We start from the raw sequence: 72,089 nt of genomic DNA, 5'->3' as shown, positions 1-72,089 counted from the left end.
ATTACTTTCCCAAGTGAGAAAAATACATTCTATTCTACCTATTTCATACTCAGTGATTGTTGCAGCCAAGAAATGCATAGCCAATGTTAAATGGTCCTATAAATGACAGTAGCCTAACAACTATTCTGCTCATGATCTTATTTTTATTTCTTTGATGAAAGTTGGTTCTTTTCTTCCCAAGTTCACAAAAAATCTTTTACATTTCTAGTGGTTGCCAAAAGCATAATATGACTAGGACAAACATAAACTTTGAGGCTGAAAGGAAAGCAAGTAATGAACCACCTAGGAATAGAAGGTAAACAAACTATGCTAGTTGAGAATGTACCTCAGGAGTCGACCAGAAGTGTGGCGTCTCAATATTTCCTGAAAACCCATGTTGGCTAGGATAATTTGCTTTTATTACCTTATTTACACCAAGTTTTAGTTAAACAATGATACTTGAATAATTTTGTGCTACTTCTGTTATGGTTTTGTGGACAGTATTTGACCTTATGGTAACTAGTTGGGGTCAGGTTTTGGGGTTTTGATTATTGGTATGAAGTAATGACAGAGGATCTTATCCACACCAAGTTTTAGTTAAACACTGGTACTTGAATGATTTTGTGCTACTTCTGTTGTTGTTTTGTGGACAGTATTTGAACTTAATGGTAACCAGTTGGTTATGAAAGCATGATACTGCTAGAACTTTAGTAGTAAGCAGAATAGATCGTGCTACAGTAGCTCTAGGCAGAGAATGGCATGTTACTACCATAGAGGTACCCAAATATGTAGGTGTAGTTTGTGTTTTTATTTGTTCACACTGCCCTCTGTATTGCTCAATTAGACAATTAGTCTTTATGAAGAAGAAGAATAAAGCTGTTGCTGCTGTTATGCCTGTATTCATTGCTGCTGCTGTTGTACTTGTGATGATGTTGCACTTGTGATGATGCTACTTGTGATCTTCTGAAATGACCCATTGGGGACTTCATTACGCGGGGATAATGATTTTGCAGGTACCCCGAGAGGCCCTTGAGTTTGCCGGAATGTCGATTAACTTCCGTTCCGGCAAATTCGGGTACTCCATATGTCCTATTTTCAGCAAAGGTCATGCTGAAATTTTCCGTGAATTTTAGCATGGCTTTGCTAAAAATAGGACATATGAGGTACTTGCGACTAAAGCATGGGCCGGGGTATCTTAGTACTTAGTTAAGTAGGATCAACTGCCCCGCCCTTCTTGCTGCATTAAACCATAGGTGGCAATAGAGCCAAGTGATTAGGCCCAACTTAGAATTCTCCTTAGCATCGATAAACCCTAGATGATAAACCCAACATAGGTGGCAATAGAGCCAAGTGATTAGTGCCAAGTGATTAGGCCCAACCTAGGGTGCCTCGGCATCGATAAACCCTAAATGATGAAAACTTAACTTGGCTACCCCAGATGCCTCGGTGTCGATGAGAACCTAAATGATGCACGCTTAGGCTTTTAGGGTGGCTCGGCGTCGACAAACCCTAAATGATAAAAGCTTAGCTTTTAGGATGCCTCGGTGTCGACAAACCTTAAATGATGAGACCATGATCTTGTTCCTTGACAATAACCAACTTTTTGACCAAACTGTTTTCCTATTTAGAGCGAAACATGGCCAACCACGATGAGGCCGGTGGTTCGGGCGCCAAGCAATTCTGAGAGCTGTCCCAGGAGATGGAGGAACAACCTCACCGCTATGAGGACGCCGCGGAAGACACCGATCCTGACTACACAACCCCTAGCGGCGTCGGGGATGACACCACTGATGGTGCCGCCGAGGATGCCACCACTGATGATGGCGGCGCACACACAGATGGCAGCCAACCGAAGAAGCAAAGGAAGGACCGGCGCCCGAATGCGCTCCGCACCCTCAAGGAGGAATTTACTCAAGTGGACTCCGACGGGCATCCAATGGAGCCCAAACATATAGTCAAGGGGTACTCGCTTCAGCTCGGGTGCATTCTCCGGAGCACCGTCTCGATCAACACCGAGAACCTCAGGCATAAGGACCACGGGAATTTGCGCAACCTCCTCTTCACGAAGCCGCCCTCACGAGGATGACCACGGCCCTGTCTACTTGGAGAAGCGCAGTGAAGAGAATGATTTATAAAGGTGATAGTTATGAGAAGATCAAGGCGAAAAATCCTTCGATCAAAGAAGATGACTACAAGGAGTTCAAGATCTAGTGCGAGAGCAGCGCAACCTCCGAATCAAGTCAGTGGGGAAAATAAATGCGGGAGTTGAACTTAGGGGAACACAAACTCAGTCCCGGCGGTTACAGAGTGGCGGAGCCTATATGGGACAAGGAGGACACGGAGCGTGTCGAGCAAGGCCTACCGCCCCGCTTCGAGAAATACAGCTGTGACAAGTAGACCAGGAACTTTGTCAGGGCCCGGTACAAGGAGGACCCGATAACAAAGGAGCTTACCATGGATCCGAAGACCAGGGCACTTGAGCTTGTTCTGGTAAGGAATACACACCCGCGTAATTAGCTCCATATGGTTGCACTCTAATTAATCCCCAATATTTCTAAATGGTTCACGTTCCTTCCGCAGGACACTGAAAGCAGTAGCGCGGGGTCGTCTCAGAGCTCCCCTTTCGACACCCCTTTAAATAGGGCATTGAACATAATGAAAAACAAGGATAAGCTCACTAAGCCGATGTCAGCTGGTCGTGTGGCCGGCAAAGGCTTGTCCACAAAATGGGGGTCATACTATACCGCTGGTGTGCGGAAGGAGAAAAAGACCAGCTCGGAAAGCCAGACGCGCGAGGTTGAAGCACTCAAGGCACAAGTGGCGCGGATTCCGGAGCTTGTCCAAGAGCAAGTGGAACAACAACTGGGAACGAAGCTCAATCCCATGGTGCCTACGTTGATTCATGGGCTGACGACGTGGATTGCGGGCGGCCAACAGGGGCCTCCCCCGGTTCCCAGCTTCACGGCCAGCAACTCGCACAGTGCGCAGCCGGCTCCATTAGTGTCTCCGGTGGCGCCATTGGTGTCTCCGGCGGAGGCGGTATTCGTGTCTCCGGCGGCGGCACGGGCATTGGAGCTTAATGCACCCGGGTGTACGCCGGCCGGCACCTCGCCAGCAAGCGCCCCCTCCGTCAGTTGCACGCTCACCGTTGGCGGTGCCTCGACATTAGCCGAGCTCGATGGCATCATGGTAACTAAGCCTCTTGGCCGATGACTTTATCTCCTTGCCTTTGACTGGGCATCCCTGACGCCCTACATGTTTTCGCCGGGCGCCGCCGATGTTCCTTGCACTCTTCTGCACTTCATGGACGGCGAGTTGGTCGATGTCACCAAGGGCAGAATCGTTCAACCGAGCAATCCCATGTTCCACGGTAATCCGATGCCACCCATAGTGTATAGGGTTGAAGTGGTTCGGGTGCTGCCAGGCTGCGACGAGCTGTTACCTCCGATTCGACCCGCTGGGGCCAACAAAGAAGATGAGATGACCCTCAGCGCCTGCGTAAACTGGCCCCTACTTTGGCCGAAGAGCCAGATTTGTTTGGGGGCGGGGGACACCACCCCACAGACAAGACCGCCAGTCATGCCGGCGCCAAGCCATGGCAAGAACGCCGCAACGCTACCGGACCTGCCGGACATATCTATGCCGGACATCCCTATGGCACAGGATACGGACATCCATATGGCACAGGATCCGGACAACGACGACAACGACGACGGTACATTTACCAAAGTCGATAAGTACTTTGCCGAACATGGGTACGCTGACGAGTTCTGCGGGCCTCTTTCTCAAGAACCCAACCAAGACGACCGCGATCTAGCTGGTACGGCGGAGAAATCCAATTGCAACAGGCGTCGTGTGGCGTTCAGTCTTAGGAGACGCCTCCAGCTCCCGCCTTCACCGAGCCTCAACACGCTCAAGAAGGTGGTATGTGAGCAGAACTAGGTCCCATTACAGGAGATCAAGAAGAAGGGACGGAAACGAAAGACTAACAAGGGCGCCGGTGCGAGCCAGCCGGCACCGAGTTTGATCCGTGCTCAGGACGGGCCACCTTCACCTAAGGATATTTCGAGGAGGGTGCATGTGGCGGGTAGGGCGATGCTACCACCAAATATGCTCAATGCTGCAACCGGTGCTATGCGGAGTCTGCACGACAGTGTTCTTTCTTTGCAGAAGCGGCGTCTCAGAGAGAATGATGTGGCATACCCGGTTTTCGTGGCCAAGGTGCCAGAGGGCAAGGGCTTTGTGGATGGCGACATCGGGGGTACGATCGTCCTGTGGTTTGATGACATCTTTGCTATGTTTAACCTTCATCCGCTGCACTACACCTTCGTTCGGCTATTTTCGCTGAGTATGGAGATGCGGATCATTAGAGACAAGACCCCGGAAATCGTGATAGTCGACCCCTTCTACATGCGTGCTAAGCACTTGAGCAGCGCTGGGGACCGCCAAGTTGTGAGTTCACAACTCGAAGGCGTCATTCTGGCAAACCCAGATAAGGATAACTTCTTTGTGGCTTACTTTCCCGAGTAAGTCATCCCTTAACCGCCCCGTAACATATGATTTCTTAGATTTCAATCGTTCTTTTTTTCTAACATTCCGTGTTCTGTGCAGTGAAACACATTGCACACTCATCCTCTTAAGCCCGAAATATTCCATGGCCACGTATTTTGACCTGAACCGTAACTCCAAGATAGACTACACAAATGTCAAGAAAGTTCTTGATGATGTTCTCCCTGGCTATGCCAAATCTGGAGGCAGCTTCACCAGGGCAGTTCGTAAGTACGACAAGCACACCTTCTCACACAATACGAAGTTCTGCTGTGTCAAGCAGCCGCCTGGCGGTCAGAAGGATGCCTACTACGCCCTCCATCACATGCGGGCGATCGTAAGGGACCATCATCACCTTCTGCTACCAGATAATCTCAAAGATTGGGTCGCAAGGTTGTCGGCAATCCAGGACGCGGACCTCAGACAAGAATTCTTTCGCATCCAGTCGGAGTTTGCAGACATCATCCATCAAGATGTCCTTCATACCTCGGGGCAGTTCTTCCTCAGATATCAACCGTCCAACAGTGAGATAGATGGAACGCTACAAATGCAGGGTGACAACGACCGCGATTTCATGACCGTCACGACAGACGACGGCTTCATCCACGCTCCTGTCCGATGAGTCGAGTCGAAAGTAGTGATGTGTAGTTCTAAAACATTGATTGGCTCATGTTGTAATTAAACTTTAATGAATTCGTATGTCTCTTTGGTTTGGACAGTCATTCAACTTAGATGTAATCGATGCTATTTATTAGTAGGATCATGAATCGTGCTATTAATGTCTTGCTTTTCTCTTCCAATCCTTTTGTTGCATACTTACATATTGCTTATGTATTGTCTGTTGTCTGTTGTTTGGCTTGTGCATAGAGATGTCGTCGTATGTTGTGTACAAGGGTAAGGTTCCCGGAGTCTACGACGACTGGGAGGAGTGTCGGAGACAGGTTCACCGTTTCAGCGGTAACAGTTACAAAGGGTACACCACTAGGGCGGAGGCCGAATCTAGATACGCCCGCTATTTAGCGGGAGAGAGGAGGGAGCGTTGGAGGAACCGGGTGAAGACTAGTTTGATCACGGTGATGCTCATCGTGATGACCGCACCTCTCTTCTATGTGATGGTAGTTTAGATGATCGATATTGACTTGCAATGTGAAGACAAACTCGATACTCGCGGTCTTGAGACTTGTGATGTTCTATCTTTGTTCGGTCTTTTGAATTCGGAGACTAATATGATGAATTCTATTCGGAGACCAATCTTCTATTGTATTCGATGAATCTGTTGTTATTGTGTGCTGCTGTCTATATTTTGTCCAATAATATATTTTGTAACCTGTGCAAAAATCAGAAAAGTAAAAAAACAAATATTCATACTAATGGCGCATCACCTCCAGGTGCGCCATTAGTATGCCAAAGGATACTAATGGCGCATCACCTCAGAGTGCGCCATTAGTATGACAAAGCACATGCTTACGTATGGCCCCCCGAGAGGCATACTAATGGCGCATGGTCTTACATACTAATGACGCATTGCTGGGTGCGCCATTAGTATACCAGATACTAATGGCGCACCAGTGGTGCGCCATTAGTAAAAAATACTAGTGGCATGCTACTAATGGCGCACCGATAGTGCGCCATTAGTAGGCAAAACCGGTGTGCCATTAGTAGGCCTTTTCCTAGTAGTGCATGACCGAGCACCTCTCCAGTCAATAACCAATAGCGGAACCTGGATGCTCATATTGGCTCCCATATATTCTACGAAGATCTTTATCGGTCTAACCGTTATGACAACATACGTTATTCCCTTTGTCATCAGTATGTTACTTGCCCGAGATTCGATCGTCGATATCCTCATACCTACTTCAATCTCATTAACGGCAAGTCTCTTTACTCGTTCCATAATACATCATCTTGCAACTAACTCATTAGTCACTTTGCTTGCAAGGCTTCTTATGATGTCTATTACCGAGAGGGCCCAGAGATACCTCTCCGATACTTGGAGTGACAAATCCTAATCTCGATCTATGCCAACCCAACAAACACCTTCGGAGATACCTATAGAGCATCTTTATAATCATCCGGTTACATTGGGACGTTTGATAGCACACAAGGCATTCCTCCGGTATCCGGGAGTTGCATAATCTCATAGTCGATGGAATATGTATTTGACATGAAGAAAGCAATGGCAATAAAACTGAATGATCATAATGCTAAGCTAACGGATGGGTCTTGTCCATCACATCATTCTCCTAATGATGTGATCCCATTCATCAAATGACAACACATGTCTATTGTTAGGAAACTTAACCATCTTTGCGAGCTAGTCTAGTAGAGGCTTACTAGGGACCCAGTGTTTTGTCTATGTATCCACACATGTATCAAGTTTCCAGTTAATACAATTCAAGCATGAATAATAAACTTTTATCATGAAATAAGGAAATATAAAATAACAACTTTATTATTGCTTCTAGGGCATATTTCCTTCATTCGGGTCTTGCAGGATGACGAACATCATCTTCGATTCCTCTAATGTCTCCATCACGACTGTGGATGGCAGAATAGGAGAGGGGCGACAATGATTGTGGCAGAGGCAACAGGAGGGGCGGGCTATCGCTTGGGAGGACGGGCAGGATTGTGACAATGTGCAGGCTTTGGTTTCGGTTTTGGGTGGGTCCAGGGTGTTAGAGTCCAATGTTGAAGATGTTTGGACTCCCGCAAACCTTCCCTCAGTTTGGTGTCGATTTGTGGGATTTTAGACATCCAGACCGATCTGGAAAATTTTAGCAATCGTCGTTAGATGGCTAAAAGTATGTGTATGGGCCAAATCAAACATTGGCTCGATGTTTGGTAATCCGCGTTGGAGTTAACCTAACAATTTTGGACTTTCTACACTAGTTATTCCCTACTTTTTAGGCGGCCACTATATGTAGCATTAACTTGTAGCGACCAGACCTCAAACGGTCAAGTCTCTGTGCATCAGTGTCATCCCTGGATCGGTAATGCTGACACGCACAGTACTCGAGGAATTATATCAGAGTTTCAATCACACACTTATTACATCGAGTCCTCATAAAGAGTATGGTTACATAATAAAACCATGGCTGAAGGCCATCTAAACTAGATAACTACAGAAGCTTCGAAGGTAAATGAGTCCATCAACTCAAACAGCATAGCTGAGTGCAAAATGACGACCTATCGCACCTTATTCGCCGTCTGAGTAGTCTGTAACATAAGACGTTGTAGCCCGAAACGGGTCAGCACATGGAATATGCTAGCATAGTTACACTGTAAAGCAATGATAATGCAAGAACTATATCTACATGCAATATTTGGCTAGTGGAGGCTGTAAGTTTCATAGTTTTTCATAAAGCTAGTTTTTCCCTACAACAAAGTAATAAATTTAATTAACTACTTCCATGTTACTCATTATTTGAGAAGGTAACCCCAACTCAAATCCCAATTAAAAGTATCATCATTAACCCATCATCATAATTAATTAAAGTAATGTGATGAGATCACATCAATAGATTCAAGTACTAGATACTCAAGATATCCATAACCGGGGACACGGCTAACCATGATTAGTTTATACACTCTGCAGAGGTTTGCCCACTTTTCCCCACAAGACTCGGCCGCATCCATGATCGGATGATCGAGACATAGGCATTCTGAAGCATAACTCTCTACTCCGGGTAGACAGTACCACCTACATACCTCTACACCTGCTAGTCTACCTCTTCAAGAGCTCAAGCAACTTACTCAACTATGCCAGAGCCCATAATGGCTTGTGGCTGCACATGGAAGTTTCTAGCATGAATAATCTTATGATCCCTTTGAGCCTGGGTGGCATTCCATAGGATAATCACACGGGTACTCCGGGATTTTCAAAAATAGGCAACACTGGGTTCCCCAGGTCCCTCAACCAATCCACCCAGATGTATATTAAAGTTGCCACCTTAATGTTATCCATGATCAAAATAACTCTCAGCTTCCATGTGTGAATCACGATCCAATCCCCGTCTATGAGCATGGCTAAGCAATAATAAACATAACGTATATTCCCGGAGTGATCAAAAGGTATTAGGTTCCTAACTCAAGCACTACAACCAAAACCACATGTTGACAATCTACAAACTCTAGGGATTTGTAGTAAAAGCTTCGCACTCCGGGTAATCTAGCATATACAAACAATAGCATACATAAGCAATCACTCAATCGAAACACGAGAAAAACCAAGAAAAGATCCAAATCGAACCCAAAACAAGCAAACGGCTTAAACTAACAAGAGTCAAAACCTAACAGCGATATTATCATGTGGAATAGTCCTAACCATAGATACAAGTAATTAGCTATGATTCGCAAAAAGATTCAACTCAAACGGAGCAACGAAACTCAAAATACGAACGAAACAAGATCGTTTACTAATCTGGACTAAAGTCAAATTTTACAGTACCAAAACCATGTTCAAGTTGGTTAACTGAAAAGAGGGGTTAGAGACGAAGATTTTGGCATTGGTTTCATCTAATTTGGATAAACAAGTAAAAAGTTATACTAGTTTAAAGATCAGGGGCTAAATCGCGATAAAAATAATCGCACATAAGTCCCTGGCCGAAAATAAAATAAAAACAAAAAGACTAAAAAACGAACATTCGTTGTCTGAACTAATCCGCGAATATCGTGTGTTAAAATGAATGAACGTCCGCTAACTAACTTAACCGAACGAGTAAAACCGATCTAGAAAAATAAAACGCAAAACAAAAAAACGGCGTTCCGATTCGTACCAGTTCGAGAAAAAGACTAGCGGCGGCGGCGGCAACGGTGGTGGCGGTGGCGGCGGCAACGGTGGCGGCGGCGGCGGCGAGTGGGGCGCGGTGTGGCGGCGGGTGGCGCGGGGCGCGCGGGCGAGGCGGCGGCGGCGTGGCGCAGGTGGCGCGGCGCGGCGGCGGCGGCGTGGCGCAGGTGGCGCAGCGCGGCGGCGGCGGCAGCTGTGGTAGGCAGTGGCGGCGGCTGCTGCTTGCTACGGCAAGGGAGGCGGTGGCGGCTTGGGAGCTCCAGGGGCGCGACGGCGGCTTTTGAAGGGGCCGGGGGCGACGGCGGCTTGGGCAAGGGGCAACGGGAGTCCGCCTCAGACTCCTCGAGCTCGGCGATGTCGGTGCAGCGGTGCGGTGCGGGTCGGCTCGGCTAGGCCTTCGGCCCAGTCGGGTGAAGAACTTTTTTTTAATAATTTCGCCCGAAGAGAAAATTCCTAATAAAATATATAATAAATTCTAAAAATGCCAAAAATAATTTTCACCATCTAAATAAAATATTTAGAACAAAGTGAACATTTTTTGGCCTAAAAATGCAATTTTCAAAAATGCATATTTTTCTAAATCAAATAAAATAGCAAATAAAATACCATAAAAATCATAATTTGGTTATAAAATTCTCTCTCCAATATTTCTCTTAATTTGAAGAACTCATATTATCTTCTCTCATTTATTTTTAATATTGGAAATAATTGGAGGAAAATAACAAAACCAAATTGATCCTTTCTTCAAATTTGAATTAAATTCAAATATGATTTTTTGTGAAACCTCCAACTCTCTCCTTGGGTCCTTGAGTTGCTTAAGATTTCCAGGATCTCAACCAAATGCAAGAATAAAATATGATATGCATATTATGATCTATGTATAACATCCAAATTGAAAATTGGGATGTTACAAACCTACCCCCCTTAAGATGAATCTCGCCCTCGAGATTTGGGTTGGTCAGCAAAAAGGTTTGGGTGGTCTCTACGAAGGTCTTATTCTCGCTCCCAGGTGGCTTCCTCCTCGGTATGGTGGCTCCACTGAACTTTGCAAAACTTGATAACTTTGTTGCGGGTAACTCGACTAGAAAAATCGAGAAGCTTGACCGGCTTCTCTTCATAAGTCAAATCAATGTCTAACTGAATTTCTTCCAGTGGCACGGTATCTCTCGGAGGAATATCGGCCATCTCTACGTGGCACTTTTTCAACTGGGAAACGTGAAACACATCGTGAACTCCTAACAATCCTTCTGGCAATTCCAGCTTGTATGCAACTTCTCCCATACGTTCCAAAACTCTGTATGGTCCCACAAAATGTGGTGCTAGATTTCCCTTGACTCCAAAATGCTTAACTCCTCGAAGCGGGGACACACGAAGATATACTCTGTCTCCGACTTTGTAAACTGTCTCTTTGCTTTTAGAATCTGCATAACTCTTCTGCCTGGACTGGGCTACCTTTAGTCTGTCGCGAATTAAATTAACATTCTCTTCAGAGTCTTTGATTAAATCTAGTCCGAACAACTGTCGATCTCCAACTTCATCCCACGATAACAGTGTCCTGCACCTCCTTCTGTACAAGGCTTTGAAAGGGGCCATCTTCAAACTGGCTTGATAACTGTTGTTATAAGAGAACTCTGCATACGGTAAATTGTCTTCCCAACTAGATCCATAATCTAGTGCACAAGCTCTCAACATGTCCTCCAGAATCTGATTGACCCTCTCGGTCTGTCCATCTGTCTGTGCATGAAAGGTTCTACTAAACTCTAGCCTGGTACCCAAAGTCTCATGCAACTGATTCCAAAATTTTGAGGTAAACTGGGTTCCTCTATCTGATACAATGGTCCTCGGAACTCCGTGCAGACATACGATCCTGGTCATGTATATCTTTGCCAACTTAGCACTCGTATAGGTGGTCTTCACCGGGATGAAATGAGCTACTTTCGTCAAACGATCGACTACAACCCAGATAGAGTCATTGCCTGAACAAGTCCTGGGCAATCCCGTGATAAAATCCATGCCAAGTTTATCCCACTTCCATTCGGGTATCGGTAATGGCTGTAGCAATCCGGCTGGCTTCTGATGCTCTGCCTTAACTCTATGACATACATCACATACTGCTACATACTCGGCAATATCCTTCTTCATTCCTGTCCACCAGAAACTTTCCTTCAAATCCAGATACATCTTAGTGTTTCCTGGGTGAATCGAATACGACGAATCATGGGCCTCCTGCAGAATCAAGTTCCTGATCTCGGGGTCACTAGGCACATAAATGCGATCCTCAAACCATAAAGTGTTGTGCTAATCCTCACGAAATCCTTTAGCTTTTACTTTGCTCATCATTTCCTTTATCTCAGCAATCTCCTTGTCAGTCTTCTGGGCTTGTTTGATTTTACCCATCAAAGTGGAGTGAATTTCCAATGATGCTACATAACCTCTCGGAACTATCTCCAAACATAGCTCGCAAAGATCATCTGCTAACTCCTTAGGTAATCCTCCGGTCATGAGCGTGTTAACATAATCTTGCGGCTCAACGCATCTGCTACTACATTGGCCTTTCCGGGATGATAGTGAAATTTTGTATAATCCTTGATGAGCTCCAACCATCTCCTTTGCATGAGGTTCAACTCCTTCTGTGTGAATATATATTTCAAACTCTTATGATCCGTGTATACCTCACAATGATTTCCGATGAGAAAATGTCTCCATGTCTTCAGCGCATGCACTACTGCTGCTAACTCCAAATCATGCGTAGCATAATTCAACCTCATGAGGTTTAAGTTGTCATGAGGCATATGAAAAAACTCTTCCTTCCTGCATAAGCACCGCTCCAAGTCCTCGACGAGAAGCATTGCAATACAGTTGATAATCCTTATGTTGGTCTGGGAGAATCAGCACTTGGGTTGTAACCAAACGTTTCTTCAACTCCTGAAAACTGGATTCACACTCATCAGTCCATTTAAACTTAGTGTCCTTCTTCAATAACTCCGTCATGGGCTTTGCAATCCTGGATAAATTCTCAATGAACCTCCGATAATATCCTACGAGTCCAAGAAAATTCCTGATCTCTCGAACTGATGTGGGTGCCACCCACTTAGTCACAGAAACAACCTTGGTAGGGTCTACTGCTATTCCTTCTCCGGATATAACATGTCTGAGAAATCCAACTTCCTTTAACCAAAACTCACACTTGCTGAACTTGGCATACAACTGATGTTCTCTGAGCTTCTCAAGAACCAAACGCAAATGCTCCTTATGATCCTCTTCGTTCTTCGAGTAGACCAATATATCATCATTGAACACCATGATGAACTTATCCAAAAACACCATAAACACTTTGTTCATCATGTTCATGAAATAGGCAGGCGCGTTAGTCAGACCAAATGACATAATGGTATACTCATATAGCCCATACCTTGTGGTAAAAGTTGTTTTAGGTATATCCTGCTCTCGGATCTTCAACTGGTGATAACCTGATCGAAGATCAATCTTAGAGAAAACTTTAGCTCCTTGCAACTGGTCAAACAAATCATTGATCATTGGTAGAGGGTATTTGTTCTTGATCCACCTCATTCAACGCACGATAATCAACAACCATCCTTAAGGATCCATCCTTCTTTTCCACTAGAAGCACTGGGGCTCCCCAAGGTGATGAAATTGGTCGAATGTAACCTTTATCTAGTAACTCCTTAATCTGCTTCTTAATTTCCTCCAAATCCTGTGCGGGCATCCGATACGGTCTCTTTGATATTGGCCCGGTGCCTGGCAATAACTCAATCAAAAACTCAATGTCTCGATCCGGTGGCATGCCTGGTAACTCCTCCGGAAATACGTCGGGGTAATCCTTCACCACTGGTACTTCCTCCTGTATAACTCCTGATAAGGAATTCACTTGGATCCTCTTCGGCACATGCTGGGATACATACTTGATCCTCCTTCCTTCTGGGGTGGTGAGAAATATCGACTTACTAGCACAATCAATGTTTCCTCCATACTTCGATAACCAATCCATGCCTAATATTATATCCAATCCTTGTGACTCCAAAATTATTAGGTCAGAGGGAAACACATGGCTACCAATGCTTAAGGGTAACCGATCACACCATCGGCTGGCCATATACTCTGCTCCTGGCGAGCTTACTAACATGGGTGACCTAAGGGCTTGGGTTGGCAGGTTATACTTGTCCACAAATCCCCTTGATATGTATGAATGCGATGCACCAGTATCAAAAAGAACAAGTGCGGTAAATGCATTAATCAAAAACTTACCGACAACTGCGTTGGGTTGATCCTCAATCTCCTCCATGCTGATGTGGTTCAGCTGACCTTTGGTGAAGGGGTTGGGCTTTTTGGCAGAACCTCCATTGTCATTTCCATTCTTCGCTTCAGGACATTCAGTGGCATAATGTCCGGTCTTCTGGCACTTGAAACATGTAATGTGGCTCAGATCCCTCTTGGCTAGTGTTGAAGGGTTGGAACGGTTCTGGCTGCTGCTTCCTCCATTCCCATTGCCATTCTTGGGGCCACTATGGTTGTGGGAACTTGCTCCATTGTGCGTGTGTCCTTCATGGTTATGGCCTCCATGGTTGTGGGTATGGCATCCGGAGTACAGGAAATAGTGGGGCTTCTGCTGAGCTCCTGAAGTGTACCTCCCTTGTCCATACTTCCTCTTGCGATTATCAATCTGTTGTTGCTTGCCTTCAATATAAGGGTTGTCTACCAACTCCTGGTAGTTGTTGAATGTTGCCACCATCAACTGCATGCTCAGCTCATCATTCAGTCTTCCAGAAACTTCTCCTGCTTAGCGGCATCTGTAGCTACGTCATCAGGGGCATAGTGTGCTAACTTTCTAAACTCATCCACATGCTGGCCCACTGTACGCCCTCCTAGGCGCAAGTTGTGAAACTCGCGTTTCTTCATGCTCATAGTTCCTGTTGAGACATGGGCAGTGCGGAAAGCCTACTGAAACTGATCCCATGTAACAGTGTCAATGGGGTAAGTGGCTGTGAAATTCTCCCACCATGATGTTGCGGGTCCATCAAGCTGATGTTTGGCAAAACACACTCTCTCCGCATCTGTGCATCCTGTAGTGGTCAGCTCTCTTCCAATCTTGTGGAGCCAATCATCTGCAACAATCGGCTCAGTGCTACTAGAGAACACCGGCGGATTCAACCTTAGGAAACGAGCTAGGTGATCAACAGGGGGTGGTGGTGGTGGGTTGTTGTTGTTGTTGCCTTGGTTCTGATTCTGGACTAAAAGCTGCATCAAGGTATTCTACTGCTGGATCAACTGAGTGAGCTCCGGTGGGAAGGCAAATCCATTGTCACGTCTCAGAGGCATCTGATGGGTTTAGAAAGGGTGAGAAAACAGAATAGAATTGGGGTCTAAGAGAGATACACTACCCATAATGCTCATGAGACAAACACAATCAATTTCACTTCAATCAATAGCACACAAGTCACACAAAAGCAGTCTAACCTATAACTACAAACTCGATCGTTGCAACTACTTGGAGGGGAAATACTACTAATTACAATGGTGGCCGTCTAGAAATTTTCATCAGAGGAAGACTCCATGATATCTGCTCCAGCTTCATCAACGTAGTCATCATCACTATCAGGGTCAGAGTCGGTGTCGTCGATGATGATGTAGTCTCCTAGGTGGTTGTTCTCCTTCTTTGGCGCAGGGTCTCCCATGAATACTCCTAGCTTCTTCTTCAGGTCTTCATTCTTCTCCAGTAGTACATCAATCTCTTCCTCGTATCCATCGCTTGTAGACTTGATCTCCTCTTACAGTTCGTTGTTTCTCCTCACCAGTTTCTTGATCTTCTTCATGTGGATAATTTGTTGATTCTCCTGTCGAGGAATATGATCTCCCATCTCTTGAATGTAAGATGCAATTGATCCATTCCTCCTGGTGCGAATCATCTCCCATTTTTCATCTCGGCGGCCACATACTTGGTAAACGGTATTCTCCAGCTCCTTGTGATACACCTCACATATGCGTCCAAAGGTGATATGTGCGGCCATGCTCTTTCCTATACTCTAGCTTGGTGCATCCAGGTAGAAATCAATAGGCTCTGTTGTTGGTGCAAAGGTCCTGCCAGGTACCCAGACTTTGATCTTCCAGCACTCCTCTTCCGGTATCGATGTAGAGAAAGTCCTCGTGAAGCTTGGTAATCTGATGTTCAAATACTTGGTGACTTCCTTCAAGTGCTTTCTCAAAAGGGGTGTCGTCATCCGGCTGAGTGAACTTGTTCCTGGGATCCGCCATCTATAGAGTAGAAAGAGAGGAGAATTAGAAATGAGTAGAGAAGATAAATCATGTGGCTCATTCTAGTGGTCGCGTCCTACAGTTAGCGTGGGCTCTGATACCATCTTGTAGCGACCAGACATCAAATAGTTAAGTCTCTGTGCATCAGTGTCATCCCTGGATCGGTAATGCTGACACGCACAGTACTCAAGGAATTATAACAGAGTTTCAATCACACACTTATTATATCAAGTCATCATAAAGAGTATGATTACATAAACAAACCATGGCTGAAGGCCATCTAAACTAGATAACTGTGGAAGCTTCGAAGGTAAATGAATCCATCAACTCCAACGACATAGCTTAGCACAAAACAACGACCTATTGCACCTTATTCATCGTCTGAGTAGTCTGCAACATAAGACGTTGTAGCCCGAAACGGGTCAGCACATGGAATATGCTGGCATAGTTACACTGTAAAGCAATGATAATGCAAGAACTATATCTACATGCAATATTTGGCTGGTGGAGGCTGTAAGTTTCATAGTTTTACATATAGCTAGTTTTTCCCTACAACAAAGGAATAAATTTATTTAACTACTCCCATGTTGCTCATTATTTGAGAAGGTAGCCCCAACTCAAATCCCCATTAAAAGTATCATCATTAACCCATCGTCATAATTAATTAAAGTAATGTGATGAGATCACATCAATAGATTCAAGTACTAGATACTCAAGATGTCCATAACCGGTGACACCGCTAACCATGATTAGTTTATACACTCTGCAGAGGTTTGCACACTTTTTCCCACAAGACTCGACCGCATCCATGATCGGATGATCGAGACATAGCCTTTCTAAAGCATCAACTCTCTACTCCGGGTAGACAGTACCACCTACATCCCTCTACATCTGCTAGTCTACCTCTTCAAGAGCTCACGCAACTTACTCAACTACGCCAGAGCCCATAATGGCTTGTGGCTGCACACGGAAGTTTCTAGCATGAATAATCTTATGATCCCTTTGAGCCTGGGTGGCATTCCATAGGATAATCACACGGGTACTCCGGGATTTCCAAAAAAGGCAACACTGGGTTCCCCAGGTGCCTCAACCAATCCACCCAGATGTATATTAAAGTTGCCACCTTAATGTTATCCATGATCAAAATAACTCTCAACTTCCATGTGTGAATCACGATCCAATCCCCGTCTACGAGCATGGCTAAGCAATAATAAACATGATGTATATTTCCGGGGTGATCAAAAGGTATTAGGTTCCTACCTCAAGCACTACAACCAAAACCACATGTTCCCAATCCTACTCATGCAAATATTTGAGGGGCAATACTAATGCATAGTAAAAACTGGGTATAAAAGAGTATGATCAAAGTGTAACTTGCCTTGCTGACGATCTGCAAACTCTAGGGATTGGTAGTAACAAGCTTCGCACTCCGGGTAATCTAGCATAGACAAACAATAGCATACATAAGCAATCACTGAATCAGAACACAAGAATAACCGAGAAAATATCCAAATTGAACCCGAAACAAGAAAATAGCTTAAACTAACATGAGTCAAAACCTAACAGTAATATTATCATGTGGAATATGTCTTAGCAATAGGTACAAGTGATTAGCTACAATTCGCAAAAAGATTCAACTTAAACGGAGCAACAAAACTCAAAATACGAACGAAACAAGATCATTTACTAATCTTTACTAAAGTCTAATTTTACAGTACCAAAACCATGTTCAAGTTGGTTAACTGAAAAGAGGGGTTCGAGAAGAAGATTTTGGCGCTAGTTTCATCTAATTTGGATAAACAAGTAAAAAGTTACACTAGTTTAAAGATCAGGGGCTAAATCGCAATAAAAATAATCGCAGATAAGTCCCTGGCCGAAAATAAAATAAAAAGAAAAAGACTAATGAACGTTCGCTGTCTGAACTAATCCCGCGAATATCGTTCATTAAAACGAACGAACGGACGAACGTCCGCTAACTAACTTAACCGAACGAATAAAACCGATCTAGAAAAATAAACCGCAAAACTTAAAAAAAGGCGTTCCAGTTCGTACCGGTTCGGGAAAAAGACCGATGGCGGAGGCAACGGCGGCGGCGAAGGCGTCGGTGCGGGGCGGCAGCGTCGAGCGGGGCGCGGGTGCGACAGCGGGTGGCACGGGGCGGCGCGGGCGAGGCGGCGGCGGCGTGGCGCGGCACGGCGGCGGCGGATACTGCTGCTTGCTGCGGCGAGGGAGGCGGCAGCGGCTTGGGAGCTCCAGGGGGCGGCGGCGGCCGCTTTTAAAGGGGCTGGGGGCGACGGCGGCTTGGGCAAGGGGCAACGGGAGTCCGGCTCGGACTCCCAGAGCTCGACGATGTCGTTGCGGCGGCGCGGCGCAGGCCAGCTCGACTGGGCCTTTGGGCTAGTCGGGCGAAGACCTATTTTTAAAAATAATTCCGCCTGAAGAGGAAATTCCTAATAAAATATTAAAAAAATCTAAAAATGCCAAAAACAATTTTCACTGTATAAATAAAATATTTTGAACAAAGTGAACATTTTTCTGGCCTAAAATGCAATTTTCAAAAATGCACATTTTTCTAAATCAAATAAAATAGCAAATAAAATACCAGAAAAATCATAATTTGATTGTAAAATTCTTTCTCCAATATTTCTCTTAATTTTAAGAAGTCAGATTATCTTCTCTCATTTATTTTTAATATTGGAAATTGGAGAAAAAATAATAAAACCAAATTGATCCTTTCTTCAAATTTAAATTAAATTCAAATATGAATTTTTGTGAAACCTCCAACTCTCTTCTTGGGTCCTTGAGTTACTTAAGATTTCCAGGATCTCAACCAAACGCAAGAATAAAATATGATATACATATGATGATCTATGTATAACATCCAAACTGAAAATTGGGATATTACATAACTCTTCACATCATAAACATAACTATTAGCTAATCCAGAAAAACCTACGTTAGTAATGGACTACTTTAATCAAAACCGAAAATTGAACTTTGGAATTTTCAACTACGTTACCAAGAAGGCGCAATTGCCTGAGACCTCCTCCTCAGCGTTCTTTGCGCCAGATAGTGACACAACGCTCATGTGCCTAACTCACATGGCCCAACCCAACAACTCCAGCTGCTCGCAAGCTCGGTCCTCTCCTCATCACTTGCCTGGTTCATGGCTGACTCATTGACTGTCGATCGTTGACTTCTAAAAAAACATGGATTTCAAAAAAGGTTCATCAATTTGCAAAATGTTCATGAATTTGAAAAACTTTTGTGAATTTGAAACAAAAAACATCTCAGATTTGAAAATGGTCATGAATATAAAAATATTAAGAATTTTAAAAATCAATAATTTGAAAAAGTTCATGAATTTGAAAAGGTCAGGAAATTGAAAAAGAAATCGATAATTTGAAAAAGTTTGCCAATCTCAAAAAGTTCACAGATTTAAAAACATGTTCCTAGATTATAAAAAATTCAAGAATTTGAAAAAAGTTCACAAATTTGGAAAATATTCATGAATGTAAAATGTTTGGAATTTGGAAAAAGTCCACGAATTTGAAAAAACAAATATAAAATTTGAGAATCTATTTTAAAAATGCAGGAATTTCAAAATATTTGTGAATTTGAAAAAAAAAGGTCCACTGATCTAAGAAAATTTCGTGAATTTGGAAATTTTTGTGAATTAAAAAAATCATGAATTTGAAATAAAAATAATAAACAAAAAAAACAAAAAAAAACATCATGGAAAAACGAGAGAAACCCCGTCCTAGAAAAAATGAGTGGAATCATCTAGAATGTTTCCAAAATTGGTGAGAGAAAAAAATGGGCCGGTCCATATAGGAACTAGCGTACGTGATGTGTAGGTGTTGGGTATGTTGAACGCGTTAACCAACGCATCAAGTGCCAAATAGCAAAACACCAATTGCCTACCTAAACTTAATATACTCCACAAAACTCATGGTTACAATCTTTTATAGCGATGGGGGCCCAACATTTGAGCATGTATAGGTTAGGGATTCACAATAGAGGATGAGATGTGAGAGGTTAATACCACGAAGAGATCTAACCAAAGTTGGCCGTTCATCATCCGCTACAAGTTAGTATTTTGTCGAGTGCACGTGATTGAAGGCCACATGCCAATTTCTCCAAGCACGTTGAAGTGTCATGAACATGGCTACGGTACGAAGCACAATGCTCCATATTTGATGATGATTTCTTGTATTTGCGTTGTTACTTTCCTGAAGAGGAGAGGATGATGCAGTACAACAAAGGTAAGTATTTCCCTCAGATATGGAACCAATAATATCAATCTAGTAGGGGAGCCAAGCAACACTATGTAAACAACACCTCCACACAAATAACAAATACTTGTAGTTCAACGCGTAAGAGGGATTTTGTCAATCCCTCCTTGGTATTGAGATAGATTAAATTGTATGAGATTTGATAAATAGATCTGGCAAAAACACAAAATAAAATAAATATAGAAAAAGTGCAGCAAGGTATTTTTGGGTTTTGATATGATAGGAAATAGACCCGGAGGTCGTAGATTTTAGTAGATACTTCTCTCGAGAAAATAGCAAACGATGGGTAAAAAAAATACTGTTAGGCAATTGACAAAGAGCAAATAATTATAACAATATCTAAGGTAATGATCGTGTATATAGGCATCACGTCCAAGATTAGTAGACCGACTCCTGCCTGCATCTACTACTATTACTCTACACATCGACCACTATCCAGCATGCATCTAGTGTATTAAGTTCATGGAAAACAGAGTAATGCAATAAGAACGATGACATGATGTAGACAAGATCTATTCATGTAGTAATAGACCCCATCTTTTTATCTTTAATGGCAACGATACATGCGTGGCATGTCTCCCTGTGTCACTTAGACTGAGAACAGCAAGATCGAACCCATCATAAAGAACCGCTTCCCATTATAAGAAAAATCAATCTAGTTGGGCAAACCAAACCAAGATTTCAGAGAAGAAATAAGAAGCTATAACAATCATGCATATAAGAGTTCAGCAAAGACTCAAATAATATTCATGGATAAATCTGATCATAAACTCACAATTCATCGGATCCCAACAAACACACCGCAAAAAGTCATTACATCAAATAGATATCCAAGAACATCGAGGAGAACATTGTATTGAAGATCAAAAACAAAGAAGAAGCCATCTAGCTACTACCTACAGACTCATAGGTCTGTGGTAAACTACTCATGCATCATCGGAGGGGGCAAGGGTGATGATGAAGAACCCCTCCGTGATTGTTGACCCCTCAGGTAAAGTGCCGGAAAAGGCCCCTAGATTGGATCTCGTGTTTCGTCGACTCCCCTAAGGTTTCTGGGATTTTAGAGTATTTATAGACGATAGTCAATGGAGAAGCTTCCCGTGGGCCCCACTACCCACCAGGGTGCGCTTGGGCCTTCTGGCGTGCCCTGGTGCCTAGTGGGCCCCACTAGGCTCCTCCCATGGACTTCTTTGGCTCCCTGGTTGTCTTCTATCTAGGAAAAATTCTCCAAAAAAATTTGTGGCAGTTGGACTTCATTTGGTACTGATATTCTGTGAAGTAAAAAACAAGCAAAAAACAACAACTAGCACTAGGCACTATGTCAATAAGTTAGTCCCAAAAATGATATAAAGTTGCTAGTAAATGAATATAAAACACTCAGGATTGATAATATAATAGCATGAAACAATCAAAAATTATATATATGTTGGAGACGTATCAAAAGATAGGAGGAGACAACAAGCCACACGAAGCTCCACATTTGGTGGCAAGAGGAGAGCGCAAGCAAAATATGTTTGACAGGGCACTTCAACACGAAAGTTGATTGGCGAGGACTAGAAACCAAACAAATCAATGAAGGAGGACAAATAAAAGAAGTCAGCGGACTGTGTTAGCTGGCGCTAGTGAATAAACGATAGTTTGCGAAGTCAAGGAAGTTACAGGAGACACGGTCCTAGTCTTACCTTGTGGAAGAATCCGCATGATCTTCACTTTTGTAGGAGCAAACAAGTCATGGAGATGCATGCCGCACCTGGAGGACCGAATCAACATGTACCATCAATAGCAACAAATATGTGGTACACCATGTAATTACTTGCTCAACTGGCACATCCAACAGAGAGAGCTACGAAAGCATACCTAGGGGACGTAGGAGGAAATAACAGCCCTCCCATGCACCCACGGTAGGTGAGCTCCAAGCTTTACTTTTTTGCTGAAAACCCCTTGAAGGGTCACAATTATTTCCCGGGTCTAGGGCTCCGATGCTCACCGTTGGATCGTGCGGATCCATCATCCAACAGAGGAGGACCTCCCCTAATGTGAGAGCATGGGAGGGTTGGGAGCTCCTCCTATTTTCCTGGGGACATAGTTCTACTTCTTCACCCCATCAACCGCTCGCATGCGAGGATGCTGTCATTGAGAGGATATCCAGAATCTTCGTGTCTTGTGGCGGCATAGGGAGTACGATAAACTCTATCGTTCCCACAAGTTGAGTATCTTCGTCATCTAAGTTGGTAACAAAATACTTTTATTTTATTAAAAAAACGATGCTATCTGAATTCAATACTAATTTGAGCACCATTCACAATTTATTCGTTTTTAGGGCAATGCACATTTTATTCAAAAAACTGGTCGAACTTTGATATGCTCTAGGTCATGGGCCACCTGGAGATAAAGTGGCTAGCTGGTTGTACATGGTCTGATGATCTATGTATCTTATATCAGGGTTGGTTGTCCAGAAAAATCCATGTTTAATTGGTCACCCCACAAGTGAAGAGTGGATCATCTTCTTTGCTGCAATCTTATCTAGAACGCAACTCCTGAGGAGTTGTCGGTCGTTGGTTGGTTGGTTCTTGGGATGATGGGTAATATTGTTTTTGCAGAGTAGTTGCTTTCCTTTTATATCTTGTTTGTGGACATGTGGATAGATATGTAATCATCAACCAATGAATGCATGTATTGGTTGATGACACCATGTTCCTGAAAGATGCAATCAAACCAAATGTGTATGTCTACTTCCTTGATGATCTAATAATAAAGGAGGACTTGTTGATCACATTCATGATCAATTTGTCCTAATTTTACTGGATCTATTTGCTTTGCTTGTAGACGCTAGCTAGCACGCGCTTGTTATATATTCTTGTGCAATAAGAGAAAAGAGACTGCCCATGCCCATGCCAATGAACACCAAAGAAAGACAGCTTGAATGAAGATTAGAAAGATAAATTACACACATCCTCAAAGAAAGCAGAATAGGATGGCTCAACTGACTTGAAAAGTTCAAGTCAGTTTGCTAAAATGGAAAGTTTGCTAAGAAGAATGGAGACCATTGTAAAAGCAAGTAATTTTCTTTTCATGTTGTTGAAAAAAAAACAATGTACGGATGCCACTCAATATCATTTCTTGGAAGGAAATGACAATGGTGTATCATGCGGTGTGGTCTGTTCCGCCTCATTGATGCGCGGCATGGATTGCCACCTCACTGATCCACAACATGGCCTTTCCTCTAGCCATGGACCATGCCCTCCTTCCAAGTCCAAAACAAACCTTCTAAGGTCATCTTTATCTCTCTCTATACTAGATGACCCGTTGCGCCCATGGCGCAAAGGGCGACAGCAAGCCATGTATTGTAAGAGTGGTGATAAGAAAATTCAGGCACAGATCAAAATAATAAATACTTACTGCTGGTAGATAGATACTTAGTGATGATACATAGTGGTTATAAGAAGTTTTTGATCGATTATTTACAATGTTATTTGGAAGCATGGTAGATAGCTAGAGATACATCTTATGAGGCGACGAACATTAGATGGAGTCATCGTTGCACGTTTCATGGATATTGAAAACGGCTTTGTTGTCCAGGCTACCTTTATTAGTGCTACAGCCTGGGTTTGTTCAAAACACTGAAAATACAAGCTTATGAGGACAACAACAGGGTAGCAGTCTTCACTTGTCCTTGCAGGTGGTGGTTTAGTAGCCACAACAAAGGTTGCGTGGACCAATTTAGCGAACAAAGTTGATGCAAAAGACAGGATAGCTCATAAGGCAAGAGATCGACATGGCATTGGCAAGTTTATAAGAGTTAAATTGCCATTGTAATAAAGCCCATTATACAGTGTATCAGTTGCATGGATGCACAAGGAAGAGATAAACCAGTGAAGGAATTTAAAAGGATCTAACAGCATTTATGGGTTCTTATCATTTTAAAGACAACATTTATGGGTTCTTATCATTTTAAAGACAACAGGCTGTAAAACATGGCACTTTTAAAATAACCAAAAGCAAAGCATGAACAAATCAGTGAAGGGACTACAAGCTGCAGGAATAGACGTACCACACATGCATGCTTATCTGAAAACTTGGATCAACCACTACTTCAGCGTTTTTGATGAAATGAAGTCTACATACTTTATGTTATCTGGCACCTCTTTGTTTGTGCCTTTTCCCTGGTTTGTAATAGCTAGATTCAAACTAAGTAGGTGCTGTCAAGTTTTCGCCCCATGGTGCTCGTTTTGATGGCGGGCGAGCACAGTGGGTTTCCTGGTAGTGCGTTGAACTCGCTGCCTCTCTTTCCTTGCTTCCTGGTTGTATCAGAGACTGTTGTATTTCCGTTTATCTTAAATGGAAAGGGGCACGCCCGGTTCAAAAAAAAAGCAGCAGCAGTAGCACCCCTAAAATTTCAAAAGGATTACATGAAAAACACATACTTGTGGTCTATATGAACAGAAACAGAAATCCAACAAAGTCAAATAAAGAAACAGAAGCATGGAAACTCTAATTGCTATAGGAAAATAAGCTTTATTGTACGTGGGTTTCGTAGCGCTTAATTTTGTACGATCCATATGCCGACTGCCAGCTTGGATAGGTAGTTAGTAGTGTATTATGCTTAATTGTATAGAAAGGGCATACCTGTTAAGCTTAAGTGGCATAGGAACTGTAGTTTCCATCGTGTTAGGAGGCATAGTAGCAGGAGCATCAGCATCAATATCAGTCAGTTGAGAACCCTGCGAAAGGGTGAAGCTAATTATTGGGAACCATGCAAGAGGAAACCAAGAAAGAAGATAAAGAGGGAGCTAGATCCAATAGAAATACTAACAGTGATTAAAATAAAGGAATTTATGAAGTTGGTGTGACCACCCGGTCATGATGCTTCTCTTGCCAAACAAGGACACACGCATGCGGCAGCTCCCTCTTATGAAACTCCCCTGTGTGGATAACTGAAAAATAGGAAGTTAAATGAAAAGCAGTAAAATTAACATACATGGCTAAGAAAATGTTTAATAGGGGAGTGAAGACACTGGGTATAGTACCAGCAACTACAGGCCCAAACATCCTCCCTGTCCTGATTTTCTGTAGGTACTCAAGAAATTTCAAGCGATACACTCGAACGGTAATGTCAGACCTATCGACTGTTTTTTGCCCAGGTTCAGTACTCTCCGTTATTTCAGGCCACTTTGGATTACATGTGAAGGTTGTGATTATATCAGGCGAGGCATGCATACGCAAAACAGCCACCCCATCATAGAAGTTTTCAGTCATACAGCGCGGACCACCAGCATAAGATGGAGGCATCCTACTCTTCTTACCGACCTCGGGCCCATTAGCTTCACCAAGTCCAACAACAAGATGGAGCTTTCCAGCGCACATGTCGTATCAAAGCTTTTCGGGAAGGACCTTCACTAAACAGCAAGAAAAGCATGAGTCAGTAGATCACCAGAGGCAGTAGAGCACCAGCGAAATAGCAAGCAGAAGATGATAGCACACGAAGTAATGTGTTGGCTGAAACGCAAGAGAATTGAGAACAGAGGTGAGATATGAACTTATTATGTTCTCTTTCACCTAAGCAAAGATAGATATAAATGCACATGCATAGCGAAGGCATTGCAAGGTAGAATCTCAACGGGAAAAAACATAGGTGCAACATAGGTAGATTACATTGTCTCAACACAGGACGATGGATTCCATAGTTATACATAACCATAAAGCAGTTCGAAAAGGATATATACATATAATATCTTTTAGGTACCAGGAAAAGCAGAAAGAATCATGTATGAGCTTGTACAAACGGACTATTTAGGCGCTGATTAATAAGAAGTATAAACACACTAAGCAAAGGGCTATCAAATAGCTACTCCCTCCGTTCCAAAATAGATGACTCAACTTTGTACTAACTTTACTGCAGAATAGCTGTAATCTTGACTATATCTTCACTAACAATTGAAAAGGGATGGCTGTAATCTAAGCTATATCTTCACCAACAATTAAGACTTTTTTGCTTGACGCATTCTCCAGAGAAGAAACATTTGAAGGTGTCGGACTGCTCTAGCTGCCTTACAGAGTTAAACCGCTACTCCTCTTAAGAAGTTCCAACCAGTGCCTGTTTCAGAATGAGTGGGTAAATTTTATCATGACGTCTGGTGTAAGCGCCCAGTTTGAAAATATAAAGCATTGTCAGTTTGGCACATATGCAAATCTATTATTCTGAGAAGAAACATTTTTCCTCAAATAATAACTTTGTATGATATATTGTGGTTACATCAAAGAAATCATCTCCAAGTTTAACAGTCTTCTACTACAATCAATCAAAAGGGCACAATAAGATCATGTAACATCACTAAGCTAACTCAAAAGAACCAAACTCTAAATATTTCGTATTTTCCTAGGCATGACAACTGCAACAAAAGAGGAAACAGATCAGCCATAGTACAATTGTGTTTGTATAGGCCTACTAAAAGAACACATGAGTAATAAAGTCCACGAACTGAAATCTAAATAATTTCAGAGCAGCCCAAGCATAATGCAAGCAGCACAACTACGGCGGCGAGTTGCGGACATCAGTTGTAAGCAGCCCTCTACCGGGACAGTCGAAGTGGACCTGCTTTGACTGAGGACCTGTCGAAGTGGATGTAGGTGCAGAGGTTGATCCGTTGCTGAGGCGAGGCTTGCGGCGGCGGTCCGAACGGGTTTCTTCGCGCTGATCCGATCGGTGGCCTTTATGCGCCTGGAAGCAAAATATGTTCTGAATGACATAGGTAGGTTAACCAACTGGGAGCGAGTAAGTTGTTCATTACTTAAGCACGACAAAATTTAGAGAAAGGAACACATAGTGTCAGACTGAATTCCTTTAGCTCACCACCCAAGATAAAGACATACTGTAAGACCTATGATCCCATCTTTACATAAATTGAGAGACATATACCTATGACATAACTACAAGCTCTACATTCGAGATGCCTGCTTAGAGTATCTTTCATTTCATCGCAATTCTTTTGAATACGAATAAGAGAAACTTGTTGCACTCTCTTTTTAAATGAATAAAAGAACTCGTGTCATTCGATAGAACAGAACCTAAATAGTCAAATTTGATTGGTACTTACACTTTTTAGTTTCCAGAGTCCATGTTCTGGACAACATTGTCACAGTGGATGCTGGGACCATCTCCCTTGATCAGTCAGCAGAACGGATTTTCAGATGTGGGCCTCTTCATGCCTTCTCCACTACTGCTGTTGCCACCTTGTGCTGGTCAGACCTAAACTGTGATACAAAAAATAAAACGGATTAACAGAGCAAGCTCCAAAAATCTACAGCATGAAAGCATAGATGATCAGAGCATTGAATCAAAGTGGGTTTTGCTGCCACGACGCGGTTCGGTCAGAAGGCAGCCTTAGACGTACAGATAAACTGGATCTCTGCCGTCGCTTCATGGTTAGTTGCTGCAACTGCCTCCGACTCATGGATTTGGCTACAAGGTCACACCTGATAGGGAAGTCCCAGCTTCACATTGCCTGGAGTACACCACTGTCAGGCTTTACTCGCACCAGAAAAACCAGTGCCATTAACAAGGACTAAAGCAAAACCCATTTCTCCAGTATCCTGATAACCTCACAGTCTATTTGCTCTAGCTCTCACGTCTTCACATGTCGACCCAACTCTGAATACAACGTTAAGTTACCCTTCTGTATCCATGTAAAAATTAGACAATATCATGGTAATAAGAGATCTACTCGATGGTAAAACATAGCTCTATAATAAGTATGAACAGATACCAAAGGATGCATCCTTTTAAATAATTCTGAGGGCATCGTGAGTATTGCAAAAGCATGTACAAATAATGACCTAACTAAGAGGAATGAATATTTCCTCTTGGAAGTTTCATACTTCTAGTTCTTCTGGTTCATAGAAGTAATGTGACTTTCGGGGTGTGAGAAATAAGGCCAGCATCTTCCCCATGGCATCTCTTGACCAGAATCGGACTCTTCTCACCCTCTCTTTCTTCTTTCTTCTCCTCCTCCTCTTCCGAGGCTGCATCGTCGTCGGTCAGCATGTCACCCTTTCTTTCTTCTCCTCTCTGAACAATTCACATGATCAACGTATAGACCCGGTGCTATAAGATAATGTACAAGAAAGACAGCTACCACACCAGGGTTGCACGAGCTACCTCAAAAGTGTCAGCATAATATTGCATTGAAGAAGGCATAATCTTCATGCGCTTAGTTAACACCATGTGTAGTAAAACATTCGTCTGCAAAGCCACAGACACCCAGGGTCAAAATCCACTATTGTTTTCACCACAAAATCAGATCAGACAAGAGGGAAAGACAACTTCGAATTATAATTAGCAAAGCACCAGACAAGAGGGAAAAACCACTTTGAATTATAATTAGCAAAGCACCATCCAGAGGCAAACAAGGCGCACATTGTTGCGCCCGTCCATTGTAGAGAAGGAATAACAGTTCAAATTGCAGCCCTTCAAGTATACAACCATAGAGAAATATCGATTGATTTACTGACAGGCTTTTGCTCTAACTTCCTATTCTAACACATATTTATTACCAATAAAAAGTTAGCATTCAATTTCGAAGTAGAAAAGCAAACATGCCCTTGTTTGTAATGGCACTTGAACACCAAAGCGAGGAATATGCAAAAGTGCATGCCTTCACAGTGATAGGACATGATGTAAAATCAATTCCACACTACCATCATCTCATACGTGTAATGGAACAGAAGATGAGCTTCAAAGTGATGGAAGATTGATCTGCTATTACCTGCAGGTTCGGGAAAAGGGGGTTTCTACCAATCAGAAAATCACATATTTGTTCAGATATTTGGATATATGTTGGTCGTCGACCACTGCAACACCTGTGGTCACAACACCAATGCCTATGATACAGCTCCCCTCGTGCCTTCTCCAGCAGCTAGCACGTGGTAAATCAGCATGACCTCTCCTCAGGTAGGTGTACTCGTCCCGTATCTTTGGCGGATCAGTACAAAATTCATATTTGGATATATGTTGGTCATCTCACGTGCAGATGCTTTGTTAGCACATAATATTGTTGTTAGCAAGCATGTAACATAGGCACAATATTATCATTAGTTTTAATAGTCAAATGTTTAAAGTAGACTCACCATGCTTCCCCACTGGTCCTGGACGACGGCCTCCGCATCGCGGTCGAGCAGCAGATCAACGAAAAGCAGACTCACCGTGCTTCCCCACTGGTCCTGGACGACGGCTTCCGCATCGCGGTCGAGCAGCAGATCAACGACCTTGGCGTGGCCCTCGATCGATCTAGGAGCAGATTGAGCCGCCACAGACCGCGAGGTCGCGCCCGACTTCGTCCGCGCAGGCCGGCAGCAGCCGGTGACCCTCTCCCGTCCGCCGCCACACCTTCCTCTCCTCTTTCTCTCTCTGGAGCAGTTCGAGACGGAGTGATGCCGGTCGCTCCATCGGACAAGGAGGAGGGATGGAGCCATGGATGAGCGAGTGAGCACGGGCGCCGCGTGGAGCCGGCGGCGCGGCCGGAGGGAAGAAGGGGATCTCGAGCGTCGGGGGAGAGAAGGTCGCGTCGGCGCTGCATGGAGCCGGCGGCGCGATGGGAGGGAACGGGGATCAGCAGAGGGGAGAGCACTGGAGAGAGGGCAGGGGAGAGGAGATATTTTCACGGGACCCCTGCTGGCTGTTTTTTTTCCTCGCGCGGTGCACTGTGCGCTCGCTGTTTGATTCACATCGATGTGGATGGCGTGAGCCTGTCTAGCACCCCCTTCATCCTTTATAAGTTTGATACTACAGGAGTGATCCATTCGCGTGCGGGGTGCGAGTGCGACTTGGACTTAGGACTTGGGCAACCGGTGACGGCGAGAGGTTACTCTGTCTCCTTCCTCTGCGACAGTAAGAGGACATAGTTCTACTTCTTCACCCTATCAACCGTTTGCATGCAAGGATGCTGTCATAGAGAGGATATTCAGAATCTTCATGTCTTGTGGCGGCATAGGGAGTAGAAGAAAGACTATCCTTCCCACGAGTTGAGTATCTTCGTCATCTAAGCGGGTAACAAAATATTTTTATTTTATACAAAAGATGATGCTATCTGAATTCAAGACTAATTTGAGCACCACTCGCATTTTATTCAAAGCTGGTCGGGCTTGAGTGAAACCCAAATGTCAATTTTGGAGAAACACCCGGGACACAGCCTCTACATCCCAGCCCAGCGTGGCCCAGCAACGCTGCCCGTTCCGGCTCCCCACTCTCTCCGGTCCCAGTTCAATCCCCATCAGCTGCACTCGAAACGGCGCCAGAACCCCCAAATTCCCCATCCCAGATGCCCAGCACTCTCCGCCTAACCAATCTCCACACATGAGGAAGGCGGCGGCGGCGGCGGCGGCGCCTCCAACCGCGGCTGCCAAGACGAAAGCGGCGGCAGCGGTGCCCGCGGCTGCTAAGAAGAAGCCCCTGGCGAAGAAGAAAGCGGCAGCGGCCGTACCCGCGGCCAAGAAGAAAGCAGCAGCGGCGGTACCTGCGGCGAAGAAGAAGGCGGCGGCAGCAGATGTTGCCAAGAAGAAGAAGACGGTACCCGCAGCCAAGAAGAAGGCGGCGGCGGCGGCACCTGCAACCAAGAAGCGCGCATCCGGTGGAACGGCCGGGTGCAGGCCACGGAAACGGGCACGGGATGACAACTGCGACGGCGATCTCATCAGCAACCTTCCGGACGCCGTCCTATGCACCATCATCTCCCTCCTCCCCACCAAGGACGGCGCTCGCACGCAGGCCATCGCACGCCGATGGCGCCCTCTCTGGGGCTCCGCGCCTCTCAACCTCGACGCCGAGAACCTCAACACCAATGATTTCAAGCAGCCGCGCCGCCGCCGAGGGCCTCGACCGTCGACGGAATCCATCATCTCCAGGATCCTCTCGGACCACCCTGGCCCCGCCCGTCGCTTCGACTTCCGATTAACCTGCATCTTCCCAACAAAAAGAGAGCAGCCAAGAGTGTTGCTCAGATCGTGAGCTGGTTAAACTCTCGGAGCCTCGACAACCTTGAGGAGCTCCATATCTTATTCCCGATCTTGTGTCGAGCAGCTCCGACCCCCATGCTCAGATCCGTGCTCCGCTTCGCATCAACTCTCGTCGTGGCCACTGTTGGCCACTGCAATTTTCCAGATGAGATCGCTCCTTCATTGAATTTCCCCATCCTCAAGCATCTCACCCTGCGTCACGTTAACATCTCCGTGGATGCATTCCATGGTGTTCTCTCCGCCTGCCATGTGTTGGAGACCCTATTTCTGCCTGAAAATGTTTACAATGGCTCCCTCCACATAAGCTCACGAAATCTTAGGAGCATCTGCTTCAGTGATTGTTTTATGGGCACAAACGAATTGGTTATTGAGGACACCCCTCACCTTGAAAGGCTGCTTTGTCCATGCTTGGACGTCGAGACTATCCGGGTAAATAGGGCACCTAAACTGGAGATATTGGGCCCATTGTCACCGCGCATCTCCAATGTTCAGATTGCAAACCTAGTCTTTCAGGTAGAAGCATCCTTCCCGACTCTTGCATTTGGCATTCCTTCAGACATTAGTTTTATGCTCATTGTTGTTTTACAGGGGTTGGTTCCAACCAGCTTCAACAATTTGATATGCACAGTGAAGGTTCTGGCTCTCCAGTTTTATTGCGCTGATTTGAATGCGGTTCTTGACGTCCTCAGGTTCTTCCCCTGCTTGGAAAAGCTTTATGTTATGGTGAGTTTTTATATTTGCTTGCTTTAAATGTCAAAATGAGAACTGATACTTGAAAAAGAACTGATTGACACGTAGTCTAGTTAGCAATTACTTTGACATCATCTTTTAAGTCTTCTTTCCTTTTACAGTGGAACGAATACTTAGAGACAAACACTATAGGAGAAATAAATGAAGCCGAGTATGAAACATACTCGGCGAACAGCGTTTTAACATCGGCGACGTGTAAGCCGAGTGTTACACTCGGCTTGCCCTACTTGGCTTAAATGTGTATTTGGTACTCCAAGAAGAATTGATTGACATGTATAATCTAGTCTAGTTAGCAATTACTTTAAAGTTTTAAAATATGTATCTTATAAGTCTTATTTCCTTTCCAGTGGAACAAATACTTAAACACAGAGATGAACAATGGGCGTCATTATGACCCAATAGATCCAATCAAATGCCTTGAGACCCATCTCAAAACACTTGTGTTGAAGAATTACAAAGGCGACAAGCAAGATGTTTACCTTTGCCAAGTTCTTTGTTCTGAATGGGAAAGTGCTAAATGCGATCAAATTTGGCGTGACTGTGAAGTTCGACGAGAAATGGGTGGCTGATCAACACAGGCTGCTAGGAGTGGAAAATGAAGCTTCTCCGGACCTTGAGTTTAAACATTGTTCGTACTATTTGAATCGCCATTCAGATATCCATGACTTGTCAATTGCTGATCCCTTCAACAACTCTTTTCTAGCTGAAGATGATGCCCTTCCAGTGATATCATGCTCTTCCAGTTCTGACGAGGATAGTACCTGAAGACCGTGTTATCTTGCGCTTGTGTTTATGGTGCCGATGCCTCGATATTGTGCTGCCAGCAGTTCAATGCTTGTTTCTCTGTTTCTAGTTTAATGTTCCTTTGTTATTCCCAGCATGGTATGTCATGTAACTGTGAGCTAGTGAACTCAGCATCAAACTCCTCTCTTAACATGTCTTTTGTCTGAGAAAGGAGGACTCTCGTTTGTGTCAGCAATGCATTCTTGGTGATCAGACGTTGCACCAGTCGAAATCAGAAATTCACGAAACCTCTCAGTTGCCCTTTTTCACACAAGCAAAAGTTTAACTTGCCACTGTTTATTACTTTTTGGTTCCCTTTGATGAGAATAAAGCCGTTTCAGGGATGCATATTTAGTTCCAAACTATAATAGATGATAGTGTCAAGATTCATGGTCCATGTCATTTTTTTTCCTCTTCATTCACTAAGGTTTAAGGTGAATAATATGCAGAGTCCTGATGTCCAAATACTGGAATTATTCGTACACATAGCGGTTTGCTTAAGCATGGCTGCATATTTGGTTGCCTAACTTCAACAGGTAATAAGGGCAAGATTTATGGTCCATGTGTAAAAATTTCCTTCATCTTATTCACTAAAGTTTAGGGTGAATAATATGCAGAGTCCTCGTCTCCAGATACTGAAATCATGGATATACATAGCTCACTATCATCTTATTCATCTTATTCCTAGTGATGCTAGTAAGATTTTGCCAACGCAGATTATATTTGTGGAATCTGGTGTTGTATGAGTTGATAAAACAAAATCTAGCAAACACATCCTCTGTCAACTGATTTCCTTCTGCAGCCGGCCTACCCAGCATTTTGCTCAAGATTGCATGACGGTGTTTCAGAAACATTTGACAGCATCTGATTTATATATTAACAGACAGCATCTGATTTCAGAAAACAAGTTCAGCTAGAAATTCCCAGCATTGTTTAAGGAAGAAGGAAGTGGTCCAGCGCCGGGCGTCCGTCGAGGCCTTTGCCGTCGTAGTGAGAGAGGAACTCCTCCAGTGTGATGCTCCGGTACAACGGTGGCGCCGACAACGACACCTGGTCCTCGATGGGGCCGTACACCGACGTCGTCATCCTCAGGTCGGCATTGAAGAACACCGCCACCGACATCCTTGCCCTGTCCCTGCTCCTCTTGGCCACCACCCGGTGCTCCACGCTCTTCAGCCTCCCGTTGCTCACCAGCTGGAGTAGGTCGCCGACGTTGATCACCCACACCGACCGCTTCTTGCTGCCGCTGCCGTCGTCGTCGTTGACGAGCACCTGGAGGCCGGCCATGTTGTCCTGGAGGAGCACGGTGAGGAACGCCGGGTCGGAGTGCTGACTGGTGCCGAGGGTGAGGTGCGGCCGCGGGCACGGCGGTAGTAGTTGCTCACCATGCTCAGGCCATCCGCGCACCTCATCTTCTCCAGCCGGTCCGGCGCCAGCCCCATGGCCTTCGACACCAGCTCCAGCACCCGCACCGCGAGCCGCCGCACCGCGTCGCCGTACTGCAGCAGGACGCCCCGCACGGCGGCAGGGAGCTCCTCCGACTCCGGCGGGTCCGGGAACGCCTGGCGGTGTCGCGCCAGTTAGCCGCCGGCGACTGGTACAGGTCGAAGTTGGAGTTCAACCGGACCCTTTTTAAAAAAAAGTGTTTCCCCCGCTTTATATTATAAAGCAACAAACCAAGCATCCAACACATCAGTACAAAATACGAACAACAAAGTCATGCCGGGGGCACAACGCAGGACAAGCCCCAAACAAAGCTAAAAAAGCTAATCCGGCTCGGGAGGTGGTGGCGGTGGTGGAGCAAAAGCCGACGCCGAGGAACGAATACCCGCAATGATGTTGTCGATGACGTCTCGGTCGCGCCGCTTGCTAAGCGGTCTCCAGAGCTATAGGAAGCCACACATTTTATAGATTGCATCAGTCACACGGGACGGAATCACGAATTCGATGACTAGTTTATTGCGGGTACACCAGAGGGTCCATGCCAGGATACCCACAGCCAACCAAGTGGGGGTGCGACTAGCGCCGGGGAGCCTAAGGACCTCCCCAAACAAGTCCAGGAGGTTGTCGTGGCACCAATTGCCACCAACCACCTCCCGGAAGCAGCTCCAGAGGAACTGCGCCGCAGTGCACCGGAAGAAGATGTGGTTACAGTCTTCCGGTACCAAACAAATGGGGCAGAGGCCATCCCTAGGTCCATTACGATTTCGGACCTCCGTGCCCAAAGGGAGGCGGCCTCGTACCCATTGCAAGAGAAATATACGGATTTTCAAGGGGAGTTCGATCTCCCAAAGCACCGGTAGTTCCACCGGGCCAGGGTGGGAACAATCGCCTGGTATAGGGATCTAGTCGAGAATCTACCGCTTGGCTCGAGATGCCAAGACAGCGAATCAGGCTCAAGGGAGGGGGAGTGGAGGGCAATACACTCGAGGAATTCCACCCATTGCTCGAGCTCCACCGCCCCGAAGGTACGGCGGAAGGCAATAGCGCCCAAGTCAGCTAAGGCCACAACCATAGAGAGCTGTGGGCGGACACAGATCGAGAATAACGCGTAAAAGCGATCCGCAAAGGGACGGGTCCCGGCCCATCTATCCAGCCATAATAAGGTGCCAGATCAGGTGCCCACTTTAATGGAGGTCCCAATGCGCAAGAATTGGGACCCTCCAGACCTAGGGGCAAAGGCCAGCGGTTGCCCGTGAAGGTACTTTGCGCAGATAATCTTTAGCCACAGGCCGCCTTCATCGGTCTAAATCCACCAAAGCCATTTGGAGAGGAGGGCAATATTCATCCGCTTGGAAGAAATGACCCCAAGGCCTCCTTGTTCCTTAGGTTTACGGATCTCAGACCATTTCACCATGTGGTACTTGACGATGCCATGGACCTAGGGTAGGGTCATAGGACTGACCTATACGCCCTACCCAAAGTCACTACCCTAGAATCAAGGACATTCAAAGTATAGCAAGAGATACCGACTGAAGTAACCATGGAGTGCAATCCACTCCACCAGTTACCTCACTCGGATACCCCCAATTTCACTCGACCAGGATAAAGTCATTCGACCATAAAAGAAACCACTCCGAGTACAGAAGACCTAGAGTCACTCAGGATGGCAACGGCCAGGCGTTCACTCTGTAGTCTAAAAGATCATTAATAGCACTTTATAGCTGGCGTTATCAGTAACGCAATGTCTTAATTGAAGGAAATATGCCCTAGAGGTAATAATAAATGTTATTATTTATTTCCTTAATTCATGATAAATGTTTATTATTCATGCTAGAATTGTATTAACCAGAAACTTAGTACATGTGTGAATACATAGACAAAACATATAGTCCCTAGTATGCCTCTACTTGACTAGCTCCTTAATCAAAGATGGTTATGTTTCCTAACCATAGACATGTGTTGTCATTTGATGAACGGGATCATATCATTAGGAGAATGATGTGATGGACATGACCCATCCGTTAGCTTAGCATTATGATCGTTACAGTTTCATTGCTATTGCTTTCTTCATGACTTATACATGTTCCTCAGACTATGAGATTATGCAACTCCCGAATACTGGAGGAACACTTTGTGTGCTACCAAACGTCACAACACAAATGGGTGATTATGAAGGTGCTCTACACGTGTCTCCGAAGGTGTTTTTTGGGTTGGCATAGATCAAGATTAGGATATGTCACTCCGTGTTTTTGAGAGGTATCTCTGGACCCTCTCGGTAATACTCATCACTATAAAGCCTTGCAAGCATTGTGACTAATGAGTTAGTTGCGGGATGAAGTATTATGGAACAAGTAAAGAGACTTGTCGGTAACGACATTGAACTAGGTATGATGATACCGACGATCGAATCTCAGGCAAGTAACATACCGATGACAAAGGGAACAACGTATGTTGTTATACGGTTTGACCGATAAAGAACTTCGTAGAATATTTAGGAGCCAACATGAGCATCCAGGTTCTGCTATTGGATATTGACCGGAGATGTGTCTCGGTCATGTCTACATAGTTCTCGAACTCGTAGGGTCCGCGTGCTTAACGTTTGATGATGATATGTATTATGAGTTATGTGTTTTTGATGGCTGAAGTTTGTTCGGAGTCCCGGATGAGATCAAGGACGTGACGAGGAGTCTCAAAATTGTCAAGACATAAAGATTGATATATTGGACGACTATATTCGGACACCAGAAGTGTTCCGGAGAAGTTTCGGATAAAACCGGAGTGCCGGAGGGTTACCGGACCCCCCCCCCCCCCTGGGGGGAACTAATGGGCCTTAGTGGAGATAGTGGAGGGCTGGCTGCGCGCCCCCTTGAGTCTGAATAGGACAAGGGAAGGGGGGCAGCGCCCCCCATTTCCTTCTCCCTGTCTCCCTCTCCTTCCTTCCCCCTCTCTCCTTCTTGGTGGAAACCTACTAGGACTTAGAGTCCTAGTAGGATTCCCCCTTTAGGGGACACACCAAGGAGGGCTAGCCGGCCTCCCCTCCCTCCTTTATATACGGGGGCAAGGGGGCACCCTAGAACACACAAGTTGATATTTTAGCCGTGTGCGGTGCCCCCCTCCACAGTTACACACATCGATCATACCGTTGTGGAGCTTAGGCGAAGCCCTACGCCGGTAACTTCATCATCACCGTCGCCACGTCGTCATGCTGACGGAACTCTCCCTCAGCCTCAACTGGATCAAGAGTACGAGGGACGTCATCGAGCTGAATGTGTGCTGAACGCGGAGGTGCCGTACGTTCGGTACTTGATCTAGTGGATCATGAAGAACTTCGACTACATCAACCGTGTTATTGAATCGCTTCTGCTTTCGGTCTACGAGGGTATGTGGACACACTCTACCCTCTCGTTGCTATGCATCATCTAGATAGATCTTGCGTGATCGTAGGATATTTTTCAAATTACCGCGTTCCCCAACAGTGGCATTCGAGCCGGGTCTATGCGTAGATGCTTTATGCATGAGTAGAACACAAAGAGTTTTGGGCGATAATAGTCATGCTGCTTACCAGCATGTCATACTTTGGTTCGGCGGCATTGTTGGATGAAGCGGCTCAGGCCGACATTATGCGTACGCTTACGCGAGACTGGTTCTACCGATGTGCTTCGCACATAGGTGGCTAGTGAGTGTCTGTTTCTCCAACTTTAGTTGAATCGAGTGTGGCTATGCCCGATCCTTGTTGATGGTTAAAACAGCACACTTGACGAATTTTTTTTGTGGTTTTGATGCCTAGGTAAGAACGGTTCTTGCTAGAAGCCCGTAGCAGCCACATAAAACTTGCAACAACAAAGTAGAGGACGTCTAACTTGTTTTTGCAGGGCTTGCTGTGATGTGATATGGTCAAGGCATGATGTGATATAAATTGTTGTATGAGATGATCATGTTTTGTAACAAAGTTATGGCAACTGGCAGGAGCCATATGGTTGTCCCTTTATTGTATGCAATGCAATCGCCATGTAATTGTTTTTCTTTATCACTAAGCGGTAGCGATAGTCGTAGTAACAATAGTTGGTGAGACGACAATGATGCTACGATGGAAATCAAGGTGCCGCGCCTATGATGATGGAGATCATGACGATGCTTCGGTGATGGAGATCATGAGCACAAGATGATGATGGCCATATCATGTCACATATTTTGATTGCATGTGATGTTTATCCTTTATGCATCTTATTTTGCTTAGTACGGCGGTAGCATTATAAGATGATCCCTTACTAAATTTCAAGGTATAAGTGTTCTCCCTGAGTATGCACCGTTGCTACAGTTCTTCGTGCTGAGACACCACGTGATGATCGTGTGTGATAGGCTCTACGTTCACATACAACGGGTGCAAGCCATTTTGCACACGCAAAATACTCGGTTTAAACTTGACGAGCCTAGCATATGCAGATATGGCCTCGAAACACTGAGACCGAAAGGTCGAGCGTGAACCATATAGTAGATATGATCAACATAGTGATGTTCACCATTGAAAACTATTACATCTCACGTGATGATTGGACATGGTTTAGTTGATTTGGATCACATGATCACTTAGATGATTAGAGGGATGTCTATCTAAGTGGGAGTTCTTAAGTAATATGATTAATTGAACTTTAATTTATCATGAACTTAGTCCTGATAGTATTTTGCAAATTATGTTGTACATCAATAGCTCGCGTTGTTGCTTCCCTATGTTTTTATATGTGTTCCTAGAGAAAACTAAGTTGAAAGATGATAGTAGCAATGATGCGGATTGGGTCCGTGATCTGAGGTTTATCCTCATTGCTGCACAGAAGAATTATGTCCTTGATGCACCGCTAGGTGACAGACCTATTGCAGGAGCAGATACAAACATTATGAACGTTTGGCTAGCTCAATATGATGACTACTTGATAGTTTAGTGCACCATGCTTTACGGCTTAGAACCAGACTTCAGAAACATTTTTGAAACATCACGGAGCATATGAGATGCTCCAAGAGCTAAAATTGGTATTTCAGACTCATGCCCATGTCAAGAGGTATGAGGCCTCTGACAAGTACTTTGTCTAAAATATGGAGGAGAATTGCTCAGCTAATGAGCGTGTGCTCAGATTGTCTGGGTACTTCAATTGCTTGAATCAAGTGGGAGTTAATCTTCCAGATAAGATAGTGATTGACAATGTTCTCTAGTCACCATCACCAAGTTACTGGAACTTCATGATAAACTATAGTATGCAAGGGATGACGAAAACAATTCCCGAGCTCTTCGTGATGCTGAAATCGACGAAGGTAGAAATCAAGAAAGAGCATCAAGTGTTGATGATTGACAAGACCACTAGTTTCAAGACAGGGCAAAGGGAAAGAAAGGGAACTTCAAGTAGAATGGCAAGCAAGTTGTCACTCCCGTGAAGAAGCCCAAAGCTGGACGAACGCGTGAAACTGAGTGCTTCTACTACAAAGGAAATGGTCGCTGGAAGCGGAAATGCCCTGAATATTTGGTGGATAAGAAGGATGGAAAAGTGAACAAGGGTATATTTGATATATAGATTATTGATGTGTACCTTACTAGTGTTTATAGTAGCCCCTGGGTATTTGATACTTTTTCGGTTGCTAAGATTAGTAACTCGAAACAGGAGTTACAAATAAATAGAGACTAGTTGAGGGTGAAGTGAGGATGTGTGTTGGAATTGGTTCCAAGATTGATATGATCATCATCGCACGCTCTCAATACTTTCGAGATTAGTGTTGAACCTAAATAAATGTTATTTGGTGTTTGCGTTGAGCATAAATATGATTAGATCATGTTTATTGCGATACGATTATTCATCTAAGATAGAGAATAAATTGTTATTCTGTTTACATGAATAAAACCTTCTATGGTCATACACCCAATGTTGATGGTTTATTGAATCTTGATCATAGTGATACACATAATATTGATGCCAAAAGATGCAAAGTTAATAATGATAGTGCAACTTATTTGTGGCACTGCTGTTTGGGTCATATCGGTGCAAAGCACATGAAGAAAATCCATACTGATGGACTTTTGTAATCACTTGATTGTGAATCATTTGATACTTGTGAACCGTGCCTTATGGGCAAGATGACTAAAACTCCATTCTCCGGAACAATGGAACAAGCTAGTGAATTATTGGAAATAATACATACCAATGTATGCGGTCCAATGAGTGTTGATGCTCGTGGCGGGTATCGTTATTTTTTGACCTTCATAGATGATTTGAGCAGATAGGGGTATATCTACTTAATGAAACACAAGTCTGAAACATTTGAAAAGTTTAAAGAATTTTAGAATAAAGTGGAGAATCATTGTAACAAGAAAATAAAGTTTCTATGATCTGATCGTGGAGGAGAATATTTGAGTTACGAGTTTGGCCTTCACTTAAAATAATATGGAGTAGTTTCACAGCTCACGCCACCTGGAACACCACAGCGTAATGGTGTGTTTGTACGTCGTAACCGCACTTTATTGGATATGGTGTATGAGGTGAAAATCTCATGTACGGTTCTGTAAAGGGACAGTAAGGGTGACTTATCTGTCGACTTTTCCACTATCAACCCCAAAAAACCCAACTTTGCCTCTATCATGTGTCTTATCGATTTACCACTATCGTTTTGGGGTTATGCATTAGAGACAACTACATTCACTTTAAATAGGGCACCATCAAAATCCATTGAGACGACGCCTTATGAACTGCGGTTTGGCAAGAAACCAAAGTTGTCGTTTCTTAAAGTTTGGGGTTGTGATGCTTATGTGAAAAAGCTTCAACCTGATAAGCTCGAACCCAAATAGGAGAAGTGTGTCTTCATAGGATACCCAAAGGAAACTGTTGGGTACACCTTCTATCATAGATCCGAATGCTAAAATCTTTGTTGCTAAAAATGGATCCTTTCTAGAGAAGGAGTTTCTCTCAAAAGAAGTGAGTGGGAGGAAAGTAGAACTTGATGAGGTAGTTGTACATTCTCCCTTATTGGAAAGTAGTTCATCACAGAAATCAGTTCCCGTGATTCCTACACCAATTAGTGAGGAAGCTAACGATGATGATCATGAAGCTTCATATCAAGTTACTACTGAACTTCGTAGATCTTCTAGAGTAAGATCCGACAAGAGTGGTATGGTAATCCTGTTCTGGAAGTCATGTTACTAGACCATGATGAACCTACAAACTATGAGGAAGCGATGATGAGCCCAGATTCTGCGAAATGGCTTGAAGCCATGAAATCTAAGATGGGATCTATGTATGAGAACAAAGTGTGGACTTTGGTGGACTTGCCCGATGATCGGCAAGCCATAGAAAATAAATGGATCTTTAAGAAGAAGACCGACGCAGACGGTAATGTTTCTGTTTACAAAGCTCGACTTGTTGCAAAAGGTTTTCGACAAGTTCAAGGAGTTGACTACGATGCGTAAGTCTGTATGAATCATGTTAGCAATTGCTGCGTTTTATGATTATGAAATTTGGCAATGGATGTCAAAACTGCATTCCTTAATGGATTTCTTAAAGAAGAGTTGTATATGATGCAACCAGGAGGCTTTGTCAATCCAAAAGGTGCTAACAAAGTGTGCAAGCTCCAGCAATCCATTTATGGACTGGTGCAAGCCTCTCAGAGTTGGAATAAATGCTTTGATAGTGTGATCAAAGCATATGGTTTTATACAGACTTTTGGAGAAGCCTGTATTTACAAGAAAGTGAGTGAGAGCTTTGTAGCATTTATAATCTAATATGTAGATGACATATTGTTTATTGGAAATGATATAGAATTTTTGGATAGCTAAAGGGACACCTGAATAAGAGTTTTTCTATGAAAGACCTCGGAGAAGCTGCTTACATATTGGTCATCAAGATCTATAGAGATAGATGAAGACGCTTCATTGGACTTTCACAAAGCACATACCCTGATAAAGTTTTGAAGAAATTCAAAATGGATCAGTCAAAGAAAGGGTTCTTGCCTGTGTTACAAGGTGTGAAGATGAGTAAGACTCAAAGAATGACCACGACAGAAAATAGAAAGAGAATGAAAGTCATTCCCTATGCCACAGTCATAGGTCCTATAAAGTATGTTGTGTTGTGTACCAGACCTATTGTGTACCCTGCCCTGAGTTTTTGCAAGGGGGTACAATAGTGATCTAAGAGTAGATCACTGGACAACGGTCAAAATTATCCTTAGTGAGGACTAAGGAAATATTTCTCTATGATGGAGGTGATAAAAGAGTTCGTCGTAAAGAGTTACATCGATGCAAGCTTTTACACTGATCCAGATGACTCTAATTCTCAATCTGGATACATATTGAAAGTGGGAGAAATTAGCTAGAGTAGCTCCATGCAGAGCATTGTAGACATAGAATATTTGCAAAATACATACGGCTCTGAATGTGACAGACCCTTTGACTAAACTTCTCTCACGAGCAAAACATGATCAGACCTTAGTACTCTTTGGGTGTTAATCACATAACAATGTGAACTAGATTATTGACTCTAGTAATCCCTTTGGGTGTTGGTCACATGATGATGTGAACTATGGGTGTTAATCACATACAGATGTGAATATTGGTGTTAAATCATATGGCGATGTGAACTAGATTATTGACTCTAGTGCAAGGGAGACTGAAGGAAATATGCCCTAGAGGCAATAATAAAGTTATTATTTATTTCCTTAGTTCATGATAAATGTTTATTATTCATGCTAGAATTGTATTAACCGGAAACTTAGTATATGTGTGAATACATAGACAAAACATATAGTCCATAGTATGCCTCTAGTTGACTAACTCGCTAATCAAAGATGGTTATGTTTGCTAACCATAGACATGTGTTGTCATTTCATGAACGGGATCACATCATTAGGAGAATGATGTGATGGACATGACCCATCTGTTAGCTTTGCATTATGATCGTTACAGTTTTAGTGCTACTGCTCTTTTCATGACTTATACATGTTCCTCACTATGAGATTATTCAACTCCCGAATACCGGAGGAACACTTTGTGTGCTACCAAACGTCACAACCTAAATGGGTGATTATAAAGGTGCTCAATAGGTGTCTCAGAAGGTTTTTGTTGGGTTGGCATAGATCGAGATTAGGATTTGTCACTCCGTGTTTCGGAGAGGTATCTCTGGGCCCTCTAGGTAATACTCGTCACTATAAAGCCTTCCAAGAATTGTGACTAATGAGTTAGTTGCGGGATGAAGTATTACGAAACGAGTAAAGAGACTTGCTGGTAACGAGATTGAACTTGGTATGATGATACCGATGACCGAATCTCGGGCAAGTAACATACTGATGACAAAGGGAACAACGTATCTTGTTATGCGGTTTGACCGATAAAGATCTTTGTAGAATATGTAGGAGCCAATATGAGCATCCAGGTTCTGCTATTGGTTATTGACCGGAGATGTGTCTCGTTCATGTCTACATAGTTCTCGAACCCGTAGGGTCCGCATGCTTAACGTTCAATGACGATATGTATTATGAGTTATGTGTTTTTCATGACCGAAGTTTGTTCAGAGTCCCGGATGAGATCACGGACGTGACGAGGAGTCTCTAAATGGTCGAGAGATAAAGATTGATATATTCGACGACTATATTCGGACACCAGAAGTGTTCTGAAGAAGTTTCGGATAAAACCGGAGTGCCAGAGGGTTACTGAACCCCCCCCCAGGGAACTAATGGGCCTCGATGGGCCTTAGTGGAGAGAGAGGAGGGCTGCTGGAGGGCTGGCCGTGCTCCCCCCTTTCCTTCTCCCTCTCTCCCTCTCCTTCCTTCCCCCTCTCTCCTTCTTGGTGGAAACCTACTAGGACTTAGAGTCCTAGTAGGATTCCCCCTTTAGGGGGCGCACCAAGGAGGGATGGCCGGCCTCCCCTCCCTCCTTTATATACGGGGGCAAGGCGCACCCTAGAACACACAAGTTGATCTTTTAGCCGTGTGCGGTGCCCCCCTCCACAGTTACACACCTCGATCATACTGTTGTGGAGCTTAGGCGAAGCCCTACGACGGTAACTTCATCATCACCGTTGCCACGCCATTGTGATGACGGAACTCTCCCTTATCCTCAACTGGATCAAGAGTACGAGGGACGTCATCGAGATGAATGTGTGCTGAACACGGAGGTGCCGCACGTTCGGTACTTGATCGGTTGGATCATGAAGAAGTTCGACTACATCAACCGCGTTATTGAAACGCTTCCGCTTTCGGTCTATGAGGGTACATGGACACACTCTCCCCTATCATTGCTATGCATCCCCTAGATAGATCTTGCATGATCGTAGGATATTTTTGAAATTGCCGCGTTCCCCAACATTAATGTACATTGAACCCTATAACGGGGGACGGCTGGGGTCCTAGCGCACTCTATATAAGCCACCCCCTCCTCTGAGACAAGGGTTGGCACCTCTTGTAACACACACCCATATTCCAGTCGACCGCCTCAGGGCACCGAGACGTAGGGCTTTTACCTCCTCCGAGAGGGGTCTGAACTCGTAAACTCGTGTGTACAACCTCTCTGTAGCTAGGGCCTTGCCTCCTCATACGTATCCCCTACTCACTACAAAAAAATATACTTCTGTGATGATACGTGTTTGTCACAGTAGGTCACGTTTTTTTGTCATGCATGTACATCCATGACAAATTTATGACAGAATCAAGATAGTCATACCTGTGCTGTCGTAGAAGTGTTCCATGACATTACCAAAATTATCATCACGGAAGTGTCCACTTCCGTGATAATAAATCGCGCGTCATAGAAGTGACACTTCCGTGATGATAAATCGCGCGTCATAGAAGTGCTTTCGTCAAGGGTGACCGACATGTGGCATCCACCATAGTGGAACGCCGTTAAGCTATTGGGTCGGGTTTTGGATCCGATAACCCGTTAACAGCCCCGACCAATGGGGATTTTCCACGTGTAAAATCATCATTGGCTGGAGGAAAAACGTGTCAGCTCATCATTGGGATAGATGTCATCCACTCATTGGACAGAAGGCGCCTATGATACATCGACACGTGGCACGGCCCAACAAAGGCCCATTCCTGTGAAAAGGCCGGCCCATTTGACTTGGTCAAAAGGTGGCGGGCCGGCCCATGTAAAGCCTGTTAACGACCTGTTCGCATATAGCCCATTTACAGCCCGCTAACCCAAGCCCGTTACGCCCTATCCGAATTAGGCCTAGTAGTGTCATCTGGGCCACCCAATATGATTCCAGCCCGTTTTCACTTCTGGCCCATGTATGGCCCATGATGTCTTTCGGCCCATATGAGGCCCTATGTAACTCTTGGCCTATTAATGGCCCGTGGTGAAATTAGCCCGTAATGAACAGTGTATTACTTTACACCCATTAACGGCCCGTGGTGAAACTGGCCCGTAATGAACAGTGTACCACTTTATACCCATTAAGGGCCCGTTATTCCGTTGGGCCGTTTCCAGCCCATGTTATCTTTCGGCCTTCTCAGAGCCCATTTATTCTTGGGCTCATTTCTAGCATTCGTTTACTTACGGCCCGTTACTGTCATTTTCTGCTTATGGGCCAAATTCAGCCCGTGGTTACAGTCGGCCCGTTTGTGGTCCGTTAACACGTTGGGCCATTTTCATAGCGTCATGAAATACGGCCTTTTAACGATGGCCCGTTATGGTCGGCCCATGAACGGACGATTCCAACTCTAGCCCATTTATGGCCTGTTATTGGCCCATGTTTGGCCAATCGATCATACTGCCCGTATAAGGCCCATTGATGATACGACCCTTAGAAGGCCCATTGTTTCTGCGGCCCATAGAAGGCCCATTGTTTCTACGGCCCGTGGAAGGCCCGTTGTTTATACGGCCCGTGGAAGGCCCACTGTTTCTACGGCCCGTAGGTGTAGTGTCACTACAGCAAATATTAGCCCATGGTTATTGTGGCCTAGTTTTAAAAAATAGGTTGTTGCAGCCACTAGCAAACTGCAGAAAAAGAACTGCACTGACTACAAGCAAACAAATAAACAAGACAACAAGGAAATAAATAAGCAAGCAACTTACACTAGGCTATCACGGCTATTACACATATTACACCCACTGGGCATCAAAGTTCCCCACCAGTGCAAATATAGGGAACACAACAGCATATAAACGCCGCAGCAAAACAAGTCCAGAACTGAAACCACTTCAGAAGAGCTCAAGAAACAATATCCTGGGTACCCATAATGCTGGCAAGATGCTTAGCAAGCTTATTAACTTTCTCTTGTTTGGCGCTTAAGTCCTCCAGCGTCTGCTGTTGCACCAGAAAGTATGCATCTGAATTCTGCAGGGACTTCCTCAGTCCTTCCGCTTCCTGTCGCATAACATCTGATCAATGTATTTCAACTTGAAGTTGAGACTCAAGAAGCCAAACTGATTCAGGCAATGAGTTCGAAGAGCTGGTGCCAACAGTGGTAGCCAGTAACTCGAACACTACATCAAGAAAAGACTTTGGGGTTGTCTCAGTGTCCTCAATATAGTTTTTGTCAGCTTTCTTGGAAACCAACAAGGATGTATCACTATCTTGAACCTTATCTGCATTACTTCCTTTACTATTGCATAACAGGGTACTCTTCTCCAATATTTTATCCACGTTCTAAAAGGGAAACAAACAAACACATCTCAGGTTTACAATGTAGTATATGAAACTCATTTTGGTAAACCAGTTCAGTAGTAAGGTGGACAGGATAACAGCATGAAACAAACATATATCTATGTAGTATGGTCACTGTATGGTCTATATCATTCTAATTTATGTTGCCAAATCAAGATAGATACAGTTCGAATCATATCTATTTAAGACAAAGCAGCATAGACAGAATATAAATGTGGGAAACTACACAGCAGTAACAACACTTGTAATGTGCATGGCATGAGAACATAACTGTTTATTCAATTGAAACTGAAATCAACATAGAGCAAGTTACAACAACAAACAGCAAAACACGTTGAAGAAACAGGTTTAAAACATACCTGTTGCACCATTGGAGTTTCAATTGCATCCTTCAAATTTGAAATTGGTTGGTATCAGTAAATACAGTGATGCAAGAGCAAAGTAGTATGAACCATAGCTACGGAACCTGACCTGAGAACAATTCTTCTTCTGCTTTAAGCGTTGACTTCGGGTTCGGAGTGGTGGTCCTCGTGATTTGGGCACTGCAGTTGCCTTACTAACTGCTCGTGTTTGGGTGCTCTGTGGTGGAGACGGTGCTGTGTCAACGGGAACTGGGTGTCTATCTGCTGGGGTTGGGGTTAGAAGGGGTGTAGCTGGTTCTCTGTCCAACTGGGTAGAGGTACAATCTGCATGAGTGTGGGTTATGTGTGGTGGGGCTGATTCTTGGGCAAGTACAACCGTGGTTCTATCTGCATCGACAGGTAGCACTCACGCTGGGCATAAAAACCGAAGACCGAAGACCGAAACCGAAAAGACCGAGACTGAACCCGAAAAGACCGAATTAAAAACGACCGAATAAAATACGGTCTGCATAAGTAGAAGACCGAATTAGTTACGGTCTGATCGATCCTACTGTCTCTAGGACCGAATAGACCATATAGACCAAATAGCCCATACGCAAGAGGCCCATGTGGCCAGCCCAATGGTCACACACAACACGAGTACACGTCCTCCTCCTCACATCACGGTTCACAGGAACGCATCCGGCAGCCAATTCACTCCCATTCCTCTTATCCTCTCCCACTGGGAACCCTAGCCGCCGCCCGTCGCCCACCGCTGTGGCCCGACGCCCCATGCCCATGAGATGTGAGCCGGTGATGGCCGCCGCATCGAGGCGTGCGGCGTGCCCATGCCGACGAAGATCGGCGCCCCGAACCCCGACCCCAACCAGTGGAGACCGGCGCCCCATGCCGCCATCCTCGACCCTCCGTCAGTCGCTCCACTGCCGGCGACACGACCGTCCGCCGCCGGTGACGACCGCCGCATCGAGGCGCGCGGTGCGCCCCTGACCGATGAAGATCGACACCCCGAGCCAAGGCCCCAAGCAGTTGAGACTGGCGCCCCGCGCTGCCATCCCTGAGCCCCCGTCAGTTGCTCCACCGCCCGCGACACAGCCGTCCAGCACCGGTGCTCCCTGCCCCGATGACTGGTTCAGCAGCTGCAGTCCATCACCACTCATCAGCACCCGTCTTCTTCAACTCTGTTCGTCGGCTCGCTGCCTATTGCCCTCCTTCATTTCTTCACATCGCAGCTGAAGGTGAGCATCTACTTCATGTCTCTATGTACATCATCTGTGATTCCCATGAAAACAAATTAGGTACATGCCTTCCAATGTTAGCTGCAGCTAATTTGTTATATCTATCATCAGAACCCACTATCCTTCCTATTGTGAAACTAATCATGTGAGCACACCCAACATAATAGCCATCTAAATCCATGTCCGATTATGTTTATGTGGCTAGTTCTTTTTAGTTTATATCATTGTCAAATTGTATTGTTGCTATCTGCTCTAATAGCGAGTATCTTTTTTCTCTTTTGTAGATATATAGCCGAATCTGAATCTGAACATCATGATGCACACATAGTAATTTGTTTGATTGTTTGTTCCTCATCTTGTAGTAATCTTCAAAAATTGTAGTAGGTACTGATTGCATTTGTCATCAACCAAACATACTCCACTCCAGAACTCTCCATTTTTCATCAACCAAACACACTCCACTCCAACACTCTCCTCGCATGCTAGAAATCAACCAACTTTTCCATGAACTAGCAGAACATGTTACCAACACTAAGATTATGAAATTTTACTGAATACGTGACTTGTTGCAGAGACAATTGAAGAATTGGGGGACAAGGTGAAGGGAAAGCACAAGGTCCATGGTGGTGCCGAAATTGATTTGTTTGTCGATTCCAATATTCCATGGGCTGTTGTTGCTTGTGGTCTTATTACTTTGTGTCAAATATAAATGGTGTTGCTTGCTGTCTTCTCACTTTTTGTCAAATGTAAATGTTGTTGCTTTTTAACTTCTTACTTTCTGTCAAATATAAATGATATGCATACATGAATATTGTTGCTGGAACATAAATCATAAATCTTCTTACTTCGTGTCAGATATGAATCTTGTTATTTCCTGTAAAATATAGACATAGAATTGTACTGGAAGTATCATCAATCTGAGTTGTACTAATTAATTTGGTCTGTTTGGTCGGGACCAAAGACTGAATTGTAAAGACCGAAGACCGAATAGTTAAGAACCGAAAAGACCGAAATTATTTCGGTCCTGAATTATGAAAGACTGAATTATTAGAAGACTGAAAAGACCGGACCGAACAGACCGAAAAGACCGAACGCCCGGGCTGAGGTAGCACGATCTTTTCTGAAGACCGTGTTTTTACTCCCACAGATACTGCCATCACTCCCTCCAATTGAAATGGCTGATAAACAAAAAATGTAATTGAATGTACGAACATTGTAAGATAGACAGGTGCAATGGATAATAGGGAAGAAAACAGGGCATGAAATAATTCACATTTATGTTGTCTAAGCAAACAGAATAGCAGGACATAATTTCACATACATGATGGCTAATTAAACAGTATAGCATGACACAATTTCACATGTATGATGGCTAACTAAACAGGATAGAATGACATACTTCAAAATATGATGACTATGTAAACAGGATGACATGATATAACTATACGATGTGTCTATTAAAGTGGTTGGCATGCCATAAATCACAAACATGCCGTCGATGGAAACATGATGGCATGATATAATTCACGGATAGAATGACATAATATAAAATATGATGACTATGTAAACAGGATGAGATGATATAACTATATTATGTCTTTAGAAAATGGGTTGGTGTCACGCCCAATATGCGATACTATCCTAAAGAGACTCGAAGGTCCCACCAAGGATAGAACCGCATATCGAAACGCTTTTGCAAGGTGGATATCATTACATCAACATTACATAATAGATGGGGATACATACAAAAGGCATACAATGCCACACGAATACATCAATATATCATACATAAGATCAACATCCGACTACGGATGAAACACAAACAGAAACTCAAACGACATCCACCCTGCTAGCCCAGGCTGCCAACCTGGAACCTATCCCCTGATTGGAGAAGAAGCAGAAGAAGAACTCCAAGACAAGCAAACATCGCTCTCGCGTCATGATCATCGCATAAACCTGTACCTGCAACTGTTGTTGTAGTAATCTGTGAGCCACGAGGACTCAGCAATCCCATTACCATGGGTATCAAGACTAGCAAAGCTTAAAGGGAAAGGAAGGGGTAAAGTGGTGAGGTTGCAGCAGCGACTAAGCATATATGGTGGCTAACTAAGGATGGCAATGGGTCGGGTTTGGATCGGGTTGAACAATATCAAATCCATATCCATATCCATGAAGATAGTATTTGCCCTCCCATGAAAAAATCCACGGGTGAAAAATTGTGTCCATGTCCAAACCCGATGGATATCCATACCCATTGGATATCCATTGGGTCCTCTGCATATAAATAATACGGAACACAATGTTAACATAAGCTCTTCCTTTCTTCACCTCGTGGCAGGCTAGGCTTCACTTATGGTAAACACCAACTTATGGTAAATCAACGTCCACTAATAACCTAAGATCATTTAGTATTTTTCTAACAGATGAGAATGGCGGGTCATTTAACAAGGAGCTAAAAATAAAGGAAGGGGTGTTCGAGTATGTAGAGGGGATTGAATGTCAATTAATAATATCGATGATGGGGATTGTGTAATTCTTTTCCATGTTTGAGATAACAAAGTGTAAAATTGCAGTGGGGCATGTGACCGTGCGGTAGGAATAGAAAATTTTCCCAATTATTCCATACTATCGGATCGGGTTTGGATATATCCACGGGTACAAAATTATATCCATGCCCTACCCACGAGCAATCGGGTCAGGTTTGGGCGCTGCCCATGGACACAAAATCATATCCAAACCCTATCCATTCGGGTCGGATATCCATGGATATCCATGTCCATGGGTAAAATTGCCATCCTTATGGCTAACATACGTAAATAAGAGCGAGAAGAGAGCAAACGGAATGGTTGTGAAGCTAGCAATGACCAAGAAGTGATCCTGAACTCCTACTTACGTCAAACATAACCCAAAACCGTGTTCACTTCCCGGACTCCGCCGAAAAGAGACCATCACGGCTACACACATGGTTGATGCGTTTTAAATCGAATCAGGTGTCAACTTATCTACAACCGGACATTAACAAATTCCCATCTGCCCATAACCGCGGGCACGGCTTTCGAAAGTTTATACCCTGCAGGGGTGTCCCAACTTAGCCCATGATAAGCTCTCGCGGTCAACGAAGGATATTCCTTCTCTCAGGAAGACCCGATCAGACTCGGAATCCCAGTTTACAAGACATTTCGACAATGGTAAAACAAGACCAGCAAGACCACCCGCTGTGCCGACAAATCCCGATAGGAGCTGCACGTATCTCGTTCTCAGGGCACACCGGATAAGCTAAGCGTATAGGTACCGACGTAATCCGAGTTTCCAAGGAATGGTCCCGCACGGTGCTCTAGTTTAGACCAACACTCGGAGGAGCACTGGCCCGGGGGGTAAATAAAGATGACCCTCGGGCTCCAGAAACCCAAGGGAAAAAAGGGCTAGGTGAGGCAAATGGTAAAACCAAGGTTGGGCCTTGCTGGAGGAGTTTTATTCAAAGCGAACTGTCAAGGGGGTCCCATAAATCACCCAACTGCGTAAGGAACGCAAAATCCAGGAACATAACACCGGTATGAAGGAAACTAGGGTGGCAAGAGTGGAACAAAACACCAGGCATAAGGCCGAGTCTTCCACCCTTTACCAAGTATATAGATGCATTAATTAAAATAAGAGATATTGTGTTATCCCAAGATGATCCTGTCCACCATGGAGCAATCTTCAACTTCACCTGCAACTAGCAACGCTATAAGAGGGGCTGAGCAAAAAAGGTAACATAGCCAAGCAATGGTTTGCTAGGAAGGGTGAAAAGGTTAGAGGCTGACATGGCAGATTGGGAGGCTTGATAAACAGTTGATAGGTAGCGCAGCATAGCGATAGAACGAAGCAACTAGCATAGCAATGATAGTAGTGAGATCCAGGGTAGCGGTAATCTTGCCTAAAATCCCTCTAGGAAGAAGAACGAGTCCATGAAGAAGATGAAGCCACGAAGATGAACCAAGCGTAGACGAACGAATCCTCACGATCACAACGAAACACGAAACTATCAAGAAGAAGCACACAACATGGTAAACACACCACACATAGACAAGACATGATGCACAACAAGCATGATGCATGACAAAGCTAGATGAGGCTACTCATAGCAAGAGATGATGCAAACAGGAGCAACACATCAAGGCAAGTTTAAATGAGGCCGAAAACAACATAGAACTAATCCGGTAAGTCCTCATATGCAAGTTTCGAAATTGGTCCAGATCTGAATAAACCTTATGTTCAAGTTGTTAAACAGCAAGTTAAGACGCACCAAGATGATCTACACGAGATTCTAGTCAAGTTACATATAAAGTTCATTTAATTCGGAGCTACGGCCTAGAAGATATGAGCAAAACAAGTTAAACATGGCATTGATGCAAAATGCATACAAACATCAAGAAAACACCTCAAAACAAGGATGCAACATGATAATATGAAACTACATGCAAAATCAAGCAAGTTTCATATAGAGCAGACTCAAAACGGAGCAACGGTTCAACACACACACATGAAACAAGTTTAAAGGACAAGCTATCCAAAACAGCAACTAGGCATATTGCAAGCATCAAAACAGCATGCTACATGATATTAGCAAGAAAACAAAAGGCATGGACATGATGTACAGGTAAAGCAGTCGGAGAGGGCGGCCGGAGAGGCAGATCCGGCCGGATCTCGCTGGATCCGGGCGCGGTCTCCGAGCGGCGGCGCCGGACGCGAGCGCCGGAGAGGAGGCGCGGGGGCAGTGCACCGGAGCGGGGACGGCGGCACTCGGAGGAGGACTCGGGCACGGAGGCGAGGGGAGACGGCGGGGCGTGGGGTGGTGGCTCGTCGAGGGGCGCTCGGGGCGGCACAGGGGAGCTCCCGGGCGGCGGCAGGGCGGCGAGGCCGCAGCCGGCGGCGGGATGCCGCGGTGGTGACGGGCGGAGCACGGGCGGCGGACGGGCACGCCGGCGAGGCGGCGGCGCGCGCCGGCGCGGGGCCGCTGCGGCGGGGCGCGGACAGGCCGGGTGGCAGCGGATCTGGGCTCGCGCGGGCCCCGGATGGGCTCCGCGGGCCGGCGGCGCGAGGACAGCGGCGGAGGACACGTGGTGTACCCCGATTCGCGGATGGGCGGTGACGACGTGTGTCCGACGGTGGATGGACATGTCCGGCATGGAGAGGGAAGATTTTTAGGGTTTGGACGCAGGATTTCGGGGGAGAGGGCATATTTATAGTTTCTGGGAGCTAGGGGAGTCCAAATGAGGCACGGTTTTCGCCCACACGATCGTGATCGAACGACTGAGAGCATGGAGGGGGTTAGGATGGGCTAGTGGGCTGTGGTGAAGAGGTGCTGGGCTGCAAAGAGAGAGGGGTTTCGGGCTATGCGGTTAACCGTTGGATTATCAAACGTACTCCAAATGGCACAAAACTTGACAGGCGGTCTACCGGTGGTGTACCAAGGCCGCTTGTCAAGACTCGGTCATTCCGAGAACGTTTAACACCCGCTCACAACGAGAGACAAAAGAGGGACGCCGGAGGACATAGGAGTGCCAGATTGCAAAACAGACAACGGGGAAAATGCTCGGATGCATGAGACGAACATGTATGCAATGCAATGCACATGATGACATGGCAAAATGCAACACGCAAGCAAATGGCATGGCAATGACGGCGAATAGCTAGCGGACACCTGGCGCATCGAAACCAGGGCGTTACAACACTCCTCCACTAACAAGAGATCTCGTCCCGAGATCTTAGGACCGAGACGGAAGGGAAAATGGATGAGGTGAAACAAGAACTCAAGAGAAGAAGCAAAGAATCGAGAGCACTCGAGAAGAAGAGAGGAACGACGAGAATGACGAGAATCAAAAGCTCACAGAATCAGATAGACTATGAAACCACTCGGGTTAGAACGAGATAAAAAAATGAATAAGACTGAAAGGATTTAGGCAGCACTCCGGCTGAAACATGGATGACTAGAACACGAGCTTGAGAGGACTGAATGATACTTAATGAAGACATGACACAAAATCTCCAGAAATAATTGAAAGAGTTGAATGAAAAGAATGGAGAAGAAAATGATAACTTGTTCCACGAATGAAATTGAAAGCATCTTTCGAAGGAAGGTTTAAACGGAGTTGTTGAGAAAATCAACAACGAAAAGAATAAGCTTGTTGTGGTCTTATGGTAACATCTCGAGATCATAAGGTGACAACCGGCCACAAACGGAAATGATTGGATAGTTGAGAAGAACGAAGAAATACAAAACTCCACTTCAAAAGAATGTGGAGAATTAATTGCACTTTGAGATGCAAGAAGGAAGATACTAGAACTCCTTGAACAAGAATCTTGATGAACCCTTGAAGAATGAATTAAATCATGAAGTACCACCATGAAGAACTCCAGTAATAAAAGGATGATGACATCGAATTGAAGCTTGAAAAGAAATAGATTAAAACCTTGCGGTGATTTAGATGGAGGTTCCGACGAAATAGCCGAGGAAAATGAGCTCCGGATAAGAAAAGATGAAAACACTTGGACCTAGAATTTATTCAATAGGAACAAACTCCGAAGGAAGGGGTTACTCACTTTGAGGAAATAAGAATAAGATTTATTGTATGCTTATCCTTCATAAAATTAAATTGATGACAAGCAATGGATTTTGCATACTACTTATTCTTCTTGAAAGGATTAATGGGGGGGGGGGTATGGCACAAAACTTGAGAAAGTCTTCATGAACCACCGGTAGGATTGGAAAGAACGAATGGATTGATATGATAATCAAGGAAAAATAATCTTGAACGAATCACCGTGAGAATTCGAAAATGACTGCTGAAAGAGAATGAATCACCGGGGAGAATTAGAAGAACAAATATGCTTGAGAGGATTTAGATGCAAAAGGATAAAGAGATCACAAGCTGATTAAAGAACACTTGAACGAAGCATCGGGATAAATAGAGAACGATAACTGGAATGTGAGGACAAAGAATTCTTCGGGAACGATGGCCTCCGGTGAAAAGAAACGGGAAAATAACTTCTGACATACTCCGAATGGTTAAGAAAAGAATATCTGACAGATGGAATAATTTGAGAGGATGATATGAAGCTAGAACCACGACTCTTCGAGAGAACGGAGAAGATTTAGAGGAAAGACTCTTCTTCGGTCTTCAAATGAGATGAGAAACACCACCAGAATTACTAAGATACTCCGGTAGAATGAAAAGCACAGAGGTTGAGCCAACAATGAAATGATTTGAAATCGATCTTGGAAAGGCATCTGACTGATGAAATTCATTCTTACATCAGACTTCAAAAAGGATTTGAGAATAGCTCCAGAATAATTAGAAGAGTCAGGTAAGATCCTGGGAAAAGACCTGTGGGTTAGGGCCCACTAAAGAGATAACACCGTCGGAAAGGATTTGTTGAACAGATAGATGATGCACCGGAACAATTGAAATATTTGAATGAGGTGACAACCTCGAATTAATTGGAACACAGACAGATCTTCTGAGATGTCTTGAGCACTCCGGAAGGATAAACTGGTGAGAGACGAACGAGCAGGGAAAACACTTGATCCAAGGAAAAGAATTTGTTCAACCCGAAAAAAACTTGAATTGAATCCACCGAAGAAGAAAAGAGATGACGAATGTCCACCGAGACAAGAATACAACTGTTGAAATGATTGAGGGAAGACTGAAGAGGCTCCGTATGAATGAAAATTGATGCTCGAAACAGACTCAGGCTCCGGAAAGAAGAGGGTGGGAGGGCGGGAAAACAAAGGCAACTTGGAAGGGGGAACCAACGAATATCTTGAAGAGAAAACACCGGTTGAAATAATGCAAAGGCTTCGCACGAGTAGGAAGGATACTCGATAACGGACTCTGGCTCCAAGGAGAAAAAGGGGTGGGCGGGTGGGAAAAGAAGACAATTGAGGACGACATTGAGAAAGAACCGAGGATTGAACTTGGCAACGATGAAGAGGCTCGAGTCAACTTGGCGAGAAATGCACCGGATGAAAAGAGCTGAGAACGATCGGAAAACCAACTGTGTGACCCTAAAGAAAATTTTGAAGGGGAAAAGGAGTAGTTCAAAACACCTACGTCAAGATTCCTTACCAGAGCGACAAAGGGGCTGAGGAGTAAAAAGAATTCCTACTCTCCGATATAACTAGACTCCAAAACAGTTTTCTTCTAGACTCGACAACGGCCAAACTACACGATCAATCAAGGGGGCTCCTAAGGTCGGTGGAGGCTCTGATACCAACTTGTCATGCCCAATATGCGATACTATCCTAAAGAGACTCGAAGGTCCCACCAAGGATAGAACCGCATATTGAAATGCTTTTGCAAGGTGGATATCATTACATCAACATTACATAATAGATGGCGATACATACAAAAGGCATACAATGCCACACGAATACATCAATATATCATACGTAAGATTAACATCCGACTACGGATGAAACACAAACAGAAACTCAAACCGACATCCACCCTGCTAGCACAGGCTGCCGACCTGGAACCTATCCCCTGATCAGAGAAGAAGCAGAAGAAAAACTCCAAGACAAGCAAACATCGCTCTCACGTCATGATCATCGCATAAACCTGTACCTGCAACTATTGTTGTAGTAATCTGTGAGCCACGAGGAGTCAGCAATCCCATTACCATGGGTATCAAGACTAGCAAAGCTTAAAGGGAAAGGAAGGGGTAAAGTGGTGAGGTTGCAGCAGCGACTAAGCATATATGGTGGCTAACATACACAAATAAGAGCGAGAAGAGAGCAAACGGAACGGTCGTGAAGCTAGCAATGACAAAGAAGTGATCCTGAACTCCTACTTACGTCAAACATAACCCAAAACCGGGTTCACTTCCCGGACTCCGCCGAAAAGAGACCATCACGGCTACACACATAGTTGATGCGTTTTAAATCGAATTAGGTGTCAAGTTATCTACAACCGGACATTAACAAATTCCCATCTGCCCATAACCGCGGGCACGGCTTTCGAAAGTTTATACCCTCCAGGGGTGTCCCAACTTAGCCCATGATGAGCTCTCGCGGTCAACGAAGGATATTCCTTCTCCCAGGAAGACCCGATCAGACTCGGAATCCCGGTTTACAAGAAATTTCGACAATGGTAAAACAAGACCAGCAAGACCACCCACTGTGCCGACAAATCCTGATAGGAGCTGCACATATCTCGTTCTCAGGGCACACCGGATAAGCTAAGCGTACAGGTACCGACATAATCCGAGTTGCCAAGGAATGGTCCCGCACGGTGCTCTAGTTTGGACCAACACTCGGAGGAGCACTGGCCCAGGGGGTAAATAAAGATGACCCTCGAGCTCTGGAAACCCAAGGGAAAAAAGGGCTAGGTGAGGCAAATGGTAAAACCAAGGTTGGGCCTTGCTGGAGGAGTTTTATTCAAAGAAAACTGTCAAGGGGGTCCCATAAATCACCCAACCGCGTAAGGAACGCAAAATCCGGGAACATAACACCGGTATGACGGAAACTAGGGCGGAAAGAGTGGGACAAAACACCCGACATAAGGCCGAGTCTTCCACCCTTTACCTAGAATATAGATGCATTAATTAAAATAAGAGATATTGTGATATCCCAACATGATCCTATCCACCATGGAGCAATCTTCAACTTCACCTACAACTAGCAACGCTATAAGAGGGGCTGAGCAAAAGCGGTAACATAGCCAAGCAATGGTTTGCTAGGAAGGGTGAAAAGGTTAGAGGCTGACATGGCAGATTGGGAGGCTTGATAAACAGTTGATAGGTAGGGCAGCATAGTGATAGAACGAAGCAACTAGCATAGCAATGATAGTAGTGAGATCCAGGGTAGCGGGCATCTTGCCTGAAATCCCGCTAGGAAGAAGATCGAGTCCATGAAGAAGATGAAGCCACGAAGACAAACCAAGCGTAGACGAACGAATCCTCACGATCGCAATGAAATAGGAAACTATCGAGAAGAAGCACACAACACGGTAAACACACCACACATAGACAAGACATGATGCACAACAAGCATGATGCATGACAAAGCTAGATGAGGCTACTCATGGCAAGAGATGATGCAAAAAAGAGCAACACATCAAGGCAAGTTTAAATGAGGCCGGAAACAACATAGAACTAATCCGGTAAGTCCTCATATGCAAGTTTCGAAATTGGTCCAAATCTGAATAAACCTTATGTTCAAGTTGTTAAACGGAAAGTTAAGATGCACCAAGATGATCTACACGAGATTCTAGTCAAGTTACATATAAAGTTCATTTAATTCGGAGCAACGGCCTAGAAGATATGAGCAAAACAAGTTAAACATGGCATTGATGCAAAATGCATACAAACATCAAGCAAACATATCAAAACAAGGATGCAACATGATAATATGAAACTACATGCAAAATCAAGCAAGTTTCATATAGAGCACACTCAAAACGGAGCAACGGTTCAACACACACATGAAACAAGTTTAAAGGACAAGCTGTCCAAAACAGCAACTAGGCATCTTGCAAGCATCAAAATAGCATGCTACAGGACCTTAGCAAGAAAACAAAAGGCATGGACATGATGTACAGGTAAAGCATTACAAAACATGAACACTAAGCTATCTCCAGAAATCACTAGAACATGCTCAAACACACATGGGAAGATTGCAAAAAATAACAGTTTTAGACTTTGTAGAAATAACATCAGGTTGCAATGTTTAGAGCTATCAAACAACATGTTACAGGAACTTATCATGGCAAAAAAGGCATGGCATAAACCTACTAATTGCATAGTACAAAAATCCCTTACTGACCATGAGCCAAAAAGGATCAGAAGATATGATGGCACCCATGTAAACATAGCAAGTTTCGTTAATAGATTCAGCAAATAGGGCATGTCAGGAACAACGATAAGTAGGCATGTTGGTGAGCTTTTACCACTCACCACAGAGCAATACATGGCATGACAAGGTAACCACCAGTAAGAATACATGTTTATGAAGCTAAGCATGGCAAGAGCAAGTTCATAGAGTGCATGCATCACTAGCAAAGCTCATGGCGAAACTGAACTAAATGTTAAGAGGCTGACAACAACATTATTTAGCATTTTGAGAGCAAGATTACAACAAGCTACAGCAGGCTATAAATGCAATCAGGGGCATGGATGGATAGAACATGACATTTGTAACAAAACATCATTAGTGAACATCTCCAGATTATGCATAGAATGACTTGTAGCAGCAGGTTTACATAGCATCACAACATAACAGATTCAGTCTAGCAAAACTTCAACAGCAAGTACCCTACTTAACAAGCTTGATGCACTCACTACACAACTCACAAAAATACATGGATGGCACCCCTTTAAAGATGGCATGATGTAGTTCAAAACTCATGTAGAGCTCATGCCCATAGGAGGCACACATTAAACATGGCAAAAATGGCAAATGAGCATGTTCTGTTAACAAACAGCAGACAACATTATATAGCACTCTTGCAACAATGATTCAGGCATCAAGATGCACTCAAATGAACATGACACAATGTAATGAAATGTAGAGCATCTCACAACGAACATTTTGGCATATTACATGCACGAAACAGAGCAGTATGTATGGAGTTATGATGCGATGAACAGGGGACCAGAATGTCAAAATAATATCAGGACTTAGACGAAAATCACCTCCGGATATGAGCTAACCCGGGCACGGACGTCGAAGCAGGGCCGGAGTTCGCTGAAGGACTTGCCGGAGAGGGGAAGAGCGGCCAGAGAGGCAGATCCGGCCGGATCTCGCTGGATCCGGGAGCGGTCTCCGAGGGGCGGCGCCGGACGCGAGCGCCGGAGAGGAGGCGCGGGGGCGGCGCATCGGAGCGGGGACGGCGGCGCTCGGAGGAGGACTCGGGCGCGGAGACGAGGGGCGACGGCGGGGCGCGGGGCGGCGGCTCAGCGAGGGGTGCTCGGGGCGGCACGGGGGAGCTCCCGGGCGGCGGTAGGGCGGCGAGGCCGCGGCCGGCGGCGGGATGCCGCGGCGGCGCCGGGCGGCGGACAGGCGCACCGGCGGGGCGCGGACGGGCCGGGCGGCGGCGGATCTGGGCCTGCGCAGGCCCCGGATGGGCTCCGCAGGCCGGCGACACGAGGACGGTGGCGGAGGACACATGGCGCACCCTGATTCGTGGATGGGCGGCGGCGACGTGTGTCCGGCGGCGGACGGACATGTCCGGCACGGAGAGGGAAGATTTTTAGGGTTTGGACCCGGGATTTCGGGGGAGAGGGCATATCTATTGTTTCTGGGAGCTAGGGGAGTCCAAATGAGACACGGTTTTCGCCCACACGATCGTGATCGAACGACCGAGAGCATGGAGGGGGTTAGGATGGGCTAGTGGGTTGTGGTGAAGAGGGGCTGGGCTGCAAAGAGAGGGGGGTTTTGGGCTACGCGGTTAACCGTTGGAGTATCAAACGGACTCCAAATGGCACGAAAGTTGATAGGCGGTCTACCGGTGGTGTACCAAGGCCGCTTGTCAAGACTCGGTCCATTCCGAGAACGTTTAACACCCGCTCACAATGAGAGACAAAAGGGGGACACCGGAGGACATAGGAGTGCCAGATTGGAAAACGGACAACAGGGAAAATGCTCGGATGCATGAGACGAACACGTATGCAATGCAATGCACATGATGACATGGAAAAATGCAACACGCAAGCAAATGACATGGCAACGACGGCGAATATCTGGCGGACACCTGGCGCATCGAAACCGGGGCGTTGCAATTGGCATGCCATAGTTCAGATACTTGTTATCTATGTAAATATCATGGCATGACATAATTCAAATATATGATTTATATAATAAGGAAGTGAGCAGAGGGCAATTGCATATATGATGTGTCAACTAAGGAGATGACATTCAATATTGTGTATATGATGTAGAAAATAAGCATTGCAATACAACATATGCATTATATGAGTAATATAACCCTGCCAAGTTTGAGCATACACCTCAGGGGGTAATAGGACTGGTCATCTGCCTCTGAATCCTCCTCTAAAGAGCTATTTGTAACCAGCAAGATATCTGCTTCAGCATGTAGCATTGTCTGCTCTGAAGACCTTGTTTTCACTCCAGATTTCTCCATCACCAATTCAAGTGGCTGATGCATAGGAAGAGCAGTTGAATATACAAACATTGTCGACAAAAGCAATGAGAAGTACAAAAAAAGGACAACATGATATAATTCACATATATGATGCTTGCCTAAACAGCATGGCATTGCGTAATTCACATACATAATGCCTTGCAACAAGATAACATTGCATAATTCACATATATAATGTCTTGCAACAAGATGGCATTGCATAATTCACATATATGGTAATTAGACACTAAACAGGTGGCATTCACACAAAGCATGTCTAAACTAAGCAAATGACATAGCAATGCAAGATACCATACGCACGATATGAGAAACATAACCCTGCCAAGTTAGGGCATGCACCTCAGGGGGGAAATATGACTGGTCATCTATCTCTGAATCCTCCTCTGAGGAGCTATCGGTAACTAGCAAGACATGCGCTTCATCAGATAGCATTGTCTGCTCTGAAGACCTTGTTTCCACTCCAGATTTCTCCATGACCGTGCCGAATGGCTGATGCACATGAAGAGTAATTGAATGTACTAAAATTGTTGACAAATTTAACACATAATAAAAAAAATGATGGCATGATATAATTCACATATAAGATGACTGGCTAACCAGGGTGGCATTGCAAAATTCACATATATGATGCCTGGCTAGACAAGATGGCATTGCATGATTCACATATACGATAAAGAAACAAAACGGATGGCATTGACACAAAGCATGTCTAAACTAAGCAGATGACATCTTTAATGTATACAGTAAGCAATCCAAGCCACCATATGCATGATATTACCAACATCAGCATGCCAAGGTTAGAGCGAAGACCTCATGGGGTAAATAGGAGTGGTCTTATCCTTCTGAATCCCCCTCAGAACAGTTATCTTCCTCTTGATTACGATCCAAAATGGGTGGAGGGGGGGCTGCCTTTGCGCCCACCATGGAACAACATCTGCATGAATTATTGCCACGCAAGGCTCGTCTCTTTTGCTCTACATGATCAGTTCCATTGTGTACAATAACTGGCATGCATATGAATAAAACATAGTGAGATTATGTAAGGAGTGCATGCACAAATCCAGAGTGATGGTAGCAAACTGTGGATAGACCCAAAACCAATGATAGCAGGCAGATAATAGCTTTAGTTAAAAAATACAGATAATGGCTCCTTTAATGTTTGTTTGCACCCAACATGAAACTCATAGTAGACACCGGAGATTAACCATATAGTAGATAGATAGTACTGATTGCTGCCCCAATATGTACCCCACAACCATTTAAAAACTCAAGTTTCAGCATTAGTTTGGACCTGACTCGGAGTCTAATAGGTGAACACGACGATAATGTAGCATGTCATCATATTAAGCGACGCATAACGTAAGCAGACACGGAAGAGTGCGACCTCTCTTGCGGACCCGTGTAGTCCTCAAGGTCATCTACTCAGTTGATGATGGTAATGCAGTTGTCGTGGCTGCCGGCGGCGGGTAAGAAGATTTGAGGCGGCGAAAGACAGTTTGGAGAGCGGATCCCTGCTATGGTGAACCCTTCCATCGTTGGAGCAGCTGAGCTGGGGTGGAACACGGCGCCGCAGGAGCAGGACAAACCACACGAGGTTTTCTTTGACACATATCTCTAACAGAAGTAATTGAGTAAGGGCTTGTTTGAATTTGAGGATTCTAACAATGCAGGGATAGGAAATAGACAGGAATAGGATAGGGATGCACGTGCAAAACAGAGAATTTAAAAACAAAGGATTTCTGCCAATATGGGTGTTTGATTCACAACAATTGGAAGATCACAGGATGCAAAAAAGCATGGTGAGATTAAGTCAAACCACAAGAAAATGTACGGTTATAATGCTATTATGCTACTATCTCTTAGTCTTGTGCTTGATGAATAGGAATATGAAAAGGAGGAGAAGTGGAAATTAGAATTCCTACGGTTTTTCTTTCAAGGAGACACTAAAGGAACAAATCCTACAGTTTTCCTTTGCTCCATTCCTTTGCACCAAATTCATGAAAAGTAGTACCATAGGAAACTTTCCAATTCCTATGTTTTTCATTCACTTTTCCTTTCAAGCACCGGCGATTCTAGTAGGCAGGCTTGAGCAAGGAAAATCCTACACTAAAAAAATGTTTTTGCGCTACTTCTATTACTTTGGACCCAGGCCACTGCCATACTAGCTCAACTCCCAGGCCCATCGACAAATGCACAGCTCAAACGCGCAGAGATAAATAATGATGGCGTTCAAGAGAGTCCATCACGGATAGCTAAGTTTCCTGGTACCTCACTGCTTGTCATATAGTAGGATAAAATAATCGTATTTCTCGTTACTACGAGTGCTCAGTGGACAATATATATAACATGTAGAGTAATAAAGAGATGCAACAAGTGTACAACCTCTTTGGCGAAGCCATGCGATCTCAGCGTGATTGGGTTGGCCGGTGAGGATGCTCCAGCTGACTTTGCTGTCGGAGGAGGGGAAGAAGATCTTAGGCGTCTGGAGATGGAGCCTGAGGTACTGCTCCGCTGTGACGGATGGTTTCGTCATTGGAGCAGCTCCGGTGAGTTGTACGACGCCGAGGCTGAAGTAGGACAAGAGAGACAACGAACAACGTTAACCTGAGTGGAATTGTAATAGCATCTCCAATACATGATGTAAAATACATAACCAAAAAGTGCTAGATGTAAAATACATCAGCCGCTCATCTCTGAACATAACTGTCAAAATTGAACTTAACTGTCGAAACTGAACCTAACTGTCAAAACTGAATTTTGCTGTCAAAACTGAATTTTGCTGTCGAAACTGAACGCACTAGCAAGGTGAGGCTACACGTCAGTCGACTGACTTTTTCATCTCTGGTCAGTCGATTTTACAGCCGTTGGATACGAAATCAAGGGCCTGCGGTTCATCTTCAACCTCCACCCCCCTGAGCCGCCAGCCACCACCGGCCAAACAGCACCCCCCGCCGCCCGCGGCAGGTGGTGCGCCGCCCCGCCCGCCCCGAAAACACTCCTCACCCCTGGTCCGCAGCCGCCCCAGCCATCCCACTAGGCCCCCCCGTGCCGAGCTTTTTCTCCGGCGATCCCCACGCCACCGCCCCGCCAACGCCCCGCCACCGCCGACGACCACCGCCCCCATCCTGAACCCTAAGATAGATAGTGGGGTACCTCTCCGGCGAGCCCCCCTCCCTGCTGCGGCTGGTTCTTCCTTCACCCAGGCGAGCCCACCACTTGGAATTCGACTGACCCAAAAGTCGATTCAGTTGACTGAAGTGTAGCCAAATCGGAGCAGCATCACAAGCAAGAGCAAGAGCGAGAGCAGCAGCGCGAGCAAGTGAAATAGCAAGAGCAGACCAGGCAGGGGACCGAGAGCAAGAGCAGAGCAGCAGCGCAAGCGAGAGCTAAAGCAGCAGCAGCTCCTACTGATGTGGACGTCGCCGCTGAGGGAGCGACGTCGTGGAGGAAGTGGCTGGCGATGCCGCCGTGGATGGAGTCGCGCCGTGTCAGCTCGGGACCAAGCACCGGCAGCACCGTGAGATCGAATCAAGAAGAAAATGCGGCGATTAGTGTACAACCTCTTTGGTGGCGCCGATTAGGCCGCAACTTCATCCGAGGAAACGGTGATGATGATGCTCTTCCGGTGGTGCAGGTGAAGACGACGGTGTGGGAATAGAGGTGGCGCGAAAGATGAGGGGAACGTCAGGGCAGCTCCTTGGAGGTGAAGGACGGGGTGGCTAAACTGGTGGGACGATGAGATCGACGACGGATCCTCATCCGGTACGGTGGATGAGGGACGTCGAGGTGTTGCTGTGGACGACGTCGTCGGGGAAGAAGCTCTGGCTGGGTGGCGGACGGAGCAGGGTGTGGGGTTTCGTCGCGGGTTTTCGCGGCCTCGGTGTACGAATGGGTGGGCGGATGGGATGGCAGTGGGGAACCATGGCTTGGAGACGCGCTTGTCCGAAATGTGGGGTAAGTTACGAAAGTACCCCCGACCGATTTGAGGCGGTTCTTTCGGTTCAGGGGTACCACGGGCATTTCGCGTGTTGGGATTTCACAGGAGGTGGGAGTTTTCGTGTCAGGACCCCGACTCAATGCCACATAGATCTAGCATGTAACATTTCATATCACTTTGCGGCCTCACGCACGGTATTCCCACGGGTGTCGCCTTACCTTTACCCGGTACCGTTTGCGCCTTTTGGCACACGTATACGACAGTGTCGCTAGCATCCATATGATAAGGAGCCCGAGCTGACATGGCTAGTCGTAAACCCAAAGTGGCACAAACTTACAGGGACAGGCATCCATGACCCAGCATCGAACGTGTCGGTCATCAGCGAGTGAATCCAGGCTGTAGTACTGGGCTAGCAGGACTCCGGTGAACCGGGCTGTAGCGGGCTAACAGGACTCCGGTATTCATCGCGTGACATTTCCCCGAAGGGACAGACACAGGAATGAAGAAGGACACATGCCGGCCAGCCTAAGTGTTCCGGAGCAGTAGCAAGCTACCATGGCTCAGTGGAAACACTAGGAGACATTTCCCCGTAAGAGAGGCTACTAAAGATAAACAACTAGATGGTCAGACCCCACACATACCAAGCATTTCAATAACATACACACAATATGCTCGATATGTGCAAATACAACATGGCATCACAACATGACTCTACGACTCAAGTATTTTATTCAATAGGCTCCGAGGAGCGAGATATTACAAACATGGGTCTCATGACCCAACACTCAGAGCATACAAGTCAAAGCATAAACGGAAGCTTAACATGCCTGAGTACAGACATCTATAAATGAAAAAGGCTGAGAAGCCTGACTATCTACCAGATCCTGCCGAGGGCACAAGATCGTAGCTGAGGTAACAAGCTAAACGTCGAAGACCACGCGGAATTACTAGTGAGACTGAAGTCTCTCTGCAAAAACATAAAATAGGCAAACGTGAGTACAAATGTACCCAGCAAGACTTACATCAGAACTATCTACATATGCATTATTATCAACAAAGGGGATGGTGGGGTTTAACTGCAGCAAGCCAGCTTTGACTCGGTGGCTATCCTAAACTACGACTGCAAGCGACTCTTTTGAGGTGGCGCACACGAGTCCACATATTCACCATATCAATACACCACTATGGATCCGCTCCCATTTCCCTACGAGAACGCCATCCATAGCACTCACGCTTATCTTGCGCATTTTAAAGTATCCACTTTCACTTGTCTATGAACTGATATAAGCAACCCAGAAGTCCTTTTCCGCGGACACGGCTATTCGAATAGATGATGTTAACCCTGCAGGGGTGTACTTCTTCACACACGCTCCCACCACTTACCGCCGTTTACACGACATGTACTCGGCAACCTTCAAGCGGAAGCCCAACGTGGGTGTCGGCCACGACCTACCTAATCACTCGAGTCTCTAGTCCAGGTTTATCGCCTATTCGGGTTCCATCCATGAGGAGATCCGGCCGGAGTTTCACTCACAGCCCCAAACGATGTGAACAGGGTTCCGTGACACCAAACGGGTGCCCGGTTTACCCGGCCACGTGCCTACCGCATCACAGCCCACCCCTACGGTCAGCGCTGCGCACGGCCTCCAGCATACTACAAACACCAGAAACTACTTGCAACTCCTGGACAGAGGACAAGGGTGATTAAGAAGCCGAGAGGGTCCATTGGTTTCGGGCCCAATGCGTGGTATTAGCTGAATCATGGATCACAAACACAGAACTCAGTTCCTGAGGACGGCTGCAATGAGACAACCCACCATGTACTCCTACATGGCCTCTCACCGCTACCTTTACCAAATCGTGTTCACACACTTAGCTCACACCCAGTAGGACATGTTCACACGCCTCTGATTCATCCCCGATGAATCAGACCTGACTCAACTCTAAGCAGTAGCAGGCATGACAAACAAGCATGAATGAGTAGGCACAACAGGGCTCAAACAACTCCTACTCATGCTAGTGGGTTTCTTCTATTTACTGTGGCAATGACAGGTCATGCAAAGGATAAAGGGGTTCAGCTACCGCAGCAAGTAACAGATGAATCGCTGTTGTCTTAATGCAGTAAAAGAGAGCAGGAGCGAGAGAGTGGGATTGTATCGAAATGAACAAGGGGGTTTTGCTTGCCTGGCACTTCTGAAGATAATATAGCTCTTCATCGGTGTCATCGATCACATCGCCGGTACACGTCTATCGAAAGGGGACAATTACCGGCAAACAAGGAAGAACACAATCAATGCAATGCGACAATATGATGCATGAATGTGACATGGCAATATGATGTGATTTGAGCTAATGCAACTAGCTATGATTTAAATGAAGTTGGTTTGAATACAAGATTCAAATTCAAACTCCATATATGATTAGTTAAATGCCTTTAATTTGTTTTGTCCAAAACAGAGGACAAACATTGTTCAAACATGCATGAAAATGGTACAGATGGATTCCTTGAATTTTTCTGATAATTTTTCATATATAATTTATTTAATTTGGAGCTACGGTTGAATTTCTATGAATTTTTAGAAGTTTATACAATTTTCTGGAATTTTCTGAATAAAAATAATCCAGAAAATGATTTAATGCGTCAGCATGACATCACCTTGACGTCATCAGGTCAACAGGGCAGGTTCAGGTCAAACCTGACCAGTGGGGTCCACTGGTCAGTGACTGGGGCTGATTAGTGTCGCTGACATGTGGGCCCAGTCAACAGCCACGTCAGCTTAGTCAAAGCTGACGCGTGGGGCCACTAGGATTAGTTAAAAACTAAACAGAAACTAATCTAGGATTAATTAGCAGGTGGGGCCCTGCTGTCAGTGTCACAGGGTTAATTAGCAGGGTCAAATCCCGGGTCAGTGGGGTCAAACCCACCGGCGACATGACGCCGGCGAGGCCCGAGACGGCGGCGCGAGCCGGAAACGCGCTAAAGGGCACGGGCGAGGCTGTGCTTGGGCTCGTTGGAGAGCCCTTGCTGGTGCGCATCGAATGGTGGTGGTGGCCGTGCCTGTGGTGGCCGGTACCGACAACGGCGAGCTTGCGAGCGGCGGCCGGAGTTCGGCCAACGACGGGTTAGGCGAAGCAGGGCGCTAGGGGAGGCGTTGGTGCGTGCTACGTGCTCCTGGTGAGGTGTGGAGCACGATGGTGTGCCCGGCTTCGAGCCATAGTGGCTCTGGCCACGACGGCGACGAGGCACGGCGGCGGCGAGCTTCGGCCGTGGTGGAAGATGGAGCTAGGGGACGAAATCAGGCGCGGGGAGTGAGGGGAAGAGAAGAGGAGCTCACGGGGAGGCAGCAGGGTGGCTCAGTGGGCTCGGGGACGCTTCTGCGACGGAGAATTGACGGCGGCGATCTCCGGTGGCTGACGAGGGGAACGGCGATGGTGGCGGCGTTGCAGCGCGTCCGGGACCTCGTGGCTCGGTGGAGGGGAAGAGGGGGTCGAGGCGGAGCCTCTGGGCTGCTCAGGGGAACGAGGGAGAGACCATGGCCGCGGTGGTTCTCGTCGGCGGCGACGGGCGCATTCGGTGAGATGGGGAAACGGCGAGGGAGAGAGCAGGGGGAAGGAATGAGAGGCCGGATCGATCGGGACGGCACCGAGGAGGAAGACCCCCGGCGTTGCGCTGTCCCGAGGACGCAGGCAGGCAGGCAGGTGGCGTGGCAGCACGGCCGTGCGCGCGCGTCGGGCACGCGCTCGGCGTCCGACTGGCGCGGTGGAGACGACGACTGGCAGTTGGGCCAGTGGGCCGCACTGCTGGGCTGGGTAAGTGGCCAGGTATCCTCTCTCTCTATCTCCCTTTTTCTAATATCTCAGTTTTCTATTATTCTGTAAATTTAGGGCTTTATTAAAAATACCCAGACACTTTCAAAAATCATGAAACTAATCATGGCTACTGTTTAGAATATATCCAACAGTAAACATTTTAGTTTATGATTATTTGAGCATTTGAAATATTTAATAGCATTTAAATGCCCAAATGAAAATACTATATGATTTAATTCAGTGACCAAATATGTCCTGCAAAAATATAAACCATTTTTGGTAGATGCTTCCACCTCAAACCAGAAATGTTGAACATTTTTAGAGGACATTTTGAGTTCAATGAAAAAGGTTTTATTTTGACCCTAGTTGAATTCATTTGGTGCTAGGGCTTAGTCAACCCCCATCTCAGGTTTAAATGAAATTTAAACATGATGTAACACTCTAATGCATGCACTAGGCATTGTCAGAACTAGGGATGTGACAACTCACCCCCACTAAACAAGAATCTCGTCTCGAGATTCAAGCGTAGGGTAAGGTGAAGGGTAAACGCAACTAGTATAATCTTCACGATCCAGGGTGCACTTAAGATGAACGTTGATTTGAACACCATCTTTGTCTTGTCGTCTTGCTCTGAGAACTTCAGCTAATCATGACAAGAAGAGAAAAGGAAAACTCTAGAACAATCGATCTTCGAGAAGACCGAACAACTTAGGATCAACTCATGGGATGAGACATAGCAACATCTCTTGAGCTGAGAGACGAAGCACAGATCCAAAGAAATGGAGTAAGACAGATGACGAGGGTTCGCTAAGTAGACAACAATTTCAGACTTAAGAATGTGGTGATCGGTTGTCAACGTAGCGAGGAGTTGAGTTGACATGGCACCATTATGATGTACCTTAGGGAAGGTGACTCGAAGATATATCCCCTAAAGTGGCAAAAAGAATTACCTTTGATATAGAGATCATTGAGACTCTCTATATCAGCCTAAGGCAAATCACAGCAATCGATTGGCGGGGGTTGGTAGAATGGCATACTCGGACTTGGATGATGTGGATTACCTTGTTGAAGACAACGTAATGAATGAATTTGCTTATCACCGGAATTGGAAGAGACCCATGGTAGAATGGCACATTGGCGGTGCAAACTGGGAACAAAATGCAAATGATGGGAATGATTCTGGTAACTGGGGAAGAACCCAACAACAGAGAGTGGATCCACTGTTTGAGAGGTTATAGCATAACCGAGGAAACTGAGAGGAATCCTAGTTAGAGCCGATGGTAACACGTAGCGCTTGTGCGTGCTCTCAAGAACTTGAGCAATTCCATAATCATCAAGGTTTTACCAACATCCGTGTCAAGGATGCTGACAACACAACATACTACCATAATGAATGGTGATGGAGGATGCAGATGCCAAAGGAAGATAACACCTTCTCAGATTTCACCCTTGGCGGGGCGAAGGAAATAAAATCTGGATGATCGACCGAGAGACATTTAGCACTCCGCTTCTAATGTTCTCCTTGATGTGCTAGCGTATCCCATTCATTGAAATGGTTTGGTATCTAGAACATCAAGTAAAGGTCGGACTTCGGGAACACGAAAATCCATAGGGGCAACTAGGGAGTAAACCCTACGAAATCCCTATGGGGGGGGTGGCCAACTTCATCAATCAAGATATTATAATAACAGGTCTTCCGGCTGGGTGTGTTGGCCACGACATCCACTTTACCGGTTATCGCGCGACCAATATTATAATTCTTGGGGAATATTCCAACCATCATATCTGCCTGAGATTCAGATCTGGTTGGTGTCAGGATATTCCAGACTCATCGAGTCTAGGAAGAAAAACAGAAGTTTGCAACACAAATCGACGAGATGACGTTGCGGGATTCTCGGGAGATGAACTACGATAGCAAGCTCCAAAACATGAGCTGGTTCTGCTACAAACATGTGAACACACTGTCCTAGACAAAACATTATCACATGGTAGTCTTACAACAAAACACTACCGAGTTCAGGTGGGGAACCATAATCGAGGACATTGAAGTCCTTGCATAAGGCATGCTCTTAAGAAGGAACTTCTTCTCCTTGAACAAATCAATCAGTGGCTTGTGTGCTAGGGACCCATATAGAATGGAGGTTGCAAGTCTCCGAACCACAGAATACTTCGCACGTATGCATGACTGATTTGGGATGATTCCAAAGGAAACAACATTGACTTTCTTGAATCCACGGCGGCAACTTGCATCAAATGCACATGGTCTAGAGGAAGTCACTTCTTACATCCGAACATATACTTCATGAACTAGCATGAACAAATGCTTTCAAAAGTTTCCAACACTAGCTTAATGTTCAATAAATCATGGAGGGAATAAGGATGTTGTCAATGGGCTCAACAACAATTCATCCGGGTTTCCTTTTAAAAGGAATTCCATAGTTAAGTGAACACGGTGATAGCATTGGTCAGACCAAAGATGTAATGGTGTATGCTCGAGGGATCAACCACGAGTAAGACAACATTACGAATATCGTTGGTTCTGGTCTGATTGGATGATAGCCCATACTCAATCAAAGGTTTGGGTAAGATAATAGATCCAACAATTGTTCACAAGGACCAATTGATGAAGATATCATCTTTCTTCAACACACACACACACAAAAAGATATCCCTTAACATGAACTAAGTCGGACAAGCTTTTATCTTCCAACTCTCCAAGTTGTTGTTTAGCTTATCCAACTAGCTCAGGGTATCCAACACAGAATCTTGGAGAAGGGGTGGTTTACAGGAATAAACCAACTTGATCACGAGCTCAACATAGCGGTCAGGTGACAACCTGGTAATACTTCTGAGAAGATATTCAGAAAATCACGAACCACCGGTATGTTACTAAGCTCGAGAACAATCTTGCTTTTCAGGGCAAGACGATATGATCAATAGAGCAAGGATTTGAAATAATCCTAACTCATTGATTGAAAAGTGCACCAGGAATAAGGACTAGGTAGTACGATCAATCTTAGAATGATGATTCAAAACCAACACGCTAAGAAAGAAATTATTATCCTTTAACTACCAAACAACGGAGTTGCTAGCAGTATTGATTTCAC

General features: G+C 45.1%; 1 protein-coding gene, 1 long non-coding RNA gene and 1 pseudogene across 6 annotated transcripts; 1 reads left to right on the top strand and 2 right to left on the bottom strand.

The window, feature by feature from the left end:
• Positions 1–20,771: 20,771 nt before the first annotated feature.
• LOC123111192 (uncharacterized) lies at positions 20,772–29,593 on the bottom strand. Of its 4 annotated transcripts, XR_006454274.1 has the most exons (8): positions 28,641–29,593; positions 28,034–28,117; positions 27,270–27,943; positions 26,973–27,129; positions 24,692–26,596; positions 24,505–24,599; positions 21,736–22,101; positions 20,772–21,628 (listed from the first exon to the last, which is right to left on the bottom strand). It is a non-coding gene; the product is annotated as an uncharacterized lncRNA (long non-coding RNA). The 4 variants fall into 4 exon arrangements; XR_006454273.1 differs by lacking the exons at positions 20,772–21,628; positions 21,736–22,101 and adding an exon at positions 23,731–24,266; XR_006454276.1 differs by lacking the exons at positions 20,772–21,628; positions 21,736–22,101 and having other exon boundaries at positions 23,731–24,599; positions 24,692–24,812; positions 24,906–26,596.
• Positions 29,594–30,091: 498 nt separating this feature from the next.
• Positions 30,092–32,634, top strand: LOC123087965 (MEIOTIC F-BOX protein MOF). 2 transcript variants are annotated; one of them, XM_044510092.1, is made up of 3 exons: positions 30,092–31,398; positions 31,474–31,608; positions 31,983–32,634. In XM_044510092.1, the coding sequence occupies exon 1, from the start codon at positions 30,227–30,229 to the stop codon at positions 30,875–30,877; it is 651 nt and encodes a 216-aa protein (XP_044366027.1). In that variant the 5' UTR covers positions 30,092–30,226; the 3' UTR covers positions 30,878–31,398; positions 31,474–31,608; positions 31,983–32,634. The 2 variants fall into 2 exon arrangements, with proteins under 2 accessions (XP_044366027.1, XP_044366019.1); XM_044510084.1 differs by having other exon boundaries at positions 30,099–31,398.
• Positions 32,635–33,351: 717 nt separating this feature from the next.
• On the bottom strand, positions 33,352–34,111 carry LOC123077630 (DIBOA-glucoside dioxygenase BX6-like; annotated as a pseudogene).
• Positions 34,112–72,089: the final 37,978 nt, after the last annotated feature.

The sequence above is a fragment of the Triticum aestivum genome, chromosome 1B (assembly GCF_018294505.1).
Source record: "Triticum aestivum cultivar Chinese Spring chromosome 1B, IWGSC CS RefSeq v2.1, whole genome shotgun sequence".
In the NCBI taxonomy this organism is placed as follows: domain Eukaryota; kingdom Viridiplantae; phylum Streptophyta; class Magnoliopsida; order Poales; family Poaceae; genus Triticum; species Triticum aestivum.
This window is presented reverse-complemented; position numbering and strand designations above follow the sequence as displayed.

What these genes read in the sequence shown, in the direction of transcription:
- LOC123087965 (XM_044510084.1), top strand. Translation starts at nt 30,961, where the DNA reads ATGCTCAGATCCGTGCTCCGCTTCGCATCAACTCTCGTCGTGGCCACT. An exon ending in TTGCAAACCTAGTCTTTCAG is followed by an intron (nt 31,399 to 31,473) that starts GTAGAAGCATCC and finishes GTTGTTTTACAG; the next exon opens with GGGTTGGTTCCAACCAGCTT. An exon ending in TGGAAAAGCTTTATGTTATG is followed by an intron (nt 31,609 to 31,982) that starts GTGAGTTTTTAT and finishes TTTCCTTTCCAG; the next exon opens with TGGAACAAATACTTAAACAC.